This window comes from Hemicordylus capensis, chromosome 2, assembly GCF_027244095.1.
Source record: "Hemicordylus capensis ecotype Gifberg chromosome 2, rHemCap1.1.pri, whole genome shotgun sequence".
NCBI classification, from domain to species: Eukaryota; Metazoa; Chordata; class Lepidosauria; order Squamata; family Cordylidae; genus Hemicordylus; species Hemicordylus capensis.
In genome coordinates this window covers 138,345,892-138,406,839 of record NC_069658.1, presented here as the reverse complement: position 1 = coordinate 138,406,839, position 60,948 = coordinate 138,345,892, and the positions used below count along the sequence as shown (strand labels likewise).

At 42.8% G+C, this 60,948-nt stretch overlaps 1 protein-coding gene across 3 annotated transcripts; it reads left to right on the top strand.

Moving 5' to 3' along the window:
• Positions 1-845: 845 nt before the first annotated feature.
• On the top strand, positions 846-44,083 carry TMEM38B (transmembrane protein 38B). Of its 3 annotated transcripts, none has more exons than XM_053301629.1 (6): positions 846-978; positions 14,390-14,546; positions 25,031-25,215; positions 26,929-27,016; positions 39,227-39,344; positions 41,331-44,083. In XM_053301629.1, exons 2-6 carry the CDS (start codon positions 14,440-14,442, stop codon positions 41,538-41,540), a joined length of 708 nt encoding a protein of 235 aa, XP_053157604.1. In that variant the 5' UTR covers positions 846-978; positions 14,390-14,439; the 3' UTR covers positions 41,541-44,083. The 3 variants fall into 3 exon arrangements, with proteins under 3 accessions (XP_053157604.1, XP_053157601.1, XP_053157603.1); XM_053301626.1 differs by lacking the exon at positions 846-978 and adding an exon at positions 989-1,170; XM_053301628.1 differs by lacking the exon at positions 846-978 and adding an exon at positions 1,190-1,337.
• The last annotated feature ends 16,865 nt before the right edge of the window (positions 44,084-60,948 follow it).

The window sequence follows — 60,948 nt, the reverse complement described above, 5'->3', positions numbered from 1 at the left end:
AGAACAGTAGCACGCTATTTTTTTTAATGAACTAATAACAGTAAGTTGTTTTGCAGGTCACCTGTGTACTGTACATCTGCGTTGAGAAGCAGGTGTTGCTGCCTGTCACCCACATAGGACGGTGTCGCCCAGGCAACAATAAATACAACAGCTTAATCGTACACGTTGAGTTGAAAATGATGGATCTCACGAAGTGTGTCTGATCACCATGATCCGAAGCATTTTTCTCAGTAGCAAGTTCCACCGAGTTCATGCCCCAGTAAGTGTTTTGAAGATTAACAAATAGTCTTGTTGCTCTTTAAAGAATAACCTGTTGCTTTGTAAGATCTACAGTTTCCTGTAAAATCTTTGAAACTAGCAAACTTGTTTTCCAACCTGAATCCTCCGCATGCTTCCTTGCGAATAAGTTCAACAGAACTTAGTCTCACTATGTACGCTTGTATTACATAAAATTATACAACACCCTACTGATTTCCAACAACCTCTCTCCCCCCCCACCCCAATAAAAATAAAGATAAAGTGTGCCATCAAGTCGATTTCAACTCCTGGCGCCCACAAAGCCTTGTGGGGTTTTTTTGGTAGAATACAGGAGGAATTGACTATTGCTTCCTCCCGTGCTGTCTCAGATGATACCTTTCAGCGTCTTCCTATATCACTGCTGCTGCTGCCCAATATAGCACCAGCGGGATTCGAACCAGCAACCAAAATTGCGAGGCCTTAAAAGCAGGAAAGGCTCTGCAACATCCTTCCTTCTATCCCCACCCAGTGTGACTCTAGCCAATCGCCTTTCAGCCCACGAGCCCTCGTTCCCTTCAGACGGCACCTTGTAGAGGACAAAACTAATCACCTATTAATCCATTCGCACACCGTGTCCGCCATTCAAGGCGGTGGGGCTTGAGAAAGGAGGGGGCGGTGAAGGGGGCGTGGCGTCCCAGTAGCCCCGCCCCCTTGCCTGGCACGAGCCGTCCTTCCCCTTCGGTAAGTTTTGTTTGGCTTTTACACACCGTTCTGGCTTGTCAGTATCAGCGCATGCGTGCGGCGTGGGAGCCTCAGCCGAGATGGAGCAGTTTCTGGAGCAGGTGCCCCTGCGCTTCTCTCGCTTGCCCATGTTCCCCTTCTTCGACCTGGCGCACTACGCGGCCTCGGTGATGACGCTGAAGGAGCAGCGCGGTGAGTGAGTTGAGTGAGAGAGAGGGGCGGGCAGGGAGCTTGGATTTGAGCCCGACGCATTCAGCTCCAGAATCAGTCAGTCCTCGGCGCTAGCGGCTTGGTTTGGGAGGAACAATAGTGCCTCGGAGCGTGTGCAGAGTAACTCCCCTTAGTACTGGGTGACTACGGTTAGTTCTCCTACAACAGGCAGAACGGCAGCCAGTCCAGCTTCTGCCAGGGCTTTTCCAGCTCCATATCTTATCTTCGCACTGTGGCGTGGGAGGGACTATTCTGAGCGGTATGCAGGCTGCAGAGTGACTGTCTCTCTTGTACACTCTGTGGCTATATCCAGCCTTCCTACAATAGGAAAGGTGGCAGCCCAGGTTGACATTTGCTCTGGGATTCGGGTACTCCCAGAAAGTGCTTTCAGCTCGGCGAACTTCGCCCTAGTTCATGAGAAGTGCTTGTGAGCATGTGCTAGGGACAGGGGGTAAGGGGCACGTAGTCAAGCAATGGACCCTCCAGTTGCCCACAGTAAGACGGGCTGAAAAGAAATGAGAACAGCAACTTAATGGGAACTGAGTTTTGTGGGGAGGATGTGCTATCCAGAGCAATGCTTTGTGTCGAGGTAGAAACAGATAGCACAAACGTAATATTACTTCCTTTAAGCAGCCTTCCAGATTGATTGAATGAATGAAAGCAATATGTAGAGTGGAGTTTGCTGAATGGGCAAAGAGGCACCTTTTAAACATGGTGATTCTCTCTCTCTCTCTCTCTCTCTCTCTCTCTCTCTTTTAGCAGGGGGAGAGTAACTGGCCCTATCCACCCCAGCACATTACCTCCAGTGACTGTTGCTGATGTCTATCATGTTTCTTTTTAGATTGTGAGCCCTTTGGGGAAGGGATCCATCTTATTTATTTATTATTTCTCGATGTAAACCTCTTTGGAACCTTTTGTTGAAAAGCTATATATAAATGTCGTTGTTGAATGCTGAGTGACCACAATCTGACATTGTATATCGGTGAGTTAGGGCAACATGTTTTACCTCCTCTGCCCCACCCCCCGCCCTCCATGATGGAACTTACCTTAAGTACATCACCTTGATGTATCAGGTTTTGAGATTGACCTGCTTAGCTTCAGCAAGATGGCTGCATTATGTTTCTTCAGATCATTTCCCGGTCTTGAGCAAAAGTTGTTAGTTGTGAGTGTTGTGAGTGCTTGAGATCTGGAATTGCACTCTTCGCAGAAATTACACACTAGGGGCAGCCCCAGAGTCCTATCCTACATCATGACTGTCAAGCTTGCCCTGTAAGCACCCACTACATCTAAATATATCCATTTCCGAAAGATCTAGAAATGTTATGATCCTTATGAATGCATAACAGGAACACCTGTGGGCAAGAGGGAGATACTGGCAGACTCTGCGTAACCAGCAGATATGTTGGTTTCACATAAATCTGAAGGAGAAAAGCCCAGAATTGTCCCAATGTAGCTCAGTGGAGCAGAATGTTCTCAGACTCAGAGGGCAGTTAACAGACAACCAGGTGAGCGTAGCTAATGCAGCCCAGTGATGAGTAGGGGGGAGGATATAAAAAAGAGTGGGAAATTCCTCAGTTTGAAGAACATGCTGTCAAGACAGTCACAACCCCTTCTGCTGGGGACAGGTGCCTAAAACGTTCACCCAACTCATGCATAGACCCAGGTAATGCATGCTCACCAGGGATATTCTGCAGTGTTTTGTTCTGGATCCATAATTGTACACCCTGATGACCACCTTAGCCCTTAACCCTTGTGGACCTGTGTACAGGGCTTCCCTTCCTGTCTGTCCCCAGTTTTGCTTTAAAAAAAACAAAACTTTTGGCAATTGCTTTAGCATGTTTATGCATGTCTTTGCATATCCTCTTCAGCATCTCCTGAAAGCTTCATTCCTTTTTGAACTCTGGATCACCAGAACTAGAATATTCAGATGGGCAAATGGAAATACTTCTTCACACAATATTTGCTTTGAAGAAGGATTAGACAAATTCATAGAGGATAGGTTTATTGATTGCTGTTAGCCATGATAGATAAATGGAACCTCCATTTTCAAAGGCAGTTAATTTATTCTGAATACTAGACATTGGGGATAAACAAGGTACGACCAAGGTATAAGCAAGGTATCACCTTGATGTTCTTTTTGTGAACTTCCAGAGTTGTGCTGCATCTGTCTGGTCATTGTTGGGCCTTTGGTCTTATCTAGTAGAGCTGCTCTTATGTAACCTCCATCAGGGGACTTGTTTGTGGCATGTGGTGGTGTTCATGCATTTATACATGTGAAGGGCTACTTAACTTACTCTTTCTGCAGAGTTTCACATGGTAAATATCTTACTGACAAAGTGAATGTGTCTGCAGATTCACGGATTGGGGAATGAGTATCAGATCCATTCATCGCTTGTATAATGTGGGCAGTTTACACATTTGCCTATTTCCCCTGGAATAGGCACACACTAAGCAAAAGGAAATTTCTGGGGGAAATATCACATTTTTCAGTAAAGAGTGTCATACTCATCAATCTCAAAACCTGTATTAGTCATGAGCAGTGTTCCCTGTAAGAGGGAATCCCAGATGTTGTTGACTACAGGTCCCAGAATCCCTAGCTGCAGTGGGCTTTGACTGAGGATGCTGGGAGTTATAGGAAGCAACATCTGGGATTTTCTGTTACAGGGAACACTGGTCGTGAGTATTTATGGAATGATAGCGAATGAGTATCTGACCACTCTTGTCTTCTGTCAAAAACATTAAAATTGTCTGTCGTGCTTATAGTTCAAGCTGATCTCATTTTGTACCACCCACACACATACACACCTGTCAGTAAAACTCTGAACCTTTAGTGACCCTCTGTTCCCTGCCATAGTGGATTGAAGCCCAAGCACAACTATAAGATCAGGCTAAGAGTATTTAGGGAGCTGGGATTTCTGCCACACTATGCTGGTACTAAAGAAGCCTCGAAACATAAATGAGAATTTGTGGGAGGAGTTTCTGTAGGGCGTATCTTTTGGCTAAATTGGGGTATGCCTCCAAGTTGTGACGTTTGTCATGATCTTTGAGAGCAAGGGCTACCTCTTGTATCCCCTCACCCAACAGTTCATTGTGTTTAAAAAAACAACGCAGACAACACAAACATTCATAGAATGTGCACAGTATTTGTAAATGGAGCCCTGAAATACATTAGGTCAAGATCTGAAAATAGAGCTTCTTCTGTCATGCCCTGTGGGATATTTGATTCTGTACAGCGTACACCTCTCCACCCTACTACAAACTGCCTTTGCAAGTCGCTTTTGTTTCAAAGACTGTGTTCCATATAGGAAAAAGTGTGTGTGTCGGGGGCGGGGGGTCCTGTATGAGAAACACAATCCCAAAGCTCCCTTGGGCACATGAACTTATTATTCTTTGGATCACATCTTGCTAGAGGATAAGCTTGGCATTCTTAAAGTAGTCCAGAATCTTAGGCATGGAGATCTTAACCACTTTTTTCGTCCTCTTGGCAAACCTCGTCTCGGATGTGATCTGAAGAGGTGTGTGCTTCCCTAGGGAGAACTTTAGTGAATATATGTATGTTTAACTGGGTATAAGACTGAAGGAGTGGTATTTTTCTTGTCAGCTGGGGCTTGCTGCTGGGAACATGTACAGTATACCTCTGTTGAAAGAGCCCTGCTGGTTACCAGTTAGCTTCCAAGTGTAATTCAAGCTGCTGATTCTTGCCTTTAAAGCTGTAAATTGTCTGGGTTCTTTGGGAATACTTTCTGCCATGCAAGGGTCCCATTGTGCTTGGAGCAGAGTGTCTAAGATCAAAGGGTCAGACTACACAGTATAGTAAGCCCATCATTGAGACTCAGCTTGGAGCAGGAACTGCACCCCCTTTTTGTCAAAAAGCAGTTACAGGAGGGCCTGATCCTGATTGGGTCTGTGGCTTGTGTGTGTGTGGGGAGATTTATTTACCAAACTCACTATTTACTGCAAATCTTTGGCAGGGCTGATTGCTGCCGGGGGGGGGGGGGGATGGTGCAGGGGAGAGCATCCCCCCACTGCATGCCACAGTCCCAGTCCAGATACTGCTGGTTTTTTACAACGGGGGTGGGTGGGGGGGTGGAAGAGGCAGCTACTTTTCTAAGCACTACTCTTAATGATGGGTTTATTGTGCAATTTAGTGCCATGGCCATGTGAAGCTTAGGCCTCCTGCTCTGGAGTGCTACCCATTTTGTACATTTCCTTTCTCAGGCAAGCTCAGCTGCAAGTCTCCTTTCTCTTATTGCTAAGACATTTTTCTTCTAGAAAGATTTTGGTGACATGGTCACTCATTTGTATTGATACATTGGAATTTTGTTATTAAGAACATAAGAACAGTCCTGCTGTAGCTTTGCCATGTCCCCCGGAATTTAGGATAGCCTAGACTTTGGTTCCTCCACCCAGCTGCTAAATTCCACCCGGATTGGAATGGAAAGTATACAAAACTGTCAAATAAATAAATAAAATGCAAATCAGTTGGTGCATAATTTGCATATTATTTGCAAATTAGGCCACCTGGATTTGGGAAGCTTGATTATGGCAACCCTACCCTGCTGGATCAGGCCCAAGGCCCATCTGGTCCAGCATCCTGTTTCACACAGTGGCCCACCAGATGCCTCTGGGAAGCCTAAAGGCAAGATGTATGTGCATGCGCTCTCTCCTGCTGTTGCTCCCCTGCAACTGGTGTTGAGAGGCATTGTGCCTCTCAGGCTAAAGGTGGCCCACAGCCACCAGACTAGTAGCCATTGATCTGTCCTCTATGAATTTGTCTAAGCCCCTTTTAAAGACATCCAAGCTGGTGGCCACCACCACATGTTAATATTTCTGGTTTCTGACTGAAAGGGTGGGATTCTTCCAAACGCTTTTGCTAAAGGGGAACCAGTCTGCATTGGTGTGTTCCCCCCTCCCCTCCTCTTTCCAACTCTTAACACTGATGATGATGATCCACTACTACAGTGCTAGGTTCCCCCCCCTCCACATCACCATGTTGCTGCTTGTTTGTTTTGTAGTGTTTGTAGTATTTTGTTAAGTTCATTGCTGTTTTCCTCTCAACCAACCCCCCCCCCCCATAATGGGGTGGGGATGGGGGACTTTAGTCATGAAACAGGAGTCAGAAGAACACTTTTTGCAAGAGGTTTAGATGTATTCAGCAGTAATTGGTATTCTTTGGAACTGACTGCATGTTCCATGCAAACATTACAGAACTCCTTGTTTTTTTAAAGAAACACAAGCTGATGGGTGGATTTTGTGTGGAGAAGCAATAGAGTGTTTGTGCTTACTCCACTCCTGTCTCATCACTCCCCTGCTCCAAATTGTCCCTGCATATGACCCCACTCCCCACAATCAATGAGATTCAAAATGCATATGTGCCTACATTTTGCAGGAGGTAAGGGTGATGAGTGGAGAAATGGTGGACAGAAGGGTTAAGCATGCATGCGCATGCATACATATGCACGTGCACACATATGGCTTCTCTGCTGAAAATGCCCTCAAATTGCTTTTATAAATATAATACACACACACAACAGGTTTGAAGTGGGCTCTGGTACAAGAAGTTAGGATGCCCTTCTACCTCCCCACCCTATGTCTTTGCTGCAAAAATTTGTAAGAATGTGGTGAAAACCAAAGCATTCTCGACACACCCTTTCCTCTGTCCTAAACATACAATATCACACACTGCCAATGCACAGAGGCACTTGAACACAAACACACACATCCATTTCTGAACATATAGACCTCATTCAACAACATTTGTATCTTTCTTATTCATTCATTCATTCTGTCTCTCTCACCCACACCTCAGTCGGTTTTCTATAGGAAACTGAGTCCCAGACTTCACCCCAGGATCTAGAGATAAACTGAATACAGTTGCTAAAGAATGTTGTGGGGTGGCGGGAGGCAGATAAAAGGAGTATTATGGTTTTACCTTGTCATTCAGTAAAGATAGGTTTCAAAAAAGTCCCCCAGATCCTTTAATTGAAGACCTTTTCAGTTCTGTCTCAGCTTCAGGAGGGAAGCCGAGGGGGGAAGAGTGTCAGGCAGCATCTCTCCCTTCCATGTGGCTAGCAGGCTGATGTTCAGTAATACTGTTAAGCCTGCTAGTCAGGTTGTAGGAGGGGTGGACTCAACCTGAGCACTAGCCAGGGGGAGAGAGGGGCACTGTTGGATCCTTCTCCCCCCTCCCCTCATGGAGAGGACTGTCTCACTTGAAGCTGTTGACTTGATCAAGAGTCAACAGCGTGCCAGTGAGTTGGGAAACCGGAGGGGGAGATCAAAGAGCAAGCGGGCCCAGGGACAGTTGTCCCTCTTTGTTCAGTTATAGCTATGCCCTGGTGTGTCTGTGTGGGTATGTATGTTTATGTAAAAAAGGGCAGAACTTCATTACATGTGTTTGTGCTCAGTGTATAGTTAGCCTTTAGTTACCTTATCTGCGTCATCTGGCATCAGTGAAAATCGCTTGACACTGCTTAGAATGATCACACTCTACATGCTCTTAGGATGCATCATCATTGTTAAAGATGCCTTGCAGAATAAGTACAAATGACAAGATTTTGTACGAATTGGTGATGCATTAAACACTGAGTTTAATTCACCCCACCCACAATGTAGCTAGACACATCAAATTAAATGGCAAATGCTCATTGAAGCAGCAAATGTTAGTCTTGTATCAGCAAAGTAACAAAATGCCAGTGTTCTAATTCCTGACTTGCACTTTTGGACCTCGTTCCCCACAAATAGCTTGCTGTGTCAGTTTTCTCCACCGAAAAACAAACTAAAGTTACAGAGGCCCTAGGGCTATGTCTGCACCAAAAATGTATACTGGTGTCTTACTAGTTTAATTGCCATCACTACAGATCCCATAGCTCCCTAGAGGAGCGGAAAGAGAATGCCCATTACATCAGAGTTTATAGTATAAATATACCCTTAGTGGCCAGCCTATTGAAGTGAGTTTGCTTTTCTGGTTTGCCCTTCTGCTAAGTTTCAGGTAATATGTACATCTATATTAAAATATGTTCAAGGTGGCTTTCAGCATTTAAAAACAAAAGAGAATTTACAGAACTCCAGAATAATCATTTAAACCACTCAAAAGTAGCAGTTGAATAAGAACACGGCAGTGAAATAAAGGCAGCACTTATGATTTGGAGCTTTTTATAACCCATTGGAATGTTTTCAGGACCCACCTGACACAGAGCAGTTTAGGGACCTCTCTCATATAAAGTAAGGACTGCAAACAAAACTATCTCTATGCTTCCTTTTTTAAGATCAAAAGCATTCTGATGCATAGGTGTTGACAGATGATTCTTCTATATTAAAGAATCCTATTGTGTTTTTCTCAGGTAAACTATGGAAATGGTGTAGTTTGAAAAAAAAGGGACTTCAATGTGATTTGGTGGGGAAGGAAGGAAATTGGGAAACCTACTACATCTGATCTGGCTGAGTTTATGCTTTTCTACTCCTCTCCCCATTGGGTGCAGCCCTATGTTAAGCAATGTGATCCAGCAGATAAGGAACTGGGCTTGGGATATGCAGACATTTCCAACCTCTGCCATGGAGACAGAGGGTTCAGACACAGCAGGAAACCATGTTTTCCTGCTATAAGCACAAGCCCCGGAGAACCACAGGTTTTTGAGTCCCCTTCCTCTTTTTCCTCCCTCCACCACCACCACACAGAAAGGACAGTGAAAGCTTCTTTCTGCAATTTACAACAGGACTTGACAAATCCCAGACAACAGGGAGCCATGGTGGCTAGGAATATAACTGCATGTCCTAGTGTAGCCATGAGAATCTTCTGCAGTACTAAAAAGCACTATCGGAAGAATTCAAGATCATGATACAGACAATTAATATCAGTTCTGAATTATTACTACTTGCATTAACTGCTTTTCAGACCATGAAAATTGTAACTAGCTGTGTTGGTCCATCAGAAAAAATTCAAAGGCTACAGTCAGATAGTACTTTTATTAGGACTAGCCAAAATGACACCGTCTTGAGGACAGGATTCTGAATTCTCCAGCACTCACCATCAGGCTGCGGGGTCAAGGTAAGCTGGGCATGATGTAATCGCTCCAAAGGCTGCAGTTGTCAGTAGTCTTGCAATGGAGTGCAAGAGGCATCTTGCAGACTTAAGTGGATTAGCCTTGTTAGGCTCTAGACAGTGACTTCAGGATGCACCCAGGGCTGCTGGGACAAATAAACAATAATGGCTTTTCTTCCATTTTGAGAAAATATGAAATCCAGCTGTTCTATAACTGCTAAACTAGAAATAGTAGTGGTGTTTCAGCATTTTGCTACTTATGAAGTAATTCAAAACCACTCTCTAGATGTTTCATTTTACAGTGGAGATCAAGTTTATTAACTATGTGTCTGTTTTCTGACCTTCTCACAGATCCCCCATGGATATATACTTTTTATACAAGGCATTTGGGTTTAACAATACTCTTGCACTTCAGATTTGTCATTAGGTAAACCTGATGGCTCATTCAGATCATTATCTCCCTTCTTAACCTTGTCAAACACACAATTAAGTTTAATTAAGTGCAACTTTAATGCTAGAAGGAATGCTCATGGGCCTCATGTGAACTGAACAGTGATTCTCTTATCCTGAACCCAAATATACAGGCTGCAAACTTTGGAGGTGGGGCTCAAGCCCCTCCAGGATTTCCTTGGGGAGGCGCTCTTCTCAAAAGGTTGACAGAACTGGTCAATAAACTACTGAGGAATCAAACCACCAATCAGAGCCTCAGAAGGCCTGCCCTGACTGAAGGAGGAGCAGTTCTTTCTTGCTCAGGAAAGTTGAGTATAAGAGTCTGAATTCATCCAGCACAAATTCATCTCATAAAAGTCTACACTCCTGCTAACATAAGAAGGGCCCTGATAAATTTGGCCAAAGGTCTGACTAGCACAGTATCCTGTTTTCATAGTGGCCAGCCAGATCCTTCTTGAAATCCCAGAAATTGGACATGAAGCAAATAGCCCTTTCCCATTTCTGCTTCCCAAGACTTGCAGTGTCATGCAGTACAGATATGAAAGCTTGACTATTTATATTTAGATGTTGCTGATAAGTACACAAAGCACAGTGGTTAACTTAGCTTTGATGTCATATGATTTATTTTGTGTGCTGATCTATGACCATAACAATAAACTTACTAACTTAGCTTTTACAAAAGCTATTTTCACAGACTTGTTAAATTGTGTCCTTAAAACTATAACTGGATTCTCTTTTGCATATTATATGTGCCCTTCACACTTTCCCTTGATACTAATAATGCAGTGAAGAGGAAATTGAAGGTTATTAGTGGAAGTGTGGATTACTAAAAGCAAATCATTAGAACTCATTTCTGTTTTCTTGTTCTATAATTTCAATTTTAAGTTGCCTGCTTTTTTGTTGGCATGTGCTTGAAAGGAAAATTTAATATTTCTTAATTTAAAATAGTGTGGAGTTTACACAGTTATTTAATTTCTAGAAGAAACTATAGTGGAGATCATCCTTTGATATGAATATAGCCCTGCATGTATTTATATAGTGTGATATGATCCCCTTCAGTGCTGTTCACTTGGACTGAACAGCAGCGGGACCCAAATTTTAAATAACAGTTTTCTTTATTCACATTCAGTAGCAGCTGATGAATCTTTATTTGAGACAGTGAAGTTTGTAGAAGGTTTCATGATACCCATCTCTTGAATGTCAACTAAATTTGAAGCAACCTTACAAATAAGTCCATGTATGTTTTATTAGTTCAGCTGTCAAGACATATATATGTAATGCATTCATACAGGGGCTTAGCTTGTAGTGAGGGAGATAATGAAGAAAATAGGGAGGGGTGGAGTTGGGGGGTCCTCAGGAACCACCCCTGCATTCATGGCCTAAAAAGAAAACAAGGGTACCAAAACCTTTTCTACTTGGAGGCAATTTTTCTTGCCACAGGCAACCAAGTGAGTGCCTATTTGCAAACCTCACTTAAAGCCAAATTAATGGAAATACTAAATAAAGTCAATGGGATTGTCAGTCTCTTCTGTGTACTTCTACATGCAACAGTAGATTTCTTTCATTTGGATGTTTGCCTTATCTTTCAACAGCAAAGTCAACAAGGTGGGTTCCTGTGCTAGGAAATATTCTAGGGAGGTGGGCTTGGCTACCCTAACAAAAGATTAGGGGGTGTTTTCCCAAAGATTAGGGGGTGTTTTCCTGAGAGATCCCATTTAGTTTTGGGGTGTGATACTTTTGTTGTGCTTTTTAAAAATGCTTCTTATTGAGCTTACAATCTCATCAGTGTAGCTTTTTCTTTAAGTTTACAAACCCAAGAAATGCCAAAATGGATTCAAGCATTGCTTGTGAAAACTGTGTAAATGTTGGCAATTGGATAATGAGCTTGTGATGGGCCCTTGTGTCCTTACTAATGTAGGAAGTTGTATTAATGAAGCCTACTAAAAGGAATAACCGTCTTTTATTTGCTTCCATTTCTTGTGAGAAAAGGGGAAGAAAAATGCCGTTATGCAAAATCCTTTATCCAGACACAACAACAATAAAAGTTAAGATCAAGAACACGCTTGTCTTCTGCGCTGCTAGGCCTTTGGGGCCTCCTTGTGATTTTTTCTTTGTATCATCTGACTAATTAAGAAATCACTTCATGCATATTCTGACCTATGGAAAGTTTATGCCACAATATATTTGTTTAGCCTTTAAGTTGCCACAGGATTTGGTTTTTACTATCATACCTACCCCTCTGGAGTTTGACAATAAGCAAAATACTTCTGTATTTTAAATGATTTGCTGTTTCATTGCAGCATTAGGAAGCTGCCTTCTACTGAGTCAGACCATTGGTCCATCTAGCTCAGTATGGTCTGCACAGGAGGGCTGGTTTTATGGTAGCAAGCATGACTTGTCCCCTTAGCTAAGCAGGGTCCACCTCGGTTGTATGTGAATGGGAGACTTGATGTGTGAGCACTGTAAGATATTCCCCCTCAGGGGATGAAGCCTCTTTACAGAAGGTTCCAAGTTCCCTCCCTGGCATCTACAAGATAGAGCTGAGAGAGATTCCTGCCCTCCACCTTGGAGAAGCTGCTGCCAGTCTGTGTAGACAATACTAAGCGAGATGGACCTATGGTCTGACTCAGTATATGGCAGTTTCCTATGCTCCAGACTGACAGCAGCTTCTCCAAGGTTGCAGACAGGAGTCTCTCTTAGCCCTACGTTGGAGATGCTAAGGAGGGAACTTGGAACCTTCTGCATGCAAGCATTTAGGTACTCTTCCCAGAGTGGCCAATCCCCTAATATCTTACAGTGCTTACACATAAAATGCCATTCAAATGCAAACCAGGGTGGACCCTGCTTCGCAAAGGGGACAATTCATGCTTGCTACCACAAGACAAACTCTCCTTCATTGTATTGATCAGTAGTTTACACATGTACATTGTAGAAGCAAATGGATTTGACCAGGACAAGAAGTGCATTCCTAAACTGAGATTGGTCTTTTCTTTGAGATTGATCCCTAATCTCAAATGGTGAATGTTTCTCAGGGTGCTATGTAATGCCATGTAGAAGAGGGGAAAGATTTGTTCTCTGTTGCCTCAGAGGGCACGTCTAATGGTCTTAAGTCAAAGAAAAACAGATTTTGGTTGAACATTAAGAGAAGCTTCATAATGGTAAGAGCAGTTCAACAATGGAACCAATTGCTGGGGGTGTATGGGCAGACTCTCCCTCACTGCAGGTCTGCAAACGGAGCCTAGACAGCTGTCTTTTGGATGCTCTAGCTCTGGGTTTCCTGCATTGACCAGGGAGTTGGTGTAGATAATATACAGGCCTCCTCTAACTCTGATAAGTAAACCTATAGCAGTTTTTTTCCTAGGCAGATTCCTGTTAGATTTATCATCTTATGTCTATTTCTGAAAGGATGGGAAATGTTGTGATTCTTATGGATGCATAGCCAGAGCACTGCTGCAGGTGAGAAGGAGGTATAGGACGACTCGGGGTAACCCACAGATGGGTTTTTCCCCCTTCAGATTTTTTTGTAACTGACCTAAGAGGGCAACAAACCCCTCCAAAACTGCCCCAGTGTAACTCAATGGAGTGGTATGTTCATGGACTCAGAAGGCAGTTAACAAACAACCAGGTGGCGGGAGCTAATGGCACTCAGTAGTGAGGGAAAGAAGGGCTTGAACAGAAAGAGCAGGAAACTTATCAGCTTGAAGAATATTCACTCAAGACCATTGCAATTCCTTCTGCTTCTGAGGGGGACAGGTACCTAAATCTTTCACCATGGTCAGGCACAGGCTTGGGTAACACGTGTGCATCAGGGATATTCTGTAACATTTTGTTGCAAGTCCATACTTGTAATTGCTTAATAGTTAATAGGAAAACTTAAAATCACTTGTTGAAAGCTTTAAAAAATGAAGATTATTTTGGGGCAGTTCAGTAGTCTTTTCTTCCAGTGCTGACTTAACTGTGGTAGAAGACATACTTGGGGTTAAATATCTCACTCAAATAATTCAAGTTTTTAAAACAGCGGAGACATTCTCCTGTTGCTTTTCCTTGAAGGGAACTTTGATATAATCAAGTCAGGGCTTTTTAAAGTAATATCCGCAACTGCACAGTGGTACGCAAATTCATATGGGTAGCATGTATTGGTACAACACACAGCTGCACTTTCCCTTATCTGTGCATACGTACTTTGTTGCCCAGAGTTGCATTGCGTGGCATTCAGAAACCTACATAGCGTGGGAGAAAATGTTCAGAACTGGTCATTTGACAGCACTGTTGCAGAAGAGGGTTATATTCATTGGTCGAGACTCTGTGGCGACTAGCAGTGGAGTCTATGGGAAGTGTCTTCATCAGGGGGAGGAGAAATGGGCACCCTTGATCAAGGTCTGGGTTCTCGAGGAGCCTGGACGACTCACTTTTCTCATTGTTATCAGTCTCTTTCTATGTCGGGGTGTGCATCAACTGCCTTTTGAGCACTGCAGGAAGGGGAGCGGGGGCTTTAAAGAGAGAGCAGGTCCTTACCTTCTTGCTGTCCCCCACCATGGCAGCAGGGCCAAGTACCTCGCTCTCCTCTTATATGCTCTCCTCTTTCTTAAAGCCCCTACTCCACTCCCCATGGCACCAAACTGGTGCTCGTACCGCCGTTCATGCACGTAATCTAATGTAATGTTGATAGCAGATCTCCTTGTAAACCTTTTTTTTACTTTTGTGTTTCAGGAGCAGTAGAAGTATCACAACAGAGTCCAGTTGCGTGCTGGTTTAGCGCTATGCTTTGGTGCTTTGGTGGGTCCGTTTTATCTTCCTTAATGCTTGCAGAACCTCCAGTTGCATTTCTTGCCAACGCCACAAGTGTCCTCCTTGCTTCGTCAGTCTGGTAAGCAGCTTTAAGAAGCAATTTATCTGTGACTAAAACTGCTGAAAACCTGAAACTTGTAGGGAGGGCAAGATTAACATATCAGCATTCAGGTCACTAGCAGGTATATCTGCCTCCTGGCTTTTTAATTAAGCAAAAGTGGTGAGAATGGGACTTGCCATCCTGGGAGAAAAGCATCTGGTGACTGCTCTTTTAAAAAATTAATTAGAATACACTCATTGATGCCTTTCCTACATCAACTACAGCTTTCTGCATACTTTGGAATACATGCCAGTTGAAACTCATTTGGACTTACCTCTGAGTAAGCATAGATCAGATGAGACTGCACATGTCAGTTCTTGGTGTGTAAGTCGAAGCCAGTTATTGAATAACCGTGTAAGGTCTATATCTATGATTGCTTAAAATCTGATAAATTACAAAGGAGAATGAAATGGTGTACATCAAAACTAGCTATTACTGTGAGATAGGTTTGCATGCTGTCCATGTGAATTTTCAACAAGCTGGGGGAACAATCAATAGAATATTTAGTTTTTGAGAAGTCATTGTGTGTTTAACAGGCACAAAAGAGTATTTGTTGTCTTACATAGAAGTACTTGTTATCCCTTTAGGACTCCTTCCTAATTAGTGAAGCTCATTAACAAACAGTTTTGAGTCAGGCTTGAACTTTTGAATTTCAGGCCTTTGTTAGGAGTTCCTGTGATGTGAGTTGCTGAATTAATCCCTCACTGTAACTTGCATTTGTTAACAGTCTCTTTATGTTCTGGAGAACCTAACTTTATTTGGTTGAATGAATGAGAGGAATAATCTTTTGTTAATGGGTATTTTGCCTTCACTACAGTAATTTCAAATTCAAGCAGTAGTAAGACATAGTAACATTTTTCTTCATAATAGTAAGAAAAAATTGTTCTTACTGTTTCATAGCATCAGTGTAGGATATTCTTATCCAAATAGCTGTGTCTTGTGGCCTGAAGAACAAAATGTATACTTCTGGAAAACTGTGTGTGTTACATGTATGACATATGAGCTTTCTTGAGTACCTTGTTGAAAGACAAGATGCATATTTATTGTGTAAAGAAATGAAGTCTTAAGGCTTGTAGAAATAATACATGACCAATATAAATGTGTATAAATGTGACCGTCAAATCAATTTCAGCATAAAATCCATCCCACATGGGAATGCTTCATTGGCAATACAGATATTTTCATGTTCCGTAGAATTGTCTCATTTGGTTCTCTCTTTTTAAAAATTTAACCCATAACTTAATAGTGTATGAAACTTGAAATGATCCCCCCACTCCACTGAATAAGCCATCACTAGGAAAGATTCTGAAATGGTTGTCAGTTGGTGACATCTACTGGTACCTCCTGGAAATGTCATCATTTGGAATTTGTACATTTGTTAAAAATGGCTTTTTTAATACTGTTGAAAGAAAACCTGTATGCTATATCCAACTAGAATGTAATACTGAATTTGCTGATCTACCCATAAAGCAAATGCAAATATATTATGTGCATTGCTATGCCTCTGTACAGAAGGAGCCATCTTATCTCTAATGTTCAAATATTTTTACTCTGCAAATATCAAAACGGATTTTTTGCTGTAGATGAAAAACAAGAGTTGGGCTTCACAGTTCTGAGCAATCATTCAGTAGTCATAGGTTACTATAGGCTTCTGGTGAACAACTAACATTACAGGCTACTTGAGGAAGAATATGAAGAGTGGTGAGTTAGACCTAAAGATGTGAAGACTTAGGAAAGAAAACTGGGAAAAATCAGGAAAAAATTTTCCTCTGTTCCCTGCCACCCATGCCACAGATAGAAATATTGGAAATGTTGGAAACATTAAAAAAAAATCTTATGAAATATTGTCTCTCTCAGAACAATTCATGAAATGCTTTACAAAGTGTGGTCTTAAAATATTATCACTTCCTGCCCATTGGTCTTTCAAAAGGCTGTTTAACAATGATGTAATAGGAAGATCTTTTATGTAAGTTGACAAAAGGATATAATTAGAATTCTAATCTTGTATGATAGGGTTATATATAACTCTCAGATCCTGGATGCATTTGGCCCTTGCCTCTCTCAGGACACACTGTCATCTTACTAGAGGAACACACAGACCTAAGGCCTGTCTGGGGTCCTTCTTTGCTTGTGCATTTTTTCCTCTTTGATCTGGAGAATGGTCAATATAATGTTTTATGACCTGCCTGAAAAAGTACAATTTCTGTAATGATATTTCTAAATACAAAATCATTTCATAAAGGTATACAAACCCAGTCTGCCTTCGGATGCAGATGCTGGAGAGGCTTACTCTTATATTTGAAAAGATAATACAAGTATCAAGTAAAAGCTCTGAAAATCTATACATATTTTTAAAAGATGTAAAATTAGGCATACTCTGTAGAAGGGGGAAAGCAAGGTATATAGATTGACCCTGGCCTGGTTCAGATAATCTAACACACAATATTTGTTGATTAGGGATGCAGTCCAATGGAGTGTCAAGCCTGCACACTCCATCCCCCCTCTCCCCTTTCCCCCCGTTATCTCTTGTATGAAGGCATCCTGGCTTGTTAAACCACAGCTGTGCATGTCATCTTACGGGATCTGTGAGTTACAAACCAGGATATGAACACTGGGAGATGGTAGGGAGAAAGAACCTTGGGACATTAGAGGGCATGGCTAAGAAGGACAACAGTGCAGAGATTGGACTAGTCAGCACATTCCTCCCCGCCACTTGGTTCCTAGATATACAATGGCAATTTGGCTGTGCTTGATTAGTGTTCAGATTTGCCCTGAGCGATGACCGGCTTGGGGTGGAGGGGCAGAAATGGAATGGAAAAGATAGCTATTGCAAGGGAATCTGTAGGGATGTGGGCAAAAAGGGGAGCTATAGATGACCAGAAACTAGTGAAGAACCAACCTGCTACCTAATCTGTTTCTGTAATTGTTCCATCTCTGAACTGCTGTGGGATTGTTTTGAACGCAACCTTCAAGAAATGAAGATGAGTGGGAAATAAATTAAAGCTAGAGAAAAGGCTGATTAAATGGTGTAGGTATGCAGGAGAGAGTTGTATTTTCAAATATATAAATCCGATGCCTGACTCATGCTATTGCAGTATCAGTGAATTTGCTACCTAGGGATAAGAACCCATCTTACCCAAAATATTGTGGCTGGAGTGCTAAAAAATAAATAAATAAGCAGTAATCCCACATCAGAAGTACAACATTTAGGGGAGATGTGCAGATAGTGCACAACAAATGAGAAGTGTGTGTTCTATGTAGTTTCGTAAACAAAAGCATTAATATTTTAGATCTTGACATATTATGGAGAATAAAGCATAGATATTTGTAAAGCAGCAGCAAACATATATGAGAGAGAGCACATGCATGCGTATATGTGTGTATGGTAAATCTGTAGCCCTAATATTTCTGTGAATCATTTAACCAACTTGGATCATCTTGGCTGAAAGTCATTGTTTAGGAACATAGGAAACTGCTATATACTGAGTCAGACCATTGGTCCATCTAGCTCAATATTGTCTACACAGTGGCTATTCCAAGGTTGCAGGCAGGAATCTCTCTCAGCCCTATCTTGGATCTTTTCGCTCTACATTGGCGAAAGTCAGCATGGGGCATAGCGTGGTGGGGGAAAGGTTCTTTCAATGGTAATATCACACCATTATTGAAAAGAGACCACCCGACTACTTGAGAGATTTGTTATTCACACTAAAAAAATGGAAGGTTGAACCGGATCTATTTAAAGGATCCTCCTCAGTTAAGCAGCTAAGGAAAACAATTTATGGAAAGATTCTAGAAGTGGGTTTTTTAAAACCCAATTTAGAACGTAAACGCTACAGACACTGCACGTCACAGTACTTGTTGCAACCCGATCACCCTATCACTCTCTTTAAGGAGAAAAAGGTCCCTTTTCATTTATGGGAAACGAGGTGGCGTTTATACCACCAAGTACTGCCGCTTAATGCAGCTAAGCCATGGCTCCCAGAGGACAAGCAAGAGTGTCCTAAAATCACCTGCAAACAGAAAGCTAGTGAGCTAGGCAAGACATTCAGGGAAAACCCACTCACATTTCTTAAAAGAGTGTATGTTAGCCAAAAGAGTGTGGCAGGGAGTAAGCAAGTTGTTAGAGCGGCCTGATTTGGAAAAACAGACTTGGGAAGAACTAACCTTGGGTTTGAGCGATAGAACCTCTTTTTGAGGGCCCAGAAAGAAACTTTCAAGGAAACAGGACAGAACGGGTGCCCCCATACTAGGGAATTGGAACGTTCCCCTTCTCGTAATGGGGTTAGTAAACCTGTATGTCATTTATGCAATGCTCCTGCATAGGAATAGGGAGGGAATACGCAACCAAGAGGTTCCCGTAGATGAGACAGTAAGTTTCTTCTGGAAAAGTTTGCATGGTTATGTGCAAAAAGACAAGTGTATCTCTTCTAAACAGCAATGGGACAAATTGTGGAAATGGACGTTGGATGTAACCCCCCCGATTACCTGATGTGCCTTGTAATCCCCCCCCCCCGAGTTACAGTACTGCCTGCATATACTTTATAACCCTATGGGTTACCAAATCCTTGTTTGTAAATCTTTGTAGTTATATGATGTACAAACAACCACTTTGTATATAATTGTGCTTTGGTAACGTACTGTATGCTTTGGTAGTTTGTTGGTTCAATAAAAATTTTTTTGTCGTATTAAAAAAATAAATAAATCTTGTCCTATCTTGGAGATGCTAGGGAAGGAACTTGGAACCTTCTGCTCTTCCCAGAACTGCTCCATCCTCTAAGGGTAATCTTAGTGCTCACACATCAAGTCATTTTGGAAGGGCGGCATACAAATAAATAAATAAATAAATAAATCTTCCATTCATATGCAACCAGGGCAGACTCTGCTTAGGTAAAGAGACAACTCATGCTTGCTACCACAAGCCCAGTTCTCCTCTCCTTAGAGAGGCTCTAATATGCAATTAGAGCCATTGCATATCATTATATTAGTAAGTTTTACCAACTAAGAAATTTTCAAAGCACAATATTTGATTTCAGGAAAGTCCTTGAACTGTAGTGATGATGCTTACAGATACTTCCTGAAACACTTCTTGAGCCTTGCAGTTTTGAAAGTTAATAACATGGGGACCATGTATGGTATGAAAACTTTTAAACTGTTGTTGGCATATGTGAACATTTGGTGGCCACTTTGCTATAGTTCTGCTTCTGTGCCATTAGCAATGAAAAAGCAGAGTCAGAATGGAAGCAATTTAGTACTCTGGTTTAATATGACCATGGACACATGAATGCAATTGTGAGGGTTAATTTTGCCATTATCGAGCCAGACAGGAACTTGTTCAAAGGTGAACCTCGTTTGCGTACAGTTTGCCATTGTTGCTCTCTTGCAGCTGTTGAAATATAAAACCAGCTGGAAGTGACTGGAAATGTAACAGTAGGTAAGAGGTCCACATGTGAGTTGTCCCAAAAGACGTAATGCTTGGAACCCAGTTGAGCCACTTTAGGAAGGGCAGTATATAAATTGAATGAATGAATGCAAAAATAAATAACTACTGTAAAACTTTCTCTGCCTATGTGATAAGCTTTTGAGTCCCTGCCTGTGCAGCACAAGTAGCGGCTGGCTTTAGGGATGTGTATGGAACCAGGCGGGGGTGGTTCGATGGCAGAGGGGGGTGCTTCTTTAAGAGTGGGGAAGGGTGCACTTACCCCTCACTGTGCTCTAGTTGGCTTACTGGGTAAGGGGCGAGCTGTACCAATTCTTTGAGTGTCTGTGCACAAGCACAGCAGCCATGATGCAGTGTGGAGCAGCCGCAGGGTGCTGTTTTGTGGTACCTGTGAGCCATTAGAAGAAGGCTTATTCCACAAAAACGCTCTGGAAAGCGGAGTACCATGCTCCTTGCACATGGAATCGTGCCATTTGCTGCACTTGTGTCAGCAAGAAAAGGGCCAAGGTATGACTGGGAAGCTTCTGCTGACTTGGCAATAGTGTGCAGTTTTTCATAGGCCTGACGCATATATGCCTGGGTCAACAGTGGTGGAGACAGAGGTGCACCTAGGTAATTTTGGGGCCTAGACCTAAAGGCTTTTGGAGCCCCCCCCCCCGGCAATATACAGTATCCTTAATGCTCTCACACCACCTGGGACCGACTAAAAAGGATTTGGGTTCCACCATGGGTGTGGAGGCCCTGGTCTTTGGCTCAGAAGAGCACCTCTGGGTGGAGAAGCAGTGGCAATGTGATTACTTGTGAACTGAGCACTTCACATAAATGCCTGAATTCACGGAGGCCTGATTCAGGTTTCCTTCTCCTTTTTTGAGGAGGAAGAATAGCTCCAGCTGGGCCTCTGCGTGCTCAAGCATTGGTGTGGAAGATCTCACTCATGAGTGACCAGTAGAGGCTTGTCCTAATGAGCCAGGGTGGGAGTGGGTGCCCGGTAGGGTGCAGCTACCTCCAGTTCCCGGCAGCTCCAGTTGTGTGCCTCTCTCCCATCTTGCCCAGGCATTAATGAGAGCTATGCTGCCTGCAAGCTGGCTATTCATCAGGTACAGCTGTGTGGGGTGGTCAGTGATTTACCCAGCCTGCACAGCTCTACCTGACGGATGGTCAGTCTGCAGGCAGCATGGCTCTAGTTAACATGGCAGTGGCGGAGAGAGCTGCTGGATTCCAAGGCAACTGTGCCTTATTTGGCATCCCCTGGTTCATTGGGATGAGCTGTGACTGCAAGTGGCATCTGTCCCTTTTCTCCTCTATGCTGAAACATGTTGCCAGCCCAGGTGTATATGAATCTGAATTTGTGATGAATTCATTGGTGTTCAGTACCAATATTGCAAGCAGATTCTGAAAATAGCATGTAAAAATAGAATCTGTACTTGCTCTCTCCTGCCCCACCCCCACCCATTTCATCTTACTCTTTTCCTCCTCGATTTCCCCTGTGCTCCTTTCCCACTACTTCAGTCTGCTCTAGTACCTGCTGGATCCCTGTCCCACAGTTCCTTTCCCTGCTGCACTGTGGTTTTGTGTTACTCATGTGTGCATGGGCACTCATCTTCCCTTGAGTACACGTAAGGATTTTCAGCCATAGAACTCCATGTATAGCACTGGTCAAGTTATTTTCTCCAGCTTAGTTGTTTATCTTTATATGGCAATACTGTAATGTCTACATCTCAGGAATGCTGGGGAGAAAACATGATGAAGATTGAGGGAATCCAAATTTGTTTTCAGTTATAATCAATAGCAGAATATCTTGTGTACTCTCCAGTACTCTTGGGATTCCCATTTTATTTATTAAAGACTTTTAGTTTGCAGGGGTGAGGGGTCTATTAGGATTGTCTGCCTGAGAAGGTTATTGGATCCAATCAGATTCCAAGAAGGCTTGGAGGGATTTAGTGTTGGCTCTGCTGGTGATCCGGTTGATGCCCCAGTGGATAACTGGAACAGCAGGCTCCCCAGGGCAGTAGACATGATCGCTCCTAAGCATCCTCTCCAACTCGCTTCAAAATTGGCCCCTTGGTACACAAAAGAACTACGGGGCTAAAGCGACAAGGTAGATGACTGGAGCATAAATGGAGAAAGACTCGACTCAGTTCCGACAGATTACAACATAGAGCGGATTTGAAGATCTGTGCTCAGGCAATACGTGTGGCAAAGAAACAATTCTTTTCTGCATGTATTGTGTCTGCAAGCTCACATCCAGCTTGCGAGAGGGCTAATAAATGCCCCTCCTCCCATGAATCAGGAACCATCAGTTACCCGCTCTGACATTTTTAATGGACAAAATCTCGTATTCAGGCTGACTTAGAGACTCATACTCCACAATTACTGCATTGTCTGATGTGGAGGTGTCCAGCAACTCTTCTTATGTCATTAGGCTGGATGAGTTCCAGTTTGTGACTCCTGAGGATGTGGACAAGCTGCTTGGAATGGCGCAGCCTACCACCTGTTCTCTTGACCTTTGCCCAACATAGCATATACTATCTGGCAGGGGGTTGTTGTAGAAGGCCTGGTAGAGATTATAAATGCTTCTCTGAGGGAGGGCAGGATGCCTCCTTGTCTTAAGGAGGCAATTATTAGACCTCTTCTAAAGAAGCCTGCGTTGGACCCCTCGGAGTTAAGCAACTATAGGCATATCTCCAACCTTCTGTGGTTGGGCAAGGTGATTGAGAGCATGGTGGCCTCCCAGCTCAAGGCAGTTTTGGTGAAAACTGATTATCTAGAACCATTTCAGACTGGCTTTCGGGCACGCTATGCGGTAGAGACTGCCTTGGTCGGCCTGAAGGATGGTCTCCAATTGGGAATCAGCAGAGGGAGTGTGACTCTGTTGGTCCTTTTGTATCCCTCGATGACATTCAGTACTATTGACCCTAGCATCCTTGCTGTGTTTCTGCTCCTACTTTTTGGGCAGGTTCCAGATGGTGACCATTGGAGACTGTTGTTCTTCAAAATCTGAACTTTTGTATGAAGCCTCAGGGCTCCATGTTGTCTTCCAATGTTGTTTAACATCTACATGAAACCACTGGGAGATATCATCAGGGGTTTTGGTGCAGGGTGTTATCAGTATGCTGATGACACTCAAATCTATTTCTCCATGTCATCATCGTCGGGTGAAGGCATAACCATTAAATGCCTGCCTGGAGACAGTAAAAGAATGGATGCGGGATAACAAACTGAGGCTTAATCCAGATAAGACAGAGGTACTTACTGACTGAGGTTGGAATTTGGGAGATGAGTTTGATCTGCCTGTTCTGGATGGGGTCACACTTCCCCAGAAGGTATGCAGTCTGGGGGTGCTTCTGGATCCCAATCTCTCTCTGGTTCCCCAGGTTGAGGTGGTGGCCAGAGGTGCCTTCTATCAGCTTTGGTTGATACGCTGGCTGTGTCCATTTCTTGAGATATATGATCTCAAAACAATGGTACATATGCTGGTAACCTCCAGGCTTGGCTACTGAAATGCTTTCTATGTGGGTCTGCCTTTGTATGTAGTCTGGAAACTGCATTTGGTACAGAACGCGGCGATCAGGTTGGTTTCTGGGTCATCTTGGAGATACCATATTACCCCTATATTGAAAGAGCTACACTGGCTGCCGATAAGCTTCCGGGCAAAATTCAAGGTGCTGGTTATAACCTATAAAGCCCTAAATGACTTAGGCCCTGTGTATTTAAGAGAGTGTCTTCTTTGCCATGATTCCCACCACCCATTAAGATTATCTGGAGACGTTTGTCTCCAGTTGCCACTGGCTCGTCTGATGGGGACAGGCCTTCTCCTCTGCTGCCCGAGCTTTGGAATGCACTGCCTGTCGAAATAAGAGCTTCCATGTCTGACAGCTTTAAAAAAGCCAATCAAGACACAACTGTTCACCCAGGCCTTTAATTAGATTTACAGTTTTAATACTTTTAACTTGTTTTAAGTTTTAAATTATTTTAATGTTTAAATTTTGTTTTGATTGTGTTTTTATTGTGAACCGTCCAGAGACGTACGTTTTGGGCAGTATAGAAATTCATTAAATAAACTAAAATAGGGAATAATGAGTTGAGGGCCCCATTGGGAATTGAAAGGATAATAAATTGAGAATAGCGCTGTGGTACAAGACTACTGAGCTCTGGAGGTAGAGGAACACTTTCCTGCTCCCCTAGCTCTGAACGGGTACAGTCCGTAGCATGATTACCTTATAGTACTGACTGCTGAGATCTGAAGCTAGGTGAGTAGCAGTTGCTCATCCTCTATAATAAAAGGCTTGGGTGTGCGCCCGTGTCTCTGCGCCTGTGTCTTTCTCGGCAGAGCGCATGCCCAGAACGTCTGAGAAAGATACGGCCGCAGGCACCAGGCGGCCATGTTGCCTCTCCGTGCGAAAGGAGGAGAAGCGGGGACCGGGGAGGGCGGAGGCGGCAGCGGCGGGGCTGGCCCTGTCGCTGAAGCGGCCGCAAGAAGCTCAAATGCCGACATGTGGGAACCGGGAGGGGGCCAGGAGGGGAAGCCGGCGGCGGAGGCGCGGCGGCGGCGGCGGCGGAGGCGAGCCGGCGGCCGCAGCAAGGGCGGGTGGTCACCGTGGTGGTGCAGCAGCAACTAGCGCCCATTATTTTAACGGGCTTAAAAATACTAGTCTAATAATAACTATGAACTGGAGTGGTTCGTGGTTAGATTATTTGGCTGTGGAAGAACTTGGGAGGGGATAATTGGGGCTGAGGGATTCCAATAATCACAACTTTTTTAAAAAATCTCATGCTTAATAGAAATTGTTCCCTTATTCTGTCATTTTCAAAGAGGCACCTTTATTGAGTAATATGTATTCAGTTAGTTAAAGCCTGATGATTAATTGACTAGATAGCTTTAACCACTTGCCAGCACTAATACTGCCACAATGATTATTTAACCTTTTGATTTGAGAGCAGTTCTGAACTAATTTTACTTTTTTGGCATACTTCAGTTGTGAAAATATTCCAGTTCCTAAGGTTGAAACTTTCCCTTTTTTTCCAGGTATCTTGTATTTTATTGTCCACATGATTTGGCCTACTGCTTTGTTTCTGGTCTGCCTGTTCGACTGGTTATTGCAGGGATGGCGGAAGTTACTAGAACATGGAAAGTAATGGGTGGAGTTGCGCATGCACACAGCCACTACAAAAATGCCTGGATAATCATGATAATAGTTGGCTGGGCAAGAGGTAATTTGTGAAATCTTCTCTCCCTTTTCCTTTAACTGATTTTTGAACATTTAAATCTTCCTTTAATAGGGACTTTTGATACTCTTAACAAGGGCTATTCTCTTCAACCAAGAATGTTCTCTGAGGAAAAACAGACTTCAGTTCAAGCTGTTGTTTGTTTCTCTTTCTTGACTCTTCCTTAAGGCCAAGAAGCCTAATTCTACCCACGTTTACTCACAAGTCGATACCTCTGACTTCAGAGGAAGAGTATGCATGTGTAAGATTGCAGCTTTAGGCGCACAATGCTATCTATGGCCTTTGGGTAAGAGATCTTGATTTCTTTTTCAGTTTTAGTGGCTAATGCTTCATTTGGGCAAGAGCTGGTTATGTTCTTAGCCATAAACATACAGTCCCTGAGCCAAGTATGAGAACAATAAGGGTCCTTCATTTTTCTGTTAGCTCTACTACAGAGGAGGTTTTTCTCTTGTCCATCGTCTTGATCAAATCTTTTTTCTTATATTATATTCTTATCTATTTAAAAAAATCATGTAAACTACATGACAATGAAACAAACATTAAAGGCTTGAACAAGTGCCTTCTTACCACAATGGTTCCTTGCCTTTGCTCATTACACCCCCAGCTTTTAAATCAGGCCTTTTCTATTTGGATAATCTTCAGTTGATTAGGTCCACTTGTGCGTAGATCCACCTTCCTGCCATATAGGTTGTATGTTGACCATTTGTGGGGTAAAGACCCATTCAAGTTTCCCTGCCTGGCTACCTAGAGGCCATCCTCTGTTTGCCACATGTGACTAAGCAAGTGGCTTTGCGGGACACAAACCAGCCTCTTCGTTGCTTGTGCAACCAGTTCATTCAATTGGCTGTATGTGAAGTTTTATCCTGTTGCTTGTGTGTACTGAGCTGTTGTGGCAAGCTTCAGAAATGGACCAAGAGTTGCAGTCATTATGTGGAAAGTTGCACTGTGTGAATCTGCTTTTGTTTGTTTTGTTTTTTGTAACATGCTGGTCCGCAACTAGTTTTACTTGGTGAGTCACTGTGAAGGGATGGTGCTTCGCCAAGACGCCACCTCATAAAGTAGCTCACTGACTGGTCCCATTGCAGAATATTCCTCACCCTCAACAGACTTCTCAAGCCTTTGGACTGGCAGAGGGAGGAGTGGTTTGGGGAGGTGCAATTCCTCTGAGAGTCATATTTTTGCCCAGTGGCTTCTAGTTGCTAACCCCTGCTGCACAGGTTTCATCTGCATAGCTAGCATGCATAATAAGAGATGTTATACTTGCTACTTTAAAATTTCATATTGTGTGTCTCCCACAAGAGAGAGGAGCGTCTCCTTTGAAGCATACTGGTTTCTTGCTAAATGAGACAATTACGGAATCTGAACTACACAGTGTCTAGTGATTTTGGCTGCCTACATTTTTCTTTGTTCAGCTTTGACAGAATTTAAGATGATTCCGGGTAAATTTTGTGCGAGAGAGAAATATTAGGGCTTGCCCTCTGAGAATAGGACACTTTCTAAGCAGTCTCAAACAGAGGATCCAATTTCAGTAGCTATAAAGTAGGTCATTGTGTTCATGTCTATATCTTGGGGGCCATATCCTGCCACTGTTTAAAGTAATGTGAGAGTGCTGCAGTTGTCCTAACTAGAAGCAGGATTGAGTATTTCCAACCTTTTTGAAGCAATTTTCACATGTAATAATTTTTATTGAATTATCAGGAGCTGGCGGAGGCCTAATATCTAACTTTGAACAGTTGGTGAGAGGTGTATGGAAGCCTGAAACTAATGAACTGCTGAAGATGTCCAAGTAAGCTGGTGAAAAGCATATTACAATTGTCACAGTTCTGAGAATGTTCTCTCTCTTTGTATTGAAGGTCTTGAATGAGTAGCTCTTCGGAAACTTGCCTCTTCAAAAGGAATGCTATAAAATAGTGATTTTCAAATTTCCATCCTTGAGAAGAAGCTTTCCATACTAGTTTGCTAAGGAACCCCTAATTCAGAACCTTTGCATACTGCTGTGGATTCTAGGCCATGTTCTAGGGGGCCCACTCACCCCCACCTCATTACCCTCACCCCACTCCTTGCATCAAACTGGCCGTGCCACTCCCCATGCCCCCAACTGTTGGACTCACCGCTGGGCTGCAAGCCCTATGCTTATCACCATCTCCCTTCTTCCTGGTGGCATTCAGCACTGTCTGCAGCCAGTGTTAAGCATCACCAGCTGGTCTGCCTCTCTCTTCTTCAGCACACTTTTGTGCTTTTTCTCCCCCATATCAGGAGCAATCAAAGCACAGAGGTTAGTTGCTGGAGGGGAAGAGAGAGAGTGTGTGGGAGCAAGACTGGCTACTATGATACCTGATGTCTGCTGCTGGCTGTGTGTCACTACTTGCTGTAGCAGGCAGCGGACATCCAGGATTGGCAGAGGCCTCTCTGACTTTGCTGGCTCTCTCTCACTTGTGTTCGTCGTTATTGTTTGTTTTTAGAGCGTACACATTCAAGAGAGCCAGCACAGCCAGAGAGACCGCTGCCTCGGATCCTGGATGTCCACTGCCTGCTGCAGCAAGCAGCGACACACAAGCCAGAGGCAGGCAGCGGACATTGTAGTGGCTGGTCTTCTCAGCAGTGTGAGTGCCACTCACAATCATTTTGTGTCCCGCTATGGGTTGCTGTGCCACAGGTTGCTGACCCCTGCCCTTGGTGAATTGAGTGTTCACCCTACAATACACACCCCTTCAACTGCACATCACAGAAGAAGGTTGGTAATCCTGAACAAGTAGTCCTTCAGGGAAGGTTGCCTCTCCTTACTGATCTTCTGTTTTGATAAATGCATTCCAAATGAACTTGAAGAAATCCAAGTGTTCCCCAGAAAACCACAGGGGGTTTGAAAACCACTGCTATAAAAAGGAGTACTGTAAGTGAGCACTTCTTGCTTTGCTAAGAGGCTTGTAATTTCTTGTGTGTGTATGTGTGGGGTTGGGGGTTGATTTTTCTCTCTCTTAGAAGTGTAGCCTATGCAGGTAAAAGGTTAGGTTGGACAATAAGAAAATGCCATTAACTAGTGGTGGGGCTTTGCTAACCTTCATATTTTAGTAGTTGAACATAATTAAAACTTGTGTAGCATTTTAATGAACATGCTAAGCTACATATTGGTGAGAATGTTACATCTACTCTACAGTATTCTACATCTACAGTATTCTTTTTCTGAATGTTGCTTTTGAATATAACCAGCTTTTGTGGAAAATCTTTATCTCCCCCCACCCCCAGATCACATTGGGATTCACCCTTCCTCCAGGGAGCTCTCGGGGTATATCACATATATCCCATCTGCTAGGATAAAGTGGGGTAATTGCAAGCCTGCAGTAGGTGGGCTGAGAGAGAAATTTGTCCAAGGCCATCCAGTGAGCTTCTCCCTAGACCAAATTCAGTTCCCTATCCAGTACATTGCACCATCTTTATGCACTTGTTCACCTAGATATCAGCAGCCTGAGCCAAAGCTTTTGCAATTCTCCAAGGTGCCTTTGGTGTTAACATGCTACTTTTATATAGAATGGCAAGTTGCTTGTTTATGATCTGTTCAAGGCACTTTATAAGTGAAAACCAGAATAAAACCAACAGTAGAATACGTTAAAAACACAGAAGCAGACAGAAAGCAATCTGTACAATAAACAACAGTAGAAAAGCACTGAAACACTAGGTTAAAATTGGTGATGGACAAGTTTCCCAGGGGCTGATTTGGAATAGCCTAGGCTAAAAAGAGGTAATTTGGACTCTCTTTCAGATAGGGTCTAAATTTGTTTGGTTTTTTTTAGCTTATGACCATTCTAAGATCTGAATTTTGTCCCTCTCCCAGTGATGTTGTTAGGCATGCAACAAGCTCTGCAAATCTCTCCTCCTGAAATTTCCTCTCCTGCAGCCTCTTTCTCTTGGCCCAAAACTTCCCTGGCAGCAGCAATGAGATCTGCTTGTGCAGATTGGATTAGGCCCTAGAATGGTACTATAACAAATAGCAGACATCCAGACTAATATTTTGTGCACTGAATAATTTGTTGTGTACATAACAGGGACAGGGTAATTTTTGCTAGTCTCAGCCTTCCTTCTGCCAGTTCCCCTCTGTGTCTCCTGAAAATGTCTCTGAACCTCCTAGGGATTTTCAGGAGGCACAGAGGACTTCAGGTGGGGGGCAGGTGTCAGCAAAAAATCGTGTTTGTTTATGTGGCATGTGCAATGATAGTCTGGATGTCAGTCACTGTTCTGGGCTCCTGGATCTCTGGGAAAAGGAATATGTTTCCCACAGCTCCTGAGCCGGTGGTTATTTTTAGGCCCTCCTTGAATAAAACTATCAGAGCAGCATAAAGGAGAACCCTGTTATCCGCAGACCCAACATCTGTGTTTTTGTGTATCTGCAGTTGTGTAATTGACAACCGACCTCGGTATATGCGGGGGGAAATGGCAAAAACCCATTAAGACTCATGTATCCGCGGGTCGGGGGTAGGCAGAAATGACCTCTGAGGTCATTTCAGCCACTTAGGCTTTTATAGATGAGCACCAGCACTTTGAATTGTGTCCAGAAATGGACCAGTAGTTAGTGTAGCTGTATAAGGGCTGGTGGAAAATGTTCTGGATAACCAGTCCCATTTAGAAATCTGGCTGTGGAGTTTTGTACTAGCTGAAGTTTCTAAGAAGGCTTCAGTGGCCAGACCCACATACAATACATTGCAAGAATCTAATCTAGAGTTTACTAGTGCATGGATAATAGTGGCAAAGTTAGATCTGTCCAGAAGAGGTTGTAGCTGGTATCTTGCATTAACCTGAGGGTAGGCACTGTGCACCATGGAAACCACTTGGGCCCCCTGTGTCAATACTAGATGAACAGCATCCATGAGACTGAACTCAGAACTAGTGGTGTCAAAACTGCAGTGGATGTGAGCTATTTTATCCTGAAAAGGCTTTGCAAACAGGTCACAGTGGCCATTTGAAGCTTCTCTCACTTCTCTCTGAGGCCATGCTGGAGAAGGCCAATATGGAAAAGCTTCGCTGGATCACACTCCAAGGATGCAATAGTGGCAGGGAAGTGCTTCTTTGCTACCATCATTCTCAGAATAAGCTCAATAGTTATTTCCTCTCCTCCCCCCACCCCCTGTATCCTCCTGTTGCTTAGCATGCCAGGAATAAAGAGAAATTCATAGTGGCCCTTGGGACTTGTAGTCTCTCCAAGGACTGCTGCCCTTACTGCTGCTTTTGGCACCGGGGGAAAAGAAAGGGGGGAAAACCTCCCCACTTGGTTGCCACTCCAGGGAGCTGTAAATAAAGGGAAGAGGGTAGAATGTTTGGGGGGGCTAGGAGTTGGCAGGTGGGAATGTATGGGTTAGCAATTTTTGCATTTATTAAGCCTTTAAATGGATCGAGAAGCAGATTCTTCTCCTCCCTGCCATGTGGGAAAAATACTGGATAATTCCTGAGCCAGCTTGAGGCAAATAGAAAAGAGCTCCCTCATCTCCTGATTTCTTTGGGATGCTTTCTCTCTTTCATCATGTGCCTTTTCCACTTGGGAGGTTGGCAGCCAGCAAAAGTCATGGATCGCAGCCTCTAGAATCATGGATGATATCTTGTGTGTCAATTTCTAGCCATTTCTTTCTTCCATCTCTTCATCCTCCTTTCTCTTGATCTTTTTCCTGCTAGCTTTCCTTCTAGCGTTAGTTGTAGTATTTGATATTTTACTCCTCTCAGGATATGTCCACAATACTCCAGTTTACGTCTCTTGATTGTCTGTATTATTTATGTGTTTTTGCTTTTTGGAGTTCGTCTTCATTTGTTCTGCTAGTCCATCTAATCTTGAGTATTCTTCTGAGACACCACATCTCAAAGGCTTCCATTTTTCAATGTGCTGCTTTCTTGATGGTTCAGGTTTCACATCCATATAGAATAAGAGACCAGATGTAGCATTTCATCATTCCAAATCTGAGTTGCAAAACTAGTTTACTCTCGCAGAGGACGATCTTCATTTGGTTGAATTTTGTTCTTGCTTGTCCTATGTGGTTTCGGATTTCTTTTGTTTGGTTGTTATCATGATAAACGTTTTCCCCTTGATAACAGTAATTTCCTACTTGATCTAGATTTTTGTTATTGCATTGTATTTTGAAGGGAATTCTCACTTTACATGTAGGAGAAGGGAAAGGACTGCTTGTGTTTGAACTGCCGTGAGTCCTCAAGGGTGACCTGTTGATGTTTCTTAAGACAGGGCTGCACATCTTCAGCCCTCCTGCCTATACTGCATTAAAACTCTCATCAACCCTGACTGTTAGCCTCAGTGACCTGTGTCAGAGCCTCCCCATCTCTGACAACTTTTAAAAAGTCTTTAAAGATGCACCTATTCACTCAGGCTTTTAATAAATATGGTTTAAAGTTTTAGCATCATTTTAAAATGTTGTTTTAAAAATTTAAATTGTAATGTTTTAACTTTTAACAACTCTTTTAAGTTGGATTTTTTTTGGTCGTTTATTTTAACTAATGTTTTAGCTTTTTGCTTGCTTGTTGTAAACCACCCAGAGACGTGAGTTTTGGGCGATATAGAAGTGTGTTAAATAAACAAAACAAAACAAAACAAACAAAAATAAATAAATAGTGGTGATGGGAGTTGTAGTCCAAAAACAACTGGAGGGCCAAGGTTGTGCAGCTCTGCTCTAAGAAATGATTGCCATTCCCTCTCGTGGGCAAAAGAAAAGTGCTACACTTTAGGGCCTAGTTATGGCAGTAGATAAACCTATGCTCCCCCCCCCCCCAAGTCCTGATACTGTACAGTTTTGTCTGCACTGGCCATGGGTTCCTGCAGAATACTGGCCCTGCCTTCGCTTGCACACCCCCTGCCTGTCATAGTGATAGGCACTTCATTAGTTTCTAACAAGTGCCAGCTTCCAAACAGTAACTGTAATTAATCAGAAATAAAAGTTCAGGGTTTGTAAAGATATGAAAGCCTGCTCTGAAGTGACTTTCATTAGTATGCTGTGAGAAGCATGCCTCTGGCACATGCAGGCAATACTGCTTGAATTACAGCTTTCAGCTCAGGCTTGCAATAGCTAAATTGGGAATGTTAAATCACTCCCAATTTAACTTTTGCCATAGGATGTAAGGACTGAAACTGGCTGGCAGGCCACAGCCAGCCACTAAAAAGGGGAAATGAACTCATGGTGGGCATTTTAAAGTCCCCTTGCCCTTCCTGACTGGCGCTTTCTTTCTTTTTTTCGGGAAACAATTATTTTGAAAACAGGGTTGTGACTTCTGGTGTGATAAAAGCAGCAGGGGCGCAAAAGCACTTAGGCACCCTGCTTCCATGCCACTATCCTAGGTAATAAAGAATGACAGGAGAGAAACGCAGAAATGCAAGTGGAGCTGTTGCCAAAAGTAAGCTTTTTCTCTTCTCCCTCCTGACCCCCGCCCAGTTTTATTGTGGCATGAGCTGTCCTTTTTGAGTGTGACCTAAATCCTTCAGCGATGATGAAAAATATAATTTCTGTCAGTTTAATGCACCACAGATACTTTTTTTTTTTAACTTTTAAAAATATATGCTGGCCAAGGAAAAATAAAGCTTTGAATGTGTGCTTTAAAAAAAAAAAAGCAGTGCACTAAAGCTGATGAAAGGAGAAATGTTTTGTAAGGAGCTCATCTTGCGGCAATATCATTGAGTCAGGAGCTTAGTAGGATTCGGAAAAGGGTTAGATTTTATGTATGTGAATGCTATCATCCAGAACTATACTACTGAAATTTAAAGTCAATTAAAAATAAATTCAGAAAGAAGAAAATCTCCCAGGCTTTTAAGAACAAGCAGTGGCTGGGTCTCAGAATATGGGAGTATGTGTTCTTCCACCTAAACTCTTTAGAAGCAATCCAACAAAGTCCTATCTGTTCAGGGATAACTGAGCAGATAGCTGGAGCTTTTCTTGAAGACTCCTCCACAGCCTTTAGCTCTGCTGAAGAGTCAAGATGCATCTTAAACTGAGGTGTGACTTGCCTCTTTTGCATGCGTGTACACACACGCACGCGCACACACACACACTCTCACACACACTGCAGTCTTTTCTGCTAAGCTTTCAACCCCTTTCTTGGCAGCTGTTGTCATAACCATATGCAAAAAAGTTCATCTATAGCAGGGATTCTCAACGTTGGGTCCCCTGATGTTATTGGACTTCAACTCCAATAATCCCCGACTAAAGGCCACTGGGACTGGGGATTATGGGAGTTGAAGTCCAATAACATCTGGGGACCCAACATTGAGAATCCCTGTTCTATAGAACAATGGAGAAGGAAGAACTGACGCAGAGTAATAAGCTAAATTAATGTAGTGCAGTGGCAGATGTGTGAACTGGTTGAGCCTCTGTTCAATTCACACCTCAGCCATGAACTAACTCACTGGGCGATCTTAGGCAAGCCATTATTACAGATGGGAAGCTGAGGCAATATGGGAGTAGGAATACTCAACCAACTTGCAAGGCTGTTGCAAGGATCACAGAGATAATAGATATGAAGTATTTTTGAATGTTCAAATAGAGTGTAAATGCCAAACAATGTTATTTAAAAGTTCAATAAAAAATAGAGGCTGTACAGTAGAAAAAATAGAAGTCATTTTTTATTATGAACAGACTGCCAACATTTCGTAGATTGACAATTGATGTTAAAATACTTTGAGTTACTAATCATTTGCCTTTCAGCTATGCAGACTGTTAACTAGTCAAATTTTAAACAAACCTGTTTTGAAACATTGGTAGCCAATGTGTTTCTGGGCTCAGTTCCAAGTACTGGCTTAGAGTTATAAAGCCCTAAACCAGGGCTGCTCAACTTCAGCCCTCCTGCAGATGTTGGCCTACAACTCCCATAATCCCTGGCTATTGGCCACTGTGGCTGGGGTTTATGGGAATTGTAGACCAAAAATAGCTGGCGGGGGCCAATGTTGAACAGGCCTACCCTAAACCATTTGAGCCTTGGGTATTTTTGAGAGTGCCTTCTCCTATGTGACCCGCCTTGATGTTTAAGATTAGCTGGTGAGGCCTTGCTTCATATTCTTACTTTCTTGGAAGCCTGATTCACTTCTTTAAGAAGCAGGACCTCTTCATTTGTCACCCCAGAGCTTTGGAACATATGCTGTTTTTCTAGCTTTCCCTCTCACCTTTAAACAAGTGAAGACGAAATTTTGTTCGCAGACATATGAAAATAACCAGATGCACACACAACCAGGAAGTCTCATTCAAAATATATACTAGGAAGTGCACCAAAAATTGAAGCATCTCCACTAGGGGGCTTGCAGGACAAATGAGGCCCTCACTTTCCTGAATCGTCATGGGGAATCTACCTTAACTGAATGCTTTGTAGCCAAAGTTTTAAAAAGGACAGGGGATGGCAGGCTGTGATTGAGGCAGAATTTCAACCTACAGAAGTATTTATTGCAGCTCCTGCCCTCCGACCACAAGCCAGAGGCATACACTGAAAAAAGTCAACAGTTACCACTTTCAGTTAAGCCCAATTCAGACACTACTAGCTGGCCCAGCGCAGAGCATCTGCATGCTAGTTCTTCCTGTCTCCCTCTCCCTGCAACCGATCTGGCTCCTTGTGCTGCCTTCCTCCCGCCCCAGCCACCCCCTGCCATTCAGGATGGCAGTAGGGGTGGCAAAACCTTCCTGGCCCCCACCTGCCTATTTGGCCCTTAAGCCTCCCTATGGCAGCAGAGAGGATGGGTGACGACAGGGCGCTGGCAGTGGAGATGGTGGCAGAAGCTCCTTCCGTTGGCCCACCTGCTGCCCAATGACAGGTTGGGTCATTTACGGCCCATTTTGGGGCTCTCTCAGAGCCCCAAAATACAGGCCCATGGAAGGAGCTTTTGCAGCTCCCTCCACCGCCAGCGCCATGACCTGTCATCACCATCTCCACTGCCATTCCCGCCTTGGACAAAGGTTGTACTGTAAGCCCCGCCCCCCATTTTCATTGGTTGTGGCGGAGGCGGGGCTTGCCACGTACGACCTTAGTGTGTTTTCAGACATTGTGCTGTATGAGTGTACAGGTGACTGTACAGCTTGTACATGTGTTTGGGTGAATGACTGTACCTGTGTTCATTTTAAAAGTGTACCTGGATGCATGGTAGGAAGTGTACTTCTGTGCCTGTGTTCAACATAACATACCTTCTTTGTCATGAGCTCAGCTGCCTATTAGATTATATGGGGAGGTCCAGTTATGGTTACCACCGGCTGGTTTGGTGGCGACTCGGGACATATTCCCCAGGGTCTGGAATATGCTCCCTCTTGAAATAAGAGCATCTCCATCTCTGATTGCTTTTAGGAAGGCCCTTAGGACACACCTATTTTCTCAGGCTTTTAACTGAAATTAATTTTTAACTGTTTAGTTTTTATCCTGTGAAAATGTTTTTACTTTTTATTCTGTGAAATTGTTCTAATGGTTTTTACTCTGTTTTATATTTTAAATTGTGTACACCACCTAGAGATACGCATATCAGATAAGTAAAAAATAAAATAAAATAAAATAAAAACATGTGAATGACTGCACCTGTGTACAGCTCTGTACCTCTGTACGCTGGTAGAAATGTTGAACATAACATGTAAATGGGCCTTTAGTGTTGTAATTCAAAAGTAATTTAAAGGCACAATTTACCCTCATAAGATTATCGTGAGGATAAAATGGGACTACTTTTTATTATTATTATTTTATTTTACACAGTCAGACAGGTGCTATTGACTGGTTTGTTTTATCCAGACATCGAGTCCTTCCCAAGGACCTGGGATGCCAGAATTTTATCGTCAATGTTGTTGCTGCTGTTATAGATATCGTCGCAGAATATAGGCTGTTCCCAGTAAAGCTGCTTTTTGTAACTGGCTGATGGTGATTTCTGTGGCCCCTATGGTGTTGAGGTGCTCTTCAAGTTGTTTTGGAATTGCACCTAGGGTGCCAGTTACCACTGGGATTATTTTGGTCTTTTTCTGCCACAGCCTTTCAATTTCAATTTGTAGATCTTTGTATTTTGTGTTTTTTATTATTTCTTTTTCTTCTATTCTGCTGTCCCCTGGTATTGCTATGTCGATTATTTTAACTTATTTTTCTTTCTTCTCGACTACAGTTATATCTGGTATATTGTGTGGCAGATGTTTGTCTGTTTGTAGTCGGAAGTCCCATAATATTTTTGCAACTTCATTTTCTACAACTTTTTCGATTTTATGGTCCCACCAATTTTTGGCTACAGGTAGCTTGTATTTTTTGCAGATGTTCCAGTGTATCATCCCTGCTACCTTGTCATGCCTTTGTTCTGTGCGACCTTTTTACAACAGCTGATTAGGTGGTCCACTGTTTCATCTGCTTCTTTACAAAGGCGGCACTTGCTGTTTGTGGTTGATTTTTTGACTTTTGTTCTTATTGCATTTGTTCAAGTTGCCATTCTTAAGCCATTGCCAGGTTTTGGTGATGTCTGATTTTCCACTTATATTGTTCAAATAATGACCATGCAGGGGCTTATTTTTCCATTTTTCTGCTTGGCTCTTGACTTGTTCTTTCCTGTAGGCCTGCTTTGTTTCATTGGTGTTGAATTGTTTCGCGTTATTGACCATTTTAAGTACATCTTCTTTACTGTCCTTTATATATTCTGCAAGGCCTCTTTTCTCCTCCTCTGCTGTTTGATGGACTTGCAGCATTCCTCTTCCACCTGAGCTGCGAGGGAGGTATAGCCTATCGACATCACCGCGGGGGTGCAGAGCATGTTTGATGGTCATGATTTTTCTGGTCTTACGATCTAGCGTCTCTAGCTCTGCCTGGGTCCAGTCTATTATTCCTGCAGTGTATCTGATAACAGGTATAGCCCAGGTGTTTATGGCGTGTATGGTGTTCCCGCCACTGAGTTTGGACTTGAGGATTTTTCTAACTCTCCTGATGTATTCACTTCCATTTTTTCTTTTAACTTCAGCGTGTGCAATGTTATCAGCCTGGAGAATGCCTAAGTATTTGTAATGTTCTTTCTCTTCCAGGTTCTTGATGTTGCTTCCATTGGGCAGTTCTGTTTTTCTTATTTTTCCTCTGTTCATTATTAATGCAGCACACTTGTCTAGTCCAAACTCAATTACTATATCGCGACTGAATATACGGACAGCGTTTAACAGTGATTCGATTTCTGACTGGGACTTTCCATACAACTTCAAATCATCCATGTACAGCAGATGGTTGATTTTACTTGATGTTTTAGATGTTTTGTATCCGAGGCCTGTTTTGTTTAGTATTTGTGAAAGTGGAGTCATGGCGATTACAAACAACAGAGGGGATAGTGAGTCCCCTTGGAAAATACCTCTTCTAATGCTAACCTGTCCAAGTGTCTCGCCATTGATTGTTAACTGTGTACTCCACATGCTCATTGCTTTTTAAATAAATATCTGAATGTTTTTGCTGACACCAGTTGTTTCTAAACATTTTAGTATCCATGTGTGAGGCAATGAGTCGAAGGCTTTCTTGTTGTCAATCCATGCAACACTTAGATTTGTTTTTCTTCTCTTGCAATTTTCTAAATTCATTTTGTCAATCAGCAGCTGGTCTTTTGTGCCTCTGGTATTTGGACAATTTCCTTTCTGTTCAACTGGAAGCTGTTTGTTAGTTAATAAGTGTTGCATTACTTCATCTGCTATTATTCCAGTTAATAATTTGAACATGGTTGTTGTTGTTGTTGTTATTTCAGTTTCTATACCTTCCTTCCAAAAATGGCTCAGGGAAATAACAAATAAATAAGATGATTCCCTGTCCCCAAAGGGCTCACAATCTAAAAAGAAACATAAGATAGACACCAGAAGCAGTCACTGGAGGTACTGTGCTGGGGTGGATAGGGCCAGTTACTTTCCCCCTGCTAAATAAAGAGAATCACCACATTCAAAGGTGCCTCTTTGCCAAGTTAGCAGGAGGTGAAAATCAGAGAAAATAGAGAAAATCATGTATACTACCTTGGACTCCTTGGAGTGAAGTAAAAATGTAATGAATGATTAATTTAAAAAATAAATAAAAATAACAAAATATTCAATCCTGATGAACACTCATGTTCATCAGGCTCTCATTTAAGCTGTTGCAAAGTGGGCATTATTAAGAGGTTCGGTATTTGCACAATGTTGAAATAAAGTTGCACAATTCTAGGAACAAAATCTCATTTACATAGAAAGCTGCCTTCAACTGAGTCTCAGATCATTGGTCTATCTAGCTCAGTATCGACTACAGAGACTGGAAGCGACTCCTCCTCAGTTTCAGTGCTCTAAAAGGTTATATGTAGTGGCTTGGTTTTACCATGCTTATTAAGGAAATTTACCTTTTGATGGATTGTATTTTCTGCAGCACTTGTTTATATTGTTGATGTCTCATACTGTAGTGTGTTAAATATAGATTTATGGACTGCTTTGGGAGAATCAGCTGAATAGCTCTACAGAAATTTCTTATATATAATGTGCTTATTACTTGAAACTTGATATGGGTAACCCATATTCAGATAGTGAAGGAACAAATCAATAACTTGTTGATAGAGTGAGTCTCACTCATTCTTAGAAAAGAAGACCCTTTAATGGTTTTTCCCTTCCCCATTCCTGGTGTATGTTTTCTGTTTCTATGCATCCCATTTTTTGTTATGGTATATGGCTGATACAGAAATAAAATCTGACCTGAACTAATTCTCCCCCCCCCCCCCCACACACACACACTTTTTCATACACTAGACCCAAAAGAACATTTAAAAAATTAAACCTGCCCTTAACTTACAGCCAGCCAATTAAAATTAGTCCCTACCAACAAACCCATCTAAACTTAAAACATTGGTTAGTTGACTTGCTGATTAGAAAGCTGATGTTCTGTTTGTAAGCCTAAATTGTGTGTGTGTGTACTGCTTTACAAATAAAAACGTTACCATTAATATTGAGAGGTTTGTGAATACTTCTTTGAGGTGGGCAGAGGGAGAACTGGGATTGAAAATATGCCTTACTTTCTGTCTGTTGTGTGTTCTCTTTCCCAGCCCTGTGAAATTCAGCATGGTAGGGGCAGTACTCTTCACCATGCAGCACATGTATTATCTTCCAATAGAAAAGCCCAACCTCATGTTGCTTTACACCATCTTCTTGGTGGGCACAAAGGTAAGAATTTTGGAGATTTGGGTTCTTGAGAAGTTGTGGTGCTTCACAGTATCTATTAAGTGATTGTTTTATATGGGTGGGGTTTTTTTGTGTTCATCTTATCTACTGGTGGTATTAGTAATGCACAATCATATATTAAAGGTATTCACACAACCAAAGGCGGGGCAGGTGGCGGGGAAAGGCTGCACAAAACTTACCTTCCTCCAGATGATCTCCATGCCCTCGGCACCATGGCCTGGCTGCATGGCCCTGCCACGCACACAAGTGGATGTCCTGGGAGCCACACAGCTTTCTGGAGGCTGGGACAATGCCTCCATTCTCCAGGAATCTCACAATAAGAACTAATTGGCAGATTCCCCCATGAGACGGATGCTCTTGGCACCCATCTCTGTGACCGCATGGGCTGCAAGCAGCCCGAGTGGTCACACGATCGCAGGGCACACTCGCACCTTTAATCCTGGTTAATAGCTGGGCTGTGGAGCCAGGTTTGATGGCATGGCAACTCCAGGATTCACATGGATCCCAGCAGTTCTAATGGGTAGCCAAGCCCAGACTTGGTTGCTTGTGAGAACATCCTTACTGCGTGTTCTATAGCTACTGTCAAATGACATAAAATCATAAAATGACATAAAATCAGTAGTGTGCCTCTTGTCCCTCTGTGGGAGAAACGAGGTCACTTGGATCCTGAACAAACTATTCTGGCCTGGATAACTTTCAAGTTTGAAAAAAATATAGTGTGAGCAGCAGCATAAAATAAATATAGAGAAGCAAGGGTCCAGCAAACTCCTTGGCTAAGGTCAAACATCTGCCAGACTAAAAAGATCTTTGCAGCCCACCAATAGGCCCACAGAGTAGGGATAATTGACCTCCACATGAGGGAGTTCCAGCATGTAGCTGCCATGCCATTAGCAAAAACCCTGAGTTGCTATCAACCACACCTCCAAAAGTGGTGGAACACTGACTGAGGTCTCTACTTCAGAACTTAACAAGCAAGTGGGTGCATATGGAAAAATGGAGTTCTTACCTGGGCCCTTTAAAGGTGATAACCAGTGCTTTGAATTATGCCCAGCAATGGGTGGAGAATAACATGATCCCTGCATTTGAGTTCCCTGCATTTGAGCAACAATGTTTGGCTGCAGCGTTTTGTACCAGGTGCAATTTCCAAATACTCTTCAGAGGCAGCCCCATGCAAAGTAAATTCCTGTAGACAAGCCTAGGTGTGACCAAGGCATGGGTGACAGTGGCCAGTTGTCTTCTCCAGGAGCTAAACTAAGCCAAAGGCACTCCTGGTCACAACTGCTAACATCCAGGAGCAAAGCAGTTCCAGAAGCACCCTCAGACTGGAATCCTGGTCCTTCAGAATGGGTGCAGATTAGTTTTTCCACTTTTCCAAAAGCACCTCTAGATTGATTCTTAGTTTGCTAGCCTAGGCCCAGTCCACCACTGATCCCAGGCACTTATTTAGAATCTTCCCTGGATTTGGACGGAAAAGGGTTTTTTTTTATTAGGTGTCATCCACATGTTCTTGGCAACCCAATTCAAACTGACATATTCGTCAATAAACCAGTCTTTGATGAGATCTGCAACTGTACTATTTCAGTTATGGTATCCCATGTTGAAGAATGGTTAAGAGAGCAAACTATCCTTCTTATACATTTGGCATGGGTCCACTTGTTTCACATTCCGTTTGGCTGAACAGGTCTCTCTTTCTGTAGCTGTTTAACAATAAAGCCATTACAGTTTACTTAATTGATATAACATTTTAAATGTATAATTCTGTGTTTGGTATCTTTACTGTTCGTAAACCGCTTTGAGCTATGGGGGAAAGTAGTATGCAAGTATTTAAAATTTAAAAATAAACATGCAGGTGTTGTGAATTGGTCTACAATTCTGCCAAGGGCCAATTTTGTTGGGGGAAGGGGAGGACTTACCTGGGTTGGTTCTGTGTCAATTGAGAAACTGATGCCCTGACTATGTGTGTTGCAGGTAACTGGGATGCTGACAGGATCCACGTCTTCTCCATTTGCTCCACTGGAGAAAGCACTGGGCTACCTTCTCTTTGGTTTGCAGCCACCTTCAAAAGTGAAGGGTGAGGCTAGAGTACCTCATAATGGCACCTCCTCAGTCTCTGACCGTCCTGCTGGTGGAGAGGTGTTGGAGAGTGTTAAGAAAAGACATGCCAAGAAAACAGAATAAGAGAGCAGTGAGAGTGCCTTTGGTGGCCAAAAGTGGCTTGTGTGTATGTGGCCATAAAAGTTTGTTTCCCTTTCCCAATGATGTGAAATGACAATTGTGTATAAGAAAAATTGTGTAGTAAGAAGCTACCTGCAATGGCCTTTTGAGCTCAGTACACTGTAATTTTCTTGTGCAAACCCCATTTCAGTGGGGCGCTCACAGGTTATGTTGCCCATGAACTATGTCTACAGTCTACTACTGCCATGTGGCTCAATGTAGCCTCTTTTTTGTAAACTAGAATTCATATCTGGATAATATGCATCATGTTAGATTTTTTCTAATATAAAGGATAAAATGAGAGATTATATTGTGATTTTATATATATGATCAATTTTATTGTGGTTTAGTTTGCTTATTAAGAAAACAAAACCCTAACTTTTAAAAAGCATAATTGAAATATTTTCTGGTAGCAGCAAAATGTGAAGGAAGACTTGACTATTATTGTTAATTATAACTTATTTGGGGCATGCTCTAGTCAAAATGAGAGATGTTTAAGCATTTGTTCAACTTCCATTTATTTCAGTGGGTGTAAAGATGTTTACCTTTTGCTAAATTATACCTGCTATTTCATTTTCTAGTAGCAGAGGGTTGCCCTCCCAATATTTTAATATACAACATGTTTTAATTCAGATGAGCAATGTGAACATTGTTGTGAAAATGTAATATATTCAGTGACTAAAAGGGACAATAAGTAACCTATGCTGCCAAACTCCAGAAACCATCTTAATCTTGGATTCCTTCCTACAAAACGTCTACTTTTCTTAATTCTTTATGTAGAGCCACTGACTAGAGATATGCACGAATCAGATTTTGCAATTCTGATTCAAAGAACTGCATATTCAAAGCTTGAATCGAATTGCAAAATCCTTGAATTAATTTGCTGAAACAGCCAGCTTGCCTGGTTGTTTTGATGAATTGACCTTGAACCACTTGAATCGATTTGAGTTATTCGAGTGCCATTTTCCCCAAGGAGAGCTGATCTACTGCTTGGGGTCAGCAAGTAGACCAGTCCTCCGTCCCCAGCATAGCATGTCAGCCCACCTTGGAGGACTGCCCTCCCCGGGGGGGAAATAGCATGTGAATCACTTGAATTGATTTGAGTGGAATCCAGGTCTATTTGATTCAAACTGGAATCAGGCCCTTTATTCTAAGGGTGATTCTATTCAAGTTCAAATAACTTGAATCACCCTGATTCAAGCTCGGATTAATTCAACTTGAATCTATTTGCACATCTCTACTACTAATTGTCTTGAAGGTACTACTGTTACAATTTTTTCACTTGGCTTGGGTCACAAGCAACCTTGCAGTTTTTCATAAATTTTTCATAGTTGACTTTCACATGTTTCTGTATGTATCTTTCTTAAATCGCTTATACTCAATAACTTGTAAACAGGAGCTTCATTCTTGTTTGCTAGGCTTTTAAGTCAGCAATGAAACTTGTTGAAGTGAAGTTTTATATGTCTGGGTTTTGTACGTGTGAGTGTTTCAAACTGTTTAATTAGACAAGGACTTCATGCAGAAATAACATGGAGCCTTCTCCAGATACAGCTATCTCTCTTTTTTAATAGAAATGCATTCCAGAGAATTTGTCTTCTCTCTTCCCGGTCCCCCAATATAGTATCTCAGCTGTCTGATGCTAGTGAGGTAGCAGGAGGCCAGACTTGCACCATTGTGACCCACCAAACTGACCACAACCCATCAGCTATGTATAACTACCTGCCAGGGCTCAGTAAACATCCTGTGTTTTCTGCCTTCCTGGGACTGTAAAATTTGGGGGTGGGGTGGGGGGGAATTGACCACCTAGCACACCATAATACATGGCTTGTAGACTGTGCTTGGCTTGATAGGTTACATGCTGTATAACGAATGATTCAGATTGTATGTACTCTTGGGCAAGCATTTAGTGACTTAAAAGGATATCATTTTGATCTTTATACGCACCTAAATTATATCCAGGTGTTGTGGGGAGAGCGGGGGAATGCAATGTTGAAAATCAAAAATTCCAGATTTTTGACTTGGAGGCCCAGTTTCCTTTCTAATTAGTTCTTTCTTGGAACTTGTAGGCAAAGGATTGAAATATCCAGAAAGCTTTTTAAAATGTTTCAGAAATGCATAGATAGTATTATACTAAACTTGGTTAGCAGGCAGCTGTAAAATATTTTGAGATGAACACCAGCAAACACTGTGCTTCCAACAATTATGAATGCTTTTGTGCCAGTAAATTCTCACTGGTGTCTGAATGACTGGGCCGAACAAGTGTCTTGATGCTCTTTTGTACTGCGTTGTTTGCTCTTGTCAACCACCTCACAGTAATTGCACTGGTAGTCCCTTGAGCACAAATTGAAGTGAAAATGTATTTAAAGTTACAGTTAAGACATTTACAGTTGTTAGGCAGAAAATGATCTGCTTTGTATTTTGGATTCATTTTAGGCAGAAAATGGTCTGCTTTGTATTTTGGATTCACTGTCCATTTTAAAGCAACTATTAAAAAAATGGAAACAGTTTGTGTCAGTGTTGTTTGTTTGTTTGTTTGTTTATTGTTAAATTTATATACCGTCTTCCATTAAAATAATCCCAAGGCGGTTTACAGCAGAATTTAAAAACAAGACATAATTAAAACTTTAAGCTAAATATATACAACAAATCGGATTAAAAATTTAAAACAAAAGCATAAAAGCAATACAGAGTACAAAGAGCAGCAGCAGAGACAATCAAATAAAAGCTTGGGTAAAAAGCCACAATTTAACATGCTTTCTAAAAGCTGTGATGGAGACTGAGGAGCGAATAGCCACAGCGACAGCATTCCAGAGTCTGGGAGCAGCCACAGAGAAGGCCCTGTCTCGCATGCACAACAACCGAGCCTCCCTCATTGTTGGCACCCAGAGCAGAGCCCCCTCAGATGACCTCGTCAAGTGGGCAGCAACCCTTGGGAGCAGGCGGTCCCTCAGGTATCCCAGGCCCAAACCGTTAAAGGTCAAAACCAGCACCGTGAATTGCACCCGGAAACAAACTGGTAACTGGCAGCTCTTTCAAAATGGGTGTGATGTGCTCCCACCGGGCAGCTCCAGATAAAACCCTAGCTGCCGCATTTTGCACTAGCTGCAGTTTCTGGATATTCTTCAAGGGCAGCCCCATGTAGAGCACGTTACAGTAATCCAGCCGTGATGTGACTACGGCATGGGTAACTGTGACCAGATCTGCCTTCTCGAGAAAGGGACGCAGCTGGTGCACTAGCCAAAGCCGTGCAAAGGTACCTCGGTCACCGCCTCCACCTGAGCTTCCAAAAACAGAGCCGGGTCCAGTAATACCCCAAGCTGCATACTTGCTCTTTCAAGGGGAGTGCAACCCCCATTCAGAACCAGTAAAATCTCATCCCGATTGGCTCTCCTACTGACCAACATTACCTCTGTCTTGTCCGGATTCAATTTCAGTTTATTAGCCCACATCCAACCCATCATGGCCTCCAGCCCCCAATTCAAGACATCCACTGCCTCCCTAGGATCAGGTGACAAGGAGAGATATAGCTGAGTGTCATCTGCATATTGCTGACAACTCAGTCCAAGTCCCCGGATGACCTCTCCCAGCGGTTTCATGTAGATGTTAAAACAGCTTGGGGGACAAGACCGAACCCTCTGGGACCCCACAGGCCAATGGCCACGGAGCCGAGCAGTATTCCCCCAGCACCACCTTCTGTACCCTCCCCGCAAGAAAGGACCGGAACCACTACAACACAGTACCTCCGATTCCCATACTCAAGAGGCGACCCAGAAGGATACCATGGTCGATGGTATCGAACGCCACTGAGAGGTCCAGAAGAAGCAACAGGGATGCACTCCCCCTATCTAGTTCCCAGCATAGATCATCCACTAGAGTGACCAAGGCAGACTCAGTCCCATATTCAGGGTGGAAGCCATATTGAAAAGGGTCCAGATAATCCGTATCATCCAAGACCCTCTGCAGCTGGGACGCCACCACACACTCTATCACCTTGCCCAAAAAGGGCAGGTTAGAGACCGGTCTATAGTTGTTTGTTAGTGGTATGAGGGCCAAATATATGGACATGAAAAAAATTACTAGTTAACACTTTTTAGAGAATATTGAGTAAAGGAAATTGTTTTCCTGTTCCCTAGAGACTACTGTTCAGCCATTTTGGTGTATAAATTGCATTGCAGATTCCCGCCCCCCCCCCCCAGTCTAGGCGTTGAGGTTTGGGGTATGTGACAGAATCCGCTTTCATTGTCTTTGGGTACAACTAATTTGTAGCCACACTGGAGAAAAATCGCAGCTATAATCCAACACAAGAGTTAAGCATGTGTAGTTCTGGCCCAATGGAGTTGTTATGCTGTAACATAATTTACATAAACCATCGCTTAGTGCGATGGGAGAGGGGCGAGCACACACATTTCCAGCTTCTCTCTTCTCCAGATTCTCTTCCACAAGCTTCTGCTTTCACTTGAAAAAAATCACAGTTTCCTGCTAAGTACAAACTTAGAATTGCAGTTTAACTAGTGTTAGTATACAACACAGGATATCAAATCAGGATCAGATGGTGACTCGATATTCTTGTTTGTTTTAACTAGTGTTAGTTAAAAAACCACAGTTCCTGGAGTTAAAACATAATTTGGAAGTGTAGTTAGTTTTAAAGTGAAAGCAACTTCTCTCTTGCATGCATGTGAGAGAAGAAGGGATGGAGGAGTGTATATGCCCACAGCTCTTAAGCCTGTTTGTATATCGTTAAACCATGATGTATTTGTATTGTGGACTCGTATGAACACAACACTTATTTGAGCTAAATCCTAAATTTTTGTGTAAAACTTTAATTGTTCTACACTAGTAGAAACCATTTTAGTACACTGATATTAAAGTTAAATGTGCCCCAGTTAAGTAGTTGAGATGTCTTAGACAATGACTTTGATTTAATGTAAACATTTTAAAGATGGTTTATAGTACAAGAGTACAACTATATACAGGGATGTTATCTCGGTTTTGAATTTACCCCAATGTTAATTCCTATGGGATCTCACAGGAATTTTACCTTACTATTTGTTTCACTTCAAAACAACCTGGAGGTGTGGGAAAATACAAAATGGTCAACACCTTCTTAACTGCTATATTAACATAAAATTAGCTTTGATGTGTAGTGTTTCATTTTATTCATTATAGTTGGTGTCTAAGAATTCCCAATGCTCTTTTAGTGAAATTCTCATGGAAAACAAGCCCAACATTTCAACAAGAAGGAAGGTGGATCAAACACCAAACAACAATATGCCACTTTATTGAAGGAGAATACACAAAGGATACAGTAGCATTTAGGGGGAAATATTCTTCATTTTAAATATTCCTGAGCATCCATTTGACTCCAAACTGGTTAAAGGTTTAATGCAAATTGGCTGTCTGATTCTTATGGATCACTTTGAAGACTCTGCGGCAGATAAAAATGCACAACAGATGGAAAATATTGAGGGAAAAGAGCCAAACTGCAGAAAGCAGTTCTGCATTGCCTGATTCAGTTCTCAAGAAATGTGCTGTCAGAACAAGTTTCATAGACTGAAGTCTGGCTGTCTTCAATGGTTTTGCACCTTGCCCTCCCAAGCCTTCCCTGTCTGGAAGCAATTGCATTTTTCCCACCAGTGAACGATATAAGAGATCATGTTTTTGGAGTAAGAAGTGGTGGCTTTGATGGTAGAGCCATTCTCGATTGCTTTGAACATCAGAGCAGAACCTTTGAGCTGAGCTCTGTGTTCTGAGGTGAGCTGAGCAGAGAAGAATTCTGAGGGGTTATGTTCATGGCAGCCTGTCATACTGAGCAGCTGGGTTTTGCACTTGAGCTGTTTCAGGCTGTGTGGCTTCATTCCTACTACTGTGATGGTATTTAAAGCATAACTGCCAACATGTCCCTATTTTCCCATTCGGGTGAATGGGAAAACTGACATGTTGGCAGGTACACTAAAGTACATCTAGTTCTCTTTTGGTCATGATGTAGCAGTTTGGGAACTGCAGCTAGTACAGTTTGACCTGCTGGTATTCTTGCATGCTTGTGCATGCATTCACGCTCTCTTGCCTCTCTTCCTGATTTTCAAGCATGTTTGTGAAACATGCTTCTTGTTGAGTGTTAACCTGATACAAAAAGAGTTGTTGGGTGTTGACTTGATACAGAAGGAGAGCATAAATAAAGGAGATACAAAATATCACGCTGGAGAGCCAGCGTGGTGTGGTGGTTAGATTGCTGGACTAGGACCGGGGAGACGTGAGTTCAAATCCCCATTCAGCCATGAAACTAGCTGGGTGACTCTGGGCCAGTAACTTCTCTCTCAGCCTAACCTACTTCACAGGGTTGTTGTGAAAGAGAAACTCAAGTATGTAGTACACTGCGCTGGGCTCCTTGGAGGAAGAGCGGGATATAAATGTAATAATAAAATAATAAAAAGAGAACAGTTGTAAACCTAATCAGAATGTACATCTTGTCTATCTGTCAATCAAATTTGTAGACCGCCCCAAACTTCCATCTATAGGAGTTCCCAAACGTCCATCTCTTACTACTACTACAACAACAACATCATAACTAATTAAAATGAAAACCACTTAAAACAGTTTACAACCACAGTACAGTTAAAAAGCTTGGGTGAAAAAATAAGTTGTTAGAGACTTTTAAAAAATTGTCAGAGATGGGGAGACTCTCTTCTCAGCAGGGAGCTCATTCCAGAGTCTCGGGGCAGCAACAGAGAAGACCCGTCCCTGTGTAGCCACCAGACGAGCCAATGGCAACTATACCTCTCTAGATCCTCTTGATGGGCAGTGGGGCTCATGACGATGAAGGTGAACTCTTAAATACCCAGGGCCTAAGCTGTTTAGGGCTTTATAGGTTATAACCAGCACCTTGTATTTTGCCAGGAAACGTATTGGGAGCCAGTAATGGCACAGCAAGGAAATAACTTGATTAGCAAGCCAGAGGTTGCCAGTTCGAATCCCCGCTGGTATGTTTCCCAGACTAAGGAAAACACCTATAAATATATGCTGAAAAGCATCTCCTCATACTGTGTGGGAGATGGCAATGGTAAACCCCTCCTGTAATCTACCAAAGACAACCACACAGCTCTGTGGTTGCCAGGAGTTGACACCAACTTGATGGCACACTTTACCTTTAAATGATCAATTACATGTCAATATTTTTTGTACTATATTTAACCTCCATGGAGCTTCTGCCTCAGACACTCAGATGTCTGGAACATAGGAAGCTGCCATACACTGAGTCAGACCATTGGTCTATCTAGCTCAGTATTGTCTTCACAGACTGGCAGCAGCTTCTACAAAGTTGCAGCAGGAATCTCTCTCAGCCCTATCTTGGAGAAGTCAGGGAGGGAACTTGAAACCTTCTGCTCTTCCCAGAGTGGCTCCATCCCCTGAGGGGAATATCTTACAGTGGTCACACTTCTAGTCTCCCATTCATATGCAACCATGGTGGACCCTGCTTAGCTAAGTCATGCTTGCTACCAGAAGACCAGCTCTCCTCATCGTCTTGGATGGTGTGTTTTTGTTCATACAATAACTGTTGGCATGACTTATGATGCATCTCAAGCACTGAAAGTGCTTCTAGATTGCTGCCTCAGTAGGGGTGCATGAACCGTTCCGTACGGAACCGGTTTGGCAGTTCAGTCGCAAACTGAATTGGAGATGGTTCGGTCTGTAATCAAATCAAACCAAGCCCATTGCAGGCAAAGCAGTTCGGCATTGAACGGGCGGCCAGGCGGGGGTGGCAATGGAAGTAGTAAGGGTCTTGCCTAGCTGGCACAGCTGCTCGTGCCGCCGCCCCCACCCCCAGCTCAGCCCAAGCACATGTGATGGCCTTATTAGCAAGCCACCCACGTGGTGGCACGTTTCCGGCCTCCGTGCCACTGGTGGAGGGGAGACCCCTTTACAAGTATTAGCCACTTGAACCACTGAACTGGTTCAGTCACACAGACCACTTTGACCTAACCGGTTTGGCAGCACACAAATTGGTTCAGATTTGATCCAAATTCAAACAGAACTACAATTTTTGGTTTGTGCACACCCCTATACCTATGTCACCTCAGGAGCCATACAAGTCAGGCTGTTGTCACCATACCACAGATGGGCTTGGGGTTGGTGGTGCTAGGGTAGAATAATGGTGTGCCCAAGGCCATCTGGCAAACCCGTGTCCGAGGGGCAAGTCTTGAACTAAGGGTTTTCTGAAACCAAGTTCACACTCCTGGAAGTAGTTCTTTAAATGATTCGGCTACACATTAATATTTGAAATACTGTGCCTGGTACCAATAGCTAGGCTACAGGTCTCCTTACTACATGAAACAAGATACATCCCCACATAAGGTGGGAGCCCTAAGCCCTATTCAGCTGTTATAAATGAGGAGGCCATACTTGCCTTCAGCCTCCAGAAATGTGCCAGTTAGTCACAAATCCCCACACCTGGCGGGTCAGTAACACTCATAGCTTTCGTCTGAAGTGGCAAAGGCTGTAAGTGTGATGGCAGATTCTTTTGTGATTGGTAGGCTTGGGTGCCTGAGCTTGCTGATCTTGAAACTGCCCCCCATCACAGCCTCTGCCACTTCAGATAAAGGCTGTACATACGACCGATCTGCTGGGGGGGGCGCGGAGAGCGATGAGTGATTGATACACTGGTGAGACTTCTGGTGCATTTTCGGAGGCTTCTTTACAATCTCTGAAAAGGCTCCAAGAGTGGCCAGTGTGGTGCAGTGATTTAGTGTTGGGTTTGAGGGTGGAAAATGGGTTCTAATGGTCAGCTGTTGTTTGTTGTTGTAGTAATTTAATTCAGTTTCTATACCGCCCTTCCAAAAATGGCTCAGGGTAGTTTACACAGAGAAATAATCAATAAGATGGCTCCCTGTCCCCAAAGGGCTCACAATCTAAAAAGAAACACAAGATAGACACCAGCAACAGTCACTGGAGGTACTGTGCTGGGGGTGGATAGGGCCAGTTACTCTCCCCCTGCTAAATAAAAGAGAATCACCACGTTAAAAGGTGCCTCTTTGCCAAGTTATGAAGCTCACTAGGTGACCCTGAGCAAGTCACTATCACTTAGCCCCAAATTACCCCACAGGCTTGCTTACAGCTCAAGGGCAGAGCACTTGGTTTGGCAGCAGATTGTGCCAGATTTTATCCCTGGCATCTCCAGATAGGGGAGAAAGGATCTTTGTCTGAAATTCTGCATGGCTACTACCAATCAGTGTCAACAAGACTGAATTAGATGCACTAATGGTCTTGAAGTATAAGACAGCTTCATATGCAAGGCCAAAATGTCACCCTTAATTCCAAGAAGGAAAGGACAGGCATTGTCTGTACTCATAAATTAAAAACTCAAAACATTGATGTGAACATAAGAATTTGCCTGATTCTGAGTCTGACAGGAAACTAGAGACTTATTTAGGTGTAATTTCAAGATTGCTTCTCAATGGATGGCTTCAAGGTAAAAAGACTGTCTTTTGTCTATTGTGCCTACATTTTCAAGTGCAAAACCCTTCTGTCAGACCCTGCCCAAACAATAGTGATACAAGTTCCAGTGGCTTGGTGTAGTCACCAGCCATCAAAGCTGTTCAGTAAGACTCTAATTGTCCACTATCAAAAACACAAATTTTGCCCCAATGTACAGCTTGGGAGTCCAACATAGTGGCTAAATTCTTGACAGTGCTATGCCCCAGCACGTGGTTTGGGAATCACTAACCTACTAGCTGTTCCAGGCACCTAGGATGTGAGGGACATCCACCTGCCAGTAAGCAGGCTGAACAAGCCATTTGGACTTGCACCACAGTATGTGGGAGAGATCAAATTTCGCAACAGGTACTGGCAGGCTGCTTTGCGAAAGACCACTTTGGAGGAAAGCTAATTTTGAGAGACTCCAGCTGGTGCTATGAATTCTGGACTACTTGCATGCTTCCTTTTGCACCCCCATAATGCCTGCTGTGATGGTGCTGTGATAAAGAGCTGTCACAGCATAGAGTAAATTTTCAACACTGCTCTCTACAAAGGAAACTGACCCTCCAAACTGACCTTATCTTCTTATTTCCACTCATAGAGGAGGTATATAAAACATGGAATCCACTGGTGAAAAATTGGGTTTCTTCTACTACTATGATTTCTACTACTAGCAGTAATAGTAAGAGCAGGTTGTTCCCTGTTTTGAACCAAGAGGGAGTGGATAATAGCCATGTTAATAGACCCCTGCTAACTTGGCAAAGAGGCACCTTTTAACGTGGTGATTCTCTTTATTTAGCAGGGGGAGAGTTACTGGCCCTATCCACCCCCAGCACAGCATTCCTCCAGTGACTCTTGCTGGTGTCTATCTTATGTTTCCTTTTAGATTGTGAGCCCTCTGGGGACAGGGATCCATTTTATTTATTTATTATTTCTCTGTGTAAAGCACCCTAAGCCATTTTTGGAAGGGCGGTATAGAAATCGAATGAATGAATGAATGAATGAATGACATCTGATTTGCCATACTTGCATTGGAAAAACAGTTTCGCAGAAAGGACTTCTGTCTCCACTTCAACCTGGTACAATTTTCAGTGTGCTGACCTTGCATTGTTTAGATGAGTGTAAAGTTTGCCATGATGGTTAATTGCCTGTGGCTTCCATGCTCGGCGGGGAAGAAGTGCCATTGCCAACTAGGCTAGGATGTGTATACACCATTCAGAGTTTCATTGATCAGGGACCAGCCTCTTATGTAAGCCTCATCATGTGCAGACAAAAATGAGTGTTAAGGGGGAATGTTCCTGAGCTGCCAGAGCGATTTGGAAGCGTTTCTTCAGGATTCCAGCAAGAATGAGAACTGGGCATCCAGTTCCTCTTGGCAGCTTTGAACACTTCAGGCGGAAGGCCAGGGATAGAAACCTGAACCTTCCCCCACTGGCTCTCACCCCCCAGCCACTCCTGTGCTCTGCTGAGCCCGCTGCTAATTCCCACTGGCCTCACTGCTAGCTGCCAGAACTTGGCAAGCCACAGGCTCTGGCTCTGCCATTTGTCAGTGTGCCTGCCTTAATGGCAGGCTATAAAAGGTGAGGGGGCAGCTTGCAAATGCCTTGACAGCCTATTGTGCAAATGCATGTCTTCAGATGCCTTTTATTTCTTCATTCATGAGGCTGCCTTTGAGCTCTTGTGTTTAGTCTCATAAGCAAACTATTTAGAGCTTTTTCCAGCATGTGTTTATAAGCCCATATGGGCATGCTGAGGATCCAGCTGGAGGGATGGCCTTGCCTGCTGTAATGGCTCCTGGCTCATTCCTTCACAGATTATCTCCCTGGGAGTGCAGCAGAATTGGAGGGCGGGGGGATTCGCAAGCAAATGCTCCCAGCTTGAATGGGCTTCGGAAGATTCCAGTGGAGGATCCGATTGATACTCTCCTAATTTAATTTGTATAAGACGCTGTTGGGTTTAGGGATTTGTTTTCTTAATGTCAGTTGTGTGGTACGAATAGTGGCAAACTGCATCAGCGGTCCCATTGGCTGGAAAAGCTCACACCATTACTTTTATCCTCAAGTCAGAAAAACAAAACACAGTGATATAACGCCCAGCCTGAAGTTCATGTCTGGAAAAGGATGCGCACAGATAAGGAAACTGTGTGGCTTCTGGAATCTGCTTTGTGGAAGTAACACAGCTTCATGGTAAGCAACTCCGTCTTCACGGGTAGCAAACACTGGCCTTCTGTGACCTGACTGAAGATAGCACCTAAGAAGGTGAAGTTCCCAGTTGTCTCTGCCATGTATTTATTAGCTGGCCTTGGACAAGTCACTATGGCTAGCATATTGTGCAGAGAAATGTTGATGTAGGCAAGAGGTGTGCACGCTGCCTGCCTGCATGTAAGCCTGTGTCTACCTTAGCCCTACAGCCCTACAAAATGGGAATCTACGTACTGCAGATGGCCTCTCCATACAGTATGGGGGTCTTACATACAGACACCCTGCTAACTGAGCAAAGGCACCTTTTAAAAGTGGTGATTCTCTTATATTTAGCCGTGGGGGAGCAACTGGCCCTATCCGTCTCCAGCACAGCATCCCTCCAGTGGATGTTGCTAGTGTGTATCTTATGTGTCTTTTTTAGATTGTGCGCCCTTTGAGGACAGGGAGCCATTTTCTTTATTTATATCTACGTAAACCGCTTGATTGGTTGATTGATTGGGAGCTTTGGTTGAAAAGCGGTATATAAATATTTGTCATATTACAGAATTGTAAAGATTGCTGAGATAATACGTAAGAAGATATCGGAATACTTTAAAGTGTCACATAAATGATGAGTAGTACTCGGAGGCCTACTGCTAACGAGGCAAATGGAGACAAATGTCTCCTGGCCCACAACCCCTGAGCGCCCCCCCCCCGACCAGTCCTTGCCTTCTCAATTCTGCCATGCAGCATGCCTGCAAGGGAGAGCAAAGGCAGCTGCCTGCTTGCCAAATCTCCCCCTGCTTCCCCACCCATGCAGCGTCCTCGTGAGTGCAAGCTGCTGGGAGCCCAAGGCAATGGAAGGAGGGAGAGAAGCAAACTTCCCCTTGGCAAAGCTTCCTCCTCCCCAGCAGGCTGAGGTAGCTGTTTGGATCTCTGCTGAGCTCTGTCTTGCTGTTGGGGGAGGGGGACGGTTCTATCTGACTGCCTTCTATTGCCCAGGCAGGACCTGGAGGTGGAAGAGGGTGGGAGACACTACAAAGAAGACAAGAAAAAGTAACCCCCCACCCTGTTTGGGGGATTATTTTTTTGCAAATTGTGGAGCTTGGAGTTTGCAAACTGTCTCTCTTCAAAGGGGAAAGGAGAAGAGTTCCGTGTGTGTGTGTGGGCATGGAGAATGGAACACCCTCGTGGAGTTGTACATGTCTTCTCTCTGTGCTTTCAAAACTCCTGAACTCTGCACAAGGAAGACAAGTAAAAGTAAGCCCCTGCCCCGTTTTTGGTTTTTTTGCAAATTGTGGGGCTTGGACTTCAGTTTGCAAACTGTCTCTCTTCAAAGAGGGAAGGGGACAATTTTCGTGTGTGTGAGCATGGAGAATGGAGCACCCTCATGGAGATCGAGTCTGTTTTGTGTATGTTTCATTTTTTGTACCAGTGTCTTCTCTCTGTGCTTGCAAAACTCCTGAACTCTGCAAATGTCCTGAAAAAGCAAAAGCAGCAGGAGCAGAGGGAAGCTGGGCGGGGGGGAGAGCCTTACTTCCAAACAATCCATTCAGCTATGATGAGGGAAAGAGTGCAAGCCAGGAGAGAGAGGCATGAGGGAGCAGCTAAGCAGCTTTTCTGAATGGTGGGTCTCTTTCCTACCTAGCCCCCAAGTTGCATTAAAAAAAACAACAAAAATTCCACAGTCTCCCCCATCCTCCCTCCAAAAAAACCATTACTTTGGGGTTTTCTTTTTACATCTTTATATTCTTGGAAATTCAGTTCTTTAAATATTGGATCCTTTAGAGACAGAGAGGAGAGTGGATAAAGAATTATGCAGGATGTGGGAATATGTTAAGTTGTGTGCTGAAATGTTTCTGCTAATGCATATTGAAATGAATATATTTGTTTTATATTATTACATTCTTGTGAGTTCAACTGCTGTTTGTGCCCTCAAGAACCCACGTGTACCATGTTGTGTGTGTTGTGTGTGTGTGTGTGTGTGTGTAGGTGGTAAAGATGCTTGACTTCCCAGTCAGTGTACACAGGAATGCAGTTTTATTATAAAAGTATATCAGCACAAAGTATCAGGTGGTGTGGTTGTGTTTTGAAATAAGGGTCAAGGCTTTCAAACGGAGTCACTTGGTAACAACCCTAGATTAGAAAAACTCTGAAAGAACCACCTCCAAGCACTGGTTTGCAAGATTGTTTGGATGTTTTAATTGTAAACTACCCTGAGCCATTTTGGAACGGCAGTATAAAAACTGAATTAATAAATAATCAATATTAAATTAATTTGCTTTGATCTTTAGGACATGTTATTTTAGCATGGAAAACCTCTACTGTGAAAAGCCAATATACTTAGAACGCAGCATGTAATTTCTATAAATTGCCTTTCCCATATTTTGCAAATTGTTTTGCTGGGTTTGAGAACAACCCCCCATCATTTGGTCCATATATCTTGGAGTGGATTCAGATGACAGTTCAGGTTGTCTGTTAATCTGCTGCACTATATTACACGTGTCCTTAATGTTCTTCTGCAGCAGAGACATGGGTCCAGGAGAAGGAGAGGAAGGCAGCGAGGGGCCCATTTTAAAATCTTATCTCTGGGCCCACTCTAACCTTGGTACACCCCTGGTAGTACTATCGTTAAGATTCTCATTATTTGATGTTTTTTATATAAAGAAATTTTTGTCTTGTCTCATTATTTATTTATTTAGTGTATTTATATACCACCTGTATTGGCTTAAAGCCTTTGTCTTGGGGCAGCTCACGTGAGGGGAAAAAATGCTGACTCATTCATGGCAAGCTGCCTGGCTGGGCTTCTCCTAAACTAACTATATTAACTACCAGAAACTATATTTCCAGTAAAATTAAAATGCTGCCACCACCATCCCTCTTATCAACAAAGCTTGAACCTCTCTGGACTAGGGGTGGAATCCCAGAGAAAACTCTATTTTGCTATTGGATAAATACAAAAACCTTCCATGTGTAGGCTTACACATGATGAGAAAACTGATAGCTGCTGAGCACTTGAAGATGCTTTTGCACCAGAGAAATCACCCTCCTCCCTTTTCCTGAGTTAAAAACCAATGCTGAGAGGCTTGTAAAAAATAAAATAAATAAAAATGCAATTTTATTCAATTACTACAGACCGCTTCCATCTGAGGCTTCTAGCTTTCTTAGATACAATCAAAAATACTTAGTAGGTTACAAAAATAGGTTGTCTTAGGCACACTTAAATATTTATAGAGTCTTTTGTAAAGCCCTAGATAGGCTGGGTGTAGGCTAGTGTTTCTTATTTTAATTATGTTACAGGTAAACAATAATAGAACAATATCAGGAATATGCAAAGTACACACATACAAAGAAATAAGTTCATAATGCACAATCTGACTAAAACTGTCCCCTATGCTGAATTCCCTTTCCCTTTAACTCACCAAATTCCCGATAAGAATCAAGCTTCCTGCAATCCTTTCTTTTAAGGATCTACAGAGTTATTCCATGAGAGAAACCACCATGCTGGCTTCGACCATGAGGGAGCAAAGGTTGCCCCTCACTAAGCCTTCCCACACGCGCTTCTCTCCAACAAAGATGCTTCTCTCCAACAAAGAATTCTTGTTCCCAGAATTCCCAGCAACTGCTCTCTAGGTCCCACCCACCTGGTGTACTGATTGGCTGGGCTGGAGTTCACCAATGTGTCAGTCGAGACAAGGGTTCACTCCCTGTTAACCCTTTAGGGGGAGGGGAGGCTGATCACTACACTGCCTTATACCAAAGGTCCCTGGGCGGTTCACAATATAGCATTAGCTTACACCCTTGGCCATTTTAATATCAAAGGCATTGTATATGAAGAACAATTTGCATTTTCTCTTCATCTTGTGTCTATTAACAAAAATGATGATATCACAGATGTCTCGGATGTGTTCTGGTTCACCTATTTGCCTGTATATTTACTGATGGTTCAGATTCCTTCTGGCTAAGCACCTCTTCATGGTGCGAACTGCGAATAAGAACTGAAGATAATCTTTTATGAAACAATGTCCAGGCACGTGGAGATGGACCTGGATGTCTAACCCCAGGAACTTAAATCAGCAGCGTTGAAGAGCTTTTGTGGATTCTTGTATTTTAAACATTTGCAGTTGTTTTCAAATACATCTTAGTCTTTCATGGGAGGGCAGAAAGGGGTTACCGACAAGATCATGTGCTGAGGGGAAACACTTCATTGGGAATGGGCATGGCACGTGATCCTTCAAAAAATAACTGATAGTAGACCCCATGTAGGTGCCCAAGAATGTGTTTATACGTATAGCAGTCCACTTATTTTGGCTGCAAATTTATTGCTGCAGCGTGGTCCCATTAAGCTTAATAGAACTAATTGTAGACCACACAGACTGTTGATTGAAGCAACCGGATTGCATCAGGAACAGTGTGGTTTCCAGACAGCTTCGTAAAATTGCTTCACAATATATAGGCTTAGGGTGCATTCATGCTTAAGGTGTTGTTTGCACAGCATCAGATCTTATCTTGACGTTACAGGCTTACAACATTGTATGTTGGTCATTAAAAAGTAGCTGATTTTCTGAGGTTTGAGAACAGTTTGCCTCTGTGACTGCCTGACATAAAGGCAGGTATGCAGAGAATCCATTTATATATGAATCCTCCCATATCCCTTCATCTCTAGAGCAGTGTTTCTCAACCACCGGTCCACGGACCAGTCCTGGTCTGCGAGGTATTGGGTACCGGTCTGTGAGGCATCACTAATAAAAATCAACCCCCTCAAAAACAATTTCAGGCCAATGGGGGCTGCTGGGAGCTCTCCGGAGTTCATTTCCAGGCAGCTCTCGCTGCTGGATAACATTCATTTCGCTTCCTTGAAATGAACATTATCCAGCAGCGAGAACTGCCTGGAAATGAGAGAGCTGCCCGAAATTGTTTTTTGAGTTGCCTGGGGGTGGGGGTGGGGGTGAGGGGGGCGACCCCCTTACTAACAGCTGGTCCAGGAAACTGCGCACGAATACGGTACCAGTCCATGACTCCAAAAATGTTGAGAAACACTGCTCTAGAGGTGAGATTTTTACTTTCTGGCTGGGAATAACCCCACCTCCAATTCCATTCTTAAATCCCCCCCCCTGCTTTTTCTCTCACAGAAGCACCTTGGTCCTCTCCACCTCTTCTCCCCACCCCCTCAAAGCGCCCTGTGTGTGGATCCAGGCATGGGGATGCTGCTTCTCCTTCTTTCTGCTCCCTCTCCTCAAAGCCTCAGTGGTGTAAGTCCAACATGACTAACTCTAGCTGGTTTCAAAACATTGGTCAACCATAGAATTCTACACCACTCGCCCCAGAGCAGTGTGGAAAGCACCCAGGAGGCTGGATTTTCAATTCATTGGTGGGACCAGATGTTTCTAATGCCCCAGTGGAGAAGGAGAGACAGAATCTATTTAAGGAAATAGAGTTCCTTAAATAAAATGTAATAGATTTCCTAACAAGGAAAGCTGAAGGGAGAAGCTATTGCCAGTTTAAGCTCCATGATGGGACTGGAGACTACAAGTGGAAATGAGAATTCTTCGATACTAAGTATAACAGATTATCTTCAGGAGAATTTATATTTTTATATTTTGTAGTGTTATGAATATTGGAAATGCACATTAACATTACATTATGTGGGATATTAAACTTCGTTGAGATTTATTATGATGTACCTTTTGGCCAGATTTGGATATACTGATAATTTTATTAATTTAGCTCAGTCTACTTGGAATATTCCATATGTTAATTGGAAATCTATACCAACACTGTATTTGGGGGGCTATTAGCTTCTATTAAGATACTTGCATGTTCTATCTAGTTTTATAGTGGCTTTAAAAAACTATATATAAAGATATTTTCTCAAAATTGCCACTGAAGAAGACTGAGGTTAGCTGCATATGGCAATATTACAAGATGGACTGGATATGTCATCTCTCAATCAGTATGTGATACTGCAGTCACACGGGAATATTTGTCTATACTTCTCCCATCCATTGACAGTACGGTACTTTGGAAATGATCAACAGAACAAATTCTCTTAATTAAACATAAAGTGACCACTATTATGAGGTCTTATTATTCATTTTTCACGAACCTTGTTGTGATATATTGATATATTTTATTGATTTTGATTAATGATATTTTATGTTGCTAGTATAGCTTTCAAAAATAGTTTCATTATTAGTATTATATTAAAACATTAACAAATAGTACTTGGATTCTCTGTCAATATTATTAATTATTATTATTAAATATAGCAACCAGATAAGCACATGGAAATGAATGTACCTTTGGAGGTCAATCAAGCAGTGAATCAGCAAGTAATTGAAAAAATGAATTTTAAGTGGTACAGCGCTCTCACTTCAGTATTTAAGCACACTATTACAAACCAATATTATTTTAGCCTTTGTGTACAAGCCAATGAAAGACTGGGTCATAATTTACTAAATCTGGGTCATAATTTACTTTTTTCTTTAGTAAGGGTAAAAACATGTTCCAGGTAAGGCACACTATTGACCCAATGAAGAATCAAATGCCAGATATTAGAAGATTCCCCCCACCACCCCCAATGTAGCCAAAAGAGTTTATTCTTTGAATCAAACCTTTAACTGGGCAAACCCCTGCTAAATGGGCAAAGAGGCACCTTTTACCGTGGTGATTCTCTTTATTTAGCAGGGGGAGAGTAACTGGCCCTATCCACTCCTAACACAGTACTTCCAGTGACTGTTGCTGGTGTGTGTCTTATGTTTCTTTTTAGAATGTGAGCCCTTTGGGGACAGGGAGCCATCTTATTTGTTTGTTATTTCTCTTTGTAAGCTGCCCTGAGCCATTTTTGGAAGGGCGCTATAGAAATTGAATAAATAAATAAATAAATAAATAAATAATAATAATAATAAAAACCATCTTCCTCCATAATAAGCAAAACTCTGTAAAGAGTAACGTTTTGGCAAAATATATAGCTCTCAACTTTTTTTACAAATAAAAAAATTAATATTATAACACTGAACTACAAAATTGCACTGTCATCTGGGATATCGTCTTGCCGGTCAGTGCAAAAAAGGTAGGTGAAGCACCAATTCCTTAATTCATTTTGGTTTGGTTTCAAGGAAATGGATAGTGCCATAAGCCATCAATATCTACATATTACCTGATGATTTTAATGGTGTGCTGATGTGTATACCCTCCCCCTCCCTTGTGTAGTAGATAAAGAGAATACAAACTGTGGGTGGCTTCACATAGTACGGCAACAATACGAAAGAGGCTACTGGATACAGTTGAGTGCACACTCATGCTACCACTTGCATGATGTTTGAACCTGTCAATGTCGGGTGGAGAATGTCAGTGACCCACCCAGTCCAACTTTGTCAAGCTGACTTTGAATGTCTGGTTGAGGTGGGTTACCGATATTCTTCATCCAATAGTGGTGGGTTCAGATGTCATGGAAGTGGGGGCAGTAGTGGGAGAGTATGCTCTGTGGGAAATGGCAGCTCTTCTGTACTTACTTCCAGAGGCGTATCTAGGGGAAATAGCGCCTAGGGCAAGCACTGAAATGGCGCTCCCTATCCAAACATCTGACACCCATCTTTAAGATAACTTTACCATAATATCAGCTCAAAAATACAAGTCAAGCTCCTTAATCTTTTAATATTTCAAAAACTATTTAGCAGTGGATGTAGCCAGACCAAAAAAATGCTGGAAAACCACAAATTTCA

Excerpts from the sequence above, each read along its gene's own strand:
- TMEM38B (XM_053301626.1), top strand. The coding sequence starts at position 1,059 with ATGGAGCAGTTTCTGGAGCAGGTGCCCCTGCGCTTCTCTCGCTTGCCC. Across the intron at positions 27,017-39,226 it reads GAACTGCTGAAGATGTCCAA|CCCTGTGAAATTCAGCATGG; the intron begins GTAAGCTGGTGA and ends TCTCTTTCCCAG. Across the intron at positions 39,345-41,330 it reads TCTTCTTGGTGGGCACAAAG|GTAACTGGGATGCTGACAGG; the intron begins GTAAGAATTTTG and ends TGTGTGTTGCAG.